At 38.6% G+C, this 68071-nt stretch overlaps 3 protein-coding genes and 1 long non-coding RNA gene across 6 annotated transcripts; 1 reads left to right on the forward strand and 3 right to left on the reverse strand.

Moving 5' to 3' along the window:
* Positions 1-3265: 3265 nt before the first annotated feature.
* On the reverse strand, positions 3266-5777 carry LOC121783641. The gene is made up of 2 exons (XM_042181815.1): positions 3891-5777; positions 3266-3778 (listed from the first exon to the last, which is right to left on the reverse strand). Exons 1-2 carry the CDS (start codon positions 5775-5777, stop codon positions 3266-3268), a joined length of 2400 nt encoding a protein of 799 aa, XP_042037749.1.
* Positions 5778-6946: 1169 nt separating this feature from the next.
* Positions 6947-12250, forward strand: LOC121749071 (kinesin-like protein KIN-14I). Of its 2 annotated transcripts, XM_042143693.1 has the most exons (18): positions 6947-7108; positions 7243-7363; positions 7574-7740; positions 7822-7965; positions 8056-8208; positions 8296-8367; positions 8457-8525; positions 8647-8712; positions 8817-8876; positions 8991-9101; positions 9179-9260; positions 9345-9440; positions 9512-9685; positions 9764-9870; positions 9952-10292; positions 10366-10789; positions 10856-11790; positions 11871-12250. In XM_042143693.1, the coding sequence occupies exons 2-18, from the start codon at positions 7246-7248 to the stop codon at positions 11977-11979; spliced, it is 3228 nt and encodes a 1075-aa protein (XP_041999627.1). In that variant the 5' UTR covers positions 6947-7108; positions 7243-7245; the 3' UTR covers positions 11980-12250. The 2 variants fall into 2 exon arrangements, with proteins under 2 accessions (XP_041999627.1, XP_041999621.1); XM_042143687.1 differs by having other exon boundaries at positions 9764-10292.
* Positions 12251-20473: 8223 nt separating this feature from the next.
* On the reverse strand, positions 20474-28393 carry LOC121749085 (topless-related protein 3-like). 2 transcript variants are annotated; one of them, XM_042143697.1, is made up of 25 exons: positions 28108-28392; positions 27246-27425; positions 26991-27104; positions 26306-26464; positions 25968-26142; positions 25729-25858; positions 25458-25573; positions 25196-25331; positions 24986-25095; positions 24706-24775; positions 24555-24628; positions 24384-24479; positions 24206-24298; positions 23638-23765; positions 23283-23517; positions 23001-23168; positions 22841-22915; positions 22535-22687; positions 22352-22462; positions 22059-22238; positions 21852-21980; positions 21670-21765; positions 21347-21529; positions 21098-21273; positions 20474-20884 (listed from the first exon to the last, which is right to left on the reverse strand). In XM_042143697.1, exons 1-25 carry the CDS (start codon positions 28185-28187, stop codon positions 20668-20670), a joined length of 3384 nt encoding a protein of 1127 aa, XP_041999631.1. In that variant the 5' UTR covers positions 28188-28392; the 3' UTR covers positions 20474-20667. The 2 variants fall into 2 exon arrangements, with proteins under 2 accessions (XP_041999631.1, XP_041999634.1); XM_042143700.1 differs by lacking the exon at positions 22841-22915 and having other exon boundaries at positions 28108-28393.
* A 22563-nt stretch (positions 28394-50956) lies between these two features.
* Positions 50957-51977, reverse strand: LOC121799518. The gene is made up of 2 exons (XR_006050324.1): positions 51342-51977; positions 50957-51198 (listed from the first exon to the last, which is right to left on the reverse strand). It is a non-coding gene; the product is annotated as an uncharacterized LOC121799518 (long non-coding RNA).
* Between the last annotated feature and the right edge of the window lie 16094 nt (positions 51978-68071).

The raw sequence follows: 68071 nt of genomic DNA on the forward strand, positions 1-68071 counted from the left end.
TCTTAGATAAATAAGTTTATCTAAATCCAATTAAATAAGGATTTTCTTATATATCATCTTTATCCTAATCTACCTAGGATATAAATCCAAAAGATAAGGATAACTCGGATTAATGCTTATTTTAATCCATCTAAGATTCGTCTTAATAGAATTAATCTATTCAAATCCATAGGATAAAATAAATTAATATTAATATTAATCCTAATCCATCTAGGATTTATTCTTGGAGTAAATTCATATAAATTCATAGAATTAGATAATATTATATTATAATTATTCAAATCTATCTAATATTTATCTAGGAACAAATCCATATAAATCTATAAGATAAGAATAAAATATTATATGATCACTATCCAAATCCATATAGAATTTATCAATAAATAAATTTATATAAATTCATAGGATAAGAATAAAATAATATTATCATTATCTAAATCCATATAAATCCATAAGATATAGATAAAAATTAGATTATTATTTTTCAAATATAACTAGGATTCATCTATGAATAAAATCCAAATAAATCCATTAAATAATGAAAGAATCTAATCAATCCAAGATTTGATTCATAATCAAATCTCATAATATATAAAATCCATAAAAGATATATTCAAATCTTATTTCCAAATTCATCTTGAATACTTTCCAAAATAAAATCCAAGAATCTAGGGAAATCTTCCCAAAAGATTTTATTTTCATTAAATAATATTATTTTAATAATATCTTTTAATAAAATAATTAAATTATCATTAAAATAATATTTCATCGTTATCTCATCGCACGAACGATGAACGACGAAAATCCGACAAGTTCGTGATTGGAATCCGACGTGCACGACGTCTCGGCCAGCAGCGAGCGTGACGCGCGCCAGCTCTCTGCCATCCCTCGCACACCGGCTCGACGAGGACTCGGCAGCTCTCGGCCAGCACAACACGCACAAGCGTCACCTTTCTCGTCCAGCCGCTGACTCTGTCTCGGTGCGTCGCGGCTCGTCGGGTGGCGCGGGTTCTCGGCCTACAGGACGTCGAGTGGCGCTGTTGCTCTCGGCCAGGGGCACGCGCGGTTGCGAGACCCCTCTCGGCCAGCACGCTGCCTGCCGCTCGTCGCCTGTCTCGGCCTTGCCCGCTCTAGCGGCGCCCACCGCCCGAGCCAGCGGCACGCACACATGCACGACACTCTCGGCCAGACATCTCGTGGGTGGCGCTGGACCTTCCGCCTAGGGTTCAGCCTGGAGACTCGTGGAGTCTCGGCGGTTCTCGATCGAACCGCCGCACCGTGTCTCCGCTCATGTCGATCTCGACGTGGATTCTTCTAGGGCGTGCGGTCTCGGCCGGCGGCGCGCACTAGCCCTCGCTCATCTGCGCGTTGCCCCATGATCGTAGCTCCCTCGCTCCTACTGTCTCGACATCCCTACCTCGATTGCGCGTGGTGCGATCCGTCTCGGCGCGAGCGCCGACGGATCGCACGTCTCGTACGATCGAGTAATTCAAGTTCTTTCATTCGATAGTTCTTGAGTTCATCATGCATAATAAATTAAACAAAAACACCAAGAACATGCTTCGCAATCAAATAATACATGCATACATGAATTTCGCGAAATTTAAATCCAAATAATCAGAGCCAAAGACTGGCTCTGATACCAATTGAAGGGATTCGTAGCGGAAGCGTGCGTTCTAACGGATCACATAATACGGATCTATTTAGCATATTATTCAGACAAAATCTATTCGCGTAATTATCACATGTATCATGCTCATAACTTGAATTTCAAACATGCTTTAGCACAAATAATCCCTAAAACATGCTTGCTACGGAGTTAGCCAATTTGCCGATTTGATTCTCCAAAGAATCGTCGATTGCTTGCGCCTTCTCCACGATGATCTTCAATACTAGACCACGGATCTTCTGACTGGTGTCCCGAACTGTATTCTGACATCAGGGTGGGCTGATCTTATCGAAACACTAGGACTCGAATAAAGAAGACATAACTTTCTCACGGAGGAGGAGCTGAATATCTCGCGGAGGAGAATTCACTTTGAAAAAATCGTCCCTTTCATTATTATGGAATGGGCGAAATTTTCATGTCCATTAATTGTGTATTTTCTGTCTCTTTTATTCTCCTATTTATATTGCGTATTTTCTGTCTCTTTTATTCTCCTATTTATATTAAGTTCATATTGGGCCCAGTCAGGGATATATGGAAGGTTTTGGATATGAGCTCCCCCAATTAGCTTTTTACTAATTAAATTGAACCCACAATTTAATACAAGCTTATATTGGAATATTACGAGCATCCACTACAGACGTAATATTGAACTCTCCATCCAAATCCGAAATTACAAGTAATTCGGGTTTCCATTTTGTTTATTATTTATTTCCCGCGCTTAAGATATAAATGCCCATTAATTAATTAAAGTCTGCTATGGACTTAATTAATTAACATCTTATTAATTCCAAGAGTAGACTTAGCAAGAAACACTTATTTATTATTCATAGAGTAATAAAACTCCAACTGGCCAGTTTCCGAATAATAAAACCTTGTTCAAGCTACTCTTGAGGACATTATCAAACGAGACTCACCTCGTGCACGATTCAATATAATAGCAATCCTAGCACCGCTAGATAATGATCACCACTACCCAATATACCTGGATCGTTGGGTGACAAAAAACCCGCACCTTTGGTAAGTCAAAGTAGTAGATACTCAATACCGTATGCTCAATGCTAACGTACATTGATTAAGAAATAGATATTTATCAAGACCTCGTCTTTCAGTAGATAGCATAAAGACTCTTCTTGCTGTTAGATCCATTCAGTGTTATACCACACCAACGTCATCTTATTTCAATAAGGCTTAGAAATAATCGGACTGACATTGCAACCTTTCACGATAGGTAGCCAAAACCTATCTAGGTTGTGAAATTCTTCTTTTTCTTTTGCAAAGCATTGCATAGAACCTACTGTAGTTACCTTAAAGTGGACGACGCTCACAACCAGTCTACTAAGCAAAAGACTTAGGCTTTGTTTACTTCTTATGCATATAAATGTTTATAAAACATCTTATAAACGCACAAGCAAACACAATGTAATAATATATTGATTCTATTAGTGCAAACTGCTCGAATGATACTGAATCGGGTCAAAAGTGGATTGTAGAGTTTTTCCGTACACAAGCAAGATTCTATTCATGCGAAGTTGCTCGAAACATGCCTTTTAGTATACTAACCCTGACAGGTTAGTCCTAAAAATCTTCTCAATTGTTTCACCGTTGTAGGGTTGGCCACGCAGTCATGGCACTAATCTTTGTCAGGTCGGCCCGAAGTTCTCCTGCTGAAATAATGTGACCCAAGTAATCAATCGTATCCACACCAAAGGCACACTTCGAAAGCTTCACGTAGAAACAATTAGCCGATAGAATTTGCAACACCTGTGCTAGATGCTCGGCATGCTCCAAGAGCGATCTACTGTAGACTAAGATATCATCAAAGAATACTATCACAAACCGACGCAGATATGGCTGAAAGATGGATTTCATTGCCGCTTGGAACATAGATGGGGCATTGGTCAGTCCGAAAGGCATCACCAAAAATTCAAAGTGTCCCTCGTGTGTACGAAAAGCCGTCTTGTGGACATCCGCAGTGTGCATGCGAATCTGATGATAGCCGGAGCGAAGGTCCAACTTGGAAAACACATGTGCTTTGCACAATTCATCGAATAGCTCATCTTCCGTTGGTATAGGAAAATGGTTCGGAGTTGTGGCTGCATTGAGCGCGTCCTATAATCCACGCAAAAACAAAAGGAACTGTCTTTTTTACGCACCAGTAGTACCGGGGATGAGAATGGACTAGTCTATGCTGAATCAGACCTTGCGATAGCATCTCCCGCACTTGGCACTCAATCTCTGTCTTCTGAAAGTATGGATAGCGGTAGGGACGGACGTTGATCGGTGTAGAGTCGGGTGCCAGGTGAATGTGATGATCCCAACCACGAGGTGGTGGTAACTCTGTCGGAACAGAGAAAATCATCTTGAATTTATCTATGACTGCAGCCAACGTGGCGTCAAGGGGCAGGGTTGTATCCACTGTCGATGGTGGCTCAGAATCCGGAGGGACTGACACCATCTCAAATAACTCACATTCCGGCTCCTGACCAATGAGCGAAAACAGGTTATTATATGAAATCTGTTGCGAAGTCGCTCCCTCGCCTTGGAGGAAAATGTCGTGATCACCCAAACCAAACTTCATGGTGAGATTCCGGTAGTTCTTAGTGACATCGCCGAGTTCCTGTAACCATTGCACCCCCAAAATCACATCAGGGCCATTAACCTGTAATATGAAGAGGTCTATTTCGAACGAGTAGCCCTGCATAGTAATAGGCGTACGAAGGCACGCGTGAGAGCAACGCAACGACTCTCCGTTACCCACAAAAACTCGAAACGGACTGATGGGGTGGACACAAAGACTTAGCTTTTCTGCGACGGATGGTTGAATAAAGTTGTGCGTGCTTCCGCCGTCAATCAGGACTGAAATCGAGGCATCATTAATCTTCCCTTGCAGACGGATCGAACGCGGTTTGATCTTAGGGCTGATAACATGGATACTGGAGACGTCCCCCGTGATTACCATATTCTCTCCATCGTCGTCCAAACGTTCGTCAGCATCGTGAAGGAGGGCGGGCTCGTCCTCCGGCTGATCGTCCTCGTCGTCCCTGCCCATTAAGGCGTAGAACACCTCACTGCACATATGATCTCGGGTGTATTTCTCGGGGCAATACCAACAAAGGCCTTGCCTGGTCCGTTCCCGACGATCTGCGGCTGAAATCCGCCTGACTGGTATGCCGTTCCGACGCGGTTGATCCGGCTGTGTTCCCGTTGATCGGCCTTGAGGCATCTGCGCTGGTCGAGGAGGTGGTGCCGTTGTTAGGGTCGGTGGTTGCCGTTGGCGAGAATCACCGTCTCCCCACTGTGGTTTGTGTTGCACAGTTGGCGGCGCTGAGAGCTTGTGGTTGGCGGCTAGTTGTTGTGCTAAGGCGAATGCCTCGTTGAGCGACACTGGACGTTTTGTCAGCAACTCATGCTTGAAGGAATCCTGTAAACCAGCTATGAATAATGACATCAGCGTGTCATCCCCGAGTTGCGGTGCGTTCTGCGTAATTTCCTCAAATTCGGTCTGGTACGCCTCGATGGTCGACGTCTGGCGGAGCGTGGCTAGTTTGCCCACATAGTCGACGTAAAGGTCCGGATCAAAGCGGTATTTGACTGCCAACAGGAAGTCGTCCCACGTCTTATTCTTGCAATTTTCCTCCCAATAAGTAAGCCACTTAGATGTCGGATGATCAAAAAGATATGACGTGAGGTGGAGGCAGTCCACGAGCGGCGTGTAGTGATGATTGTAATATTTCTGGATATTCCGACTCCAGTCCACAGCATGCTCCCCGTTGAATCTGGGCGGTTCCAGACGAACCCGCGGTAGTGGATCCGGCACGATGCCCTGCGGTGGTAACACGTGAGAAGTCGGAAGTTTCCAGCCACGACCTGTAGGCGAGAGAGGGGTGGGGTCAGGCGGTTCTTTCCCGCGGTTGCGGCTTGCCGCAAGAAGCAAAGCAAGGCTATCCTTGATGTCCTTCGTTGTCGCATCCTGTCTGCGCATAAAGGATTCAAGTGCAAATTGATGTGATTTCAGCTTTGCATCATGGCCCAGAACAAGGTGCTGTAATTCTTCTGCGGAGAGAGCCGACGGTGGAAGGTTATCGGTGTGCGGCGAACTAGTATCCATCATAGCACCGGGAGAAGAGTAGGCAATGTAAAGCACCAATTGATAGGCTTTAACGCTTATCAAGAAAGTATCTCACAATTTGTGTAAAGAAGAATAACGAAGCCCTGGTTGCTCCAACTATGGGTTTCTTGAGTTTCAAGAAAAAATACTTTATTTCTTTATTCTTGAATGATTTTTTTGACTCTCTAATGGATTCTTTATATAGAATCCGGACCCTGCTTGATTCGACTCTTACAATTCGGGAAAGAATCAAGAAGAAAACCCGAAAGGAAAGAATAATAAAGTTCTACCAAAAATAAAGCATAAGGCAACAAATCAAAATAAGGAAAAAGTCTGTTACTAGTGTCTAGTGAAGTCGCGGTATTTGGCGGGTTGTGAAACGTTCCTCTTCGGTCTCTCCTTCCTCGGGCCCACATCGCACATCTTCTTGCGTCCTCGTTCCTTCGCTCTTCCTCCCTTCTCCACAGTCTTCGAAGCTTCTCCCTCAGGCAGCTCATCTACCTGTCCCGTCGGTGCCGTTGGAGCTAGGACTCCCTCGACATCCCTATCATACTCTGTTCCCAAACCAGTGCAAGATTTGATCTTCTTCTGGAACTCTGCATCCAGCTGATCCAAGGAAGTCGCAACACATTTTTAGTTAATCTTAGATGAAGTTTATTTTTGCTTATTCCATACTACTATATTTTAATTTTATCTCATACCATATTTAATTCTTTCTTATGAAGTGTCGGACCATCTTACATCATACAGTGGTCTAATATTTTTGACACTACTATTCCAATATAATGGTCTAAGAATCCACGACTAACGATAAGTAGATTGTCTCATAGAAAAAATTAAAAAGATGAGAATTCTATTTATAAAAGATTGTGAAACACTAGGGCACTTTTGGTTGTGATAAGAAATACAAATTATTATTTCTTAATTACTTGGTGACTACAAATATTATAAGAATAATGATAATAAAAAGTAATAATCGTAATATAAAAAATAAGCTGAGGGAGGCGAGGTTTTCGGCTTGGAAAGAGCGACGTGTAATAACTGAATCAGAAAAGGAGAGGAGACGAAGAAGAATCCATGGACGACCACAAACATTCGGCAATCACCGTCTTTATTTTCAATTTCTCTCTTTTCACAACTTCTTCTTTTCCTTTACATTTGTTCCTATATATAGCTCAGCCTCCTTCTCTTTCTCTCCCTTTCTTCTTCTTTCACGAGAAAGAAAGAGAGAGATACACACAAAAGACAATATCTCTCTCACCATTGATAGCCTGAGACCTATGTCACATTAGGCAGCACACTTTTTCATATTCAGATTGAGATTAAGTAAGGTACGCTTAAATCTCATCCACAACGGTATATATAATTTATATACACATTTATTTCATGCACACGAAAAAAACACACACAAAAAACAAAACATGATTCCTCAAATTTCTAAATCAGTTTTTTCTTGTTGTTTCAGAAAATGGCGGAAGAGGTGCTGCAATTCAATGTGGCGTCAATGGTGGAAGATGTGCTCCAGCAGCACGGCAAGAGACTTGCCAACACCGATAATCTCGCCTCTAGCAAAGCTGAAGAAGCTTGTATGATCCATCATCTTTCTTAACAACAACTCCTCATTTCTCCATCTCAATCTTGCATAGCTTTTCTTCATTATTCATTGACAAAAGAGATTGATCTTGTGATATGATCAAATGCATATTTTTTAAAAACAATCCTTCAAACGCTAGCCTAGGCCATCTGCAGATGCATTTTGTTGAACATATACATATTGGATGTTAATGTAAATGCAGCATTGAGAAGATACGAGGCGGCGGAATGGGTGAGGAAGATGGTAGGGGTGGTTTTGGGAAAAGATTTGCCTGCAGAGCCCTCTGTAGAGGACTTTAGAATTGGATTGAGAAGTGGCATTATTCTTTGCACTCTTCTTAACAAGATCCAGCCTGCTTCTGTCCCAAAAGTATGCCTTGTTTCTCTTTTACTACTATTTCATCATGTTTTTTTGTTTCTCTATTTAATCACTATATTTTGATGTTGGTAGGTAGTTGAAGCACCTGTTGATACTGTCATAATTCCTGATGGTGCTTCCCTCACCACATTCCAATACTTCGAGAATGTGAGGAACTTCCTCGCCGCCATACAGGATATGGGGATTCCCACTTTCGAAGTCTCTGATTTGGAACATGTATGTAAATTCCATCAAAACCTTAACTTATAAATATAATTGAATACTCCATATGATAAAAGATCGTAACGACTAGTGTTGGATTGTTAGGGAGGGGACTCATCCCGGATTGTGAACTGCATCGTTGCTCTCAAGTCATACCATGAGTGGAAGCAGGCCGGTGCCAATGGTGTCTGGAAGTTCAGTGGAAACCCGATGCCTTGCATCACTGATGACATTTCATCCGCTGATCTTAGTGAAATGGTTTGTTTTTTGACCATGTACTACCATGAACTTTTTTTTGTTAGATTATTTTCTATAACATCAGATTTGTGACGCCCCAAATTGCAGGGCACGTCTTCTTCATTTCAAAGGCTCGTGCGCGAGCTTCTTGCTGATAAGAGTGCAGAAGAAATCCCTATTGTGAGTAACAATGTGATATCATATTCTACCTCTGCCCTTTTGCAGTTTGCTGATTCTCTTCTTGTGTCTTGTTTCGTGGCGATGAACAGATTTTGGAGAATATTATAAGTGAAGTTAAGGAAGAGTTTGAGCGCAGGCTGGAAAAGCAAACTATATTAGTAAGCGTAATGTTTGCTGAGTTTGGAATAACTGCATGTTTAGTCACAATACTCCTTGAAACAGCAATTTTTTAATATACCTTTTTTGAAGGAAGTTTTTGTTTTATTTATGGTATGATAGATTAGCACGGGTTTGCAAGATAAGGTCGTTCCAACGGGTAAGGAGAAGAAGGATGCGTACGCAGAGGTGGGGTTACATTAATGTTGAGCATATAATGAGGCATTTGACAGAATGTTGTGCGTCATATAACACCTTAATGATAGCATATACTAAAACGAGGCATTTGACAGATCGGAGCAACTTCACAGGATGAGAGCGACTCGACCTCATGCATGAGTACGGAGATTGAGGTCTGATAGCATTTGGCTTAGCCCTAATATATCCACCTCAAGCCAAGCAATTCTAATGATGTTTTGTTAGATCTTCATTACATTGCAATGACCTGTGCTGTTTCTTGATTCAAGGCGACGTCAACTATAAGAAAACCAAACGGTGGAGCTGGAAAAAATTTCTGCAACGAGGCTTCCGGTACTCTTTCCTTGAACCATCAAGATCTCCAGCACAGGACTGTGGAGGTAGGTCATCTGTCAAAAAATAGTGTTCATCATCTGAGGATTAACAGCTTACACGAACCGATCTCAACACCTTGTAGGAACTAAGGAAGATCCTCTACTCGACAAAACAAGGCATGCACATGCTCCAGCTCAAGTATCAAGAAGATGTTGATAGTCTAGGTACAGACAGAGATGTCTCATTACACAACAAAGATTAAGACAAACCAGATTCTAAGCGACTTAAAATTTGGTTTTTGGTGTTAGGTAAACAAGTCGTGCGCCTAGCTACCCAAGCTTCTGGATACCAGAAGGTTCTTGAAGAGAACCGGAAGCTGTACAATCAAGTGCAAGACCTGAAAGGTGAAGAATTTGCATTTCAACATTGAATATAGGTGTGTTGAATGTTGATGATATGTGCTTGAATGTAACAGGAAACATCAGAGTGTACTGCCGTGTGCGCCCTTTCCTACCTGGGCAGGCCAATGGGTTGAACATATTAGACGAGATAGTTGACAACACGCTCACTATCCAATCAAGTGCGAAGCATGGAAATGGGAAGAAAACATTTACTTTCAACAAGGCCTTTGGTACAAACTCAACTCAAGGTATGTAACATATTCCTGCATTAATTTCTTACAATTTTAGTTTTGAAGATGCATAAGTTTGTGTTTCAATCTCTGCAGAGGAAGTATTTGCAGATACCCAGCCACTGATCCGGTCAGTCCTTGACGGATACAATGTCTGCATATTTGCTTACGGCCAAACTGGATCAGGAAAGACCTACACAATGGTGAGAATCGAACTTGTGTTTGAGCCAGGGCTAATCAACGCGCCTTCGTGCTATATTTCTCAAACACTTTTTTATCTGCAGACGGGGCCGAAGGAGCTGACAAAGGAAAGCTTGGGCGTAAACTACAGAGCATTGAGCGATTTATTTGAAATCTCTGAAGAGAGGAAAGACATGATTGTTTACAACATCTACGTCCAAATGATGGAAATCTACAATGAGCAGGTCCGAGATCTCCTTGTGACAGATGGTGGCAACAAGAGATTGGAGATCCGCAATAACTCCTCCAATGGCATCAATGTTCCGAATGCAAATCTAGTGAATGTGACCTCCACGTCGGATGTCATCGACCTCATGAACCTCGGCCACAAGAACCGCGCAGTGGGCTCCACCTCCATGAACGACCGGTCCAGTCGGTCCCACAGGTACATAGGTCTGATATAGATGAGATGTGTTGTGGTAATCCAAAACTAAAAGTGGAGTTGGTGTATATATCAGTTGCCTGACAGTTCATGTCGAAGGCAAGGACTTGACATCGGGCACGACTCTGCGGGGGTGCATGCATCTGGTGGACCTGGCCGGGAGTGAGAGATGTGACAAAACAGACGCGGTTGGGGAGAGGTTGAAGGAGGCTCAGCACATCAACCGATCTCTGTCTGCTCTAGGAGATGTGATCGCTGCTCTAGCTCAGAAGAACGCTCATGTTCCCTACCGCAACAGCAAGCTCACACAGCTGCTTCAGGACTCACTCGGAGGGCAGGCCAAGACTCTCATGTTCGTCCACATCAGCCCGGAGCCAGACTCTCTAGGAGAGACGCTCAGCACTCTCAAATTCGCGGAGCGTGTCTCCACTGTGGAGCTTGGTGCGGCTAAGTCCAACAAGGACACCTCCGCCCCTGAGGTCAAGGAGCTCAAGGAACAGGTTTTCTGCTCTTTTCGTGTCTCTTGTTGTTTTTGTTGTGCATTTCCTAATGTGATGCTGGTGCAGATTGCGATGCTGAAAGCGGAATTGGCACGAAAGGAAGAAGCTGCCAACAACCCGGGCAGCCCTACATCAGCATCGGTATTGGCACGAAAGGAAGAAGCTGCCAACAACCCGGGCAGCCCTACATCAGCATTGAAATTGACACGAAAGGAAGAAGCTGCCAACAACCCTCGCAGCCCTACATCAGCATTGAAATTGGCACGAAAGGAAGAAGCTGCCAACAACCCGCGCAGCCCTACATCAGCATCGGTATTGGCAATAAAGGAAGAAGCTGCCAACAACCCGGGCAGCCCTACATCAGCATTGAAATTGACACGAAAGGAAGAAGCTGCCAACAACCCGGGCAGCCCTACATCAGCATTGAAATTGGCACGAAAGGAAGAAGCTGCCAACAACCTGCGCAGCGCTACATCAGCATCGGTATTGGCACGAAAGGAAGAAGCTACCAACAACCAGGGCAGCCCTACATCAGCATCGAAATTGGCACGAAAGGAAGAAGCTGCCAACAACCCGCGCAGCCCTACATCAGCATCGGTATTGGCACGAAAGGAAGAAGCTGCCTACAACCCGGGCAGCCCTACATTAGCATCAGTATTGGCACGAAAGAAAGAAGCTGCCAACAACCTGGGCAGCCCAAAATCAGCATCGGTATTGGCACGAAAGGAAGAAGCTGCCAACAACCCGGGCAGCCCTACATCCAGTTTATGTTGGAAGAAAGAGGATCAGAGCAACTTCTGTTCAAGAAGGTTCAGTTTGGACAGCCAAGACGCATGGCCGACGATTCAGGAAGCGGTTTCAAGTCCTAGTAGAAGGCAGTCTCTGGCCTCACCAGTAAACACAAGGCACAGTCTAGACCAAAATTACATTCAGAAATCCACCATGGTCGCATCGAAGCTCAAACATCCCGTCGCCAAGCCGGTCAAGCCCCAAGAGACCAGGTAGGTACAAGTACAACACACAATTAAATAACATTTGGTTGCAATGCTTCAACTGAACTTGTTGATGGCTGCATGAGCAGGTGTCAGATTCCTCAGTCAAGTGGGAGGGTCCGAGGCCATTCTCCGTTGAACAAAGCTGCACGGCCAACGTCAACACTTGTGAGGCGAAAGACGGCCGGTGGGAAATGAGGGGAGCTATAGCTATTCACTGCAATGAAGCTAACTTTATTCTTGCTGCCTGTTTTTTGGAGCTTCTCGTTTTCACTACACATGAATTTAGTGTTGTTTAGATGGAGTGAAGAAGATGAAATTTTCTATTCCTTTTTACATCAACAATTTATACTGACCATTTTCATCTTGTAAAACTCGCTTAGGGATACTACATTTAGCTGCGCCACTGTTGTTGCACATAATTAAGCTTTTCTTGTAACCACTGTTAATATGATGGAGTATATCTATACTCTTATGCTAATGCACAACATATTACAATTGTGGATTTTTCATTGTTCTGTTTTCCAACTTCTTAAATTTGTGTAATTGCAAAGTTAGAATAGTTGCCTTCATGTGCTGAAGCTCGTACCTAGGGGTGGGTCGGTACGGTATACTGTAACGAGAATGTCATACCGCATACCGTAACCAAAACTGCACTGCAGTATAAAAAAATATCCTATCGATACCATACCGAAATTTGTTGTATACCGAAATTTCGGTATGATTAATTTTTGATACATACCGTTATTGTGGTATACCGAAGGTGATCAACATATTACAGAGTGATGGAGATGTCGCCAACAAGTCGATAGTATGCTAGTCGAAGTAGCTTTTTTCTTTCTTTGATGTTCAATCGGAAAATTATAGATATCATAATATCATTCGGCAATTTGGTAATTCAATCTTCACGCACAATCAACAATATTTCACATATATCCAATAATAAAAAAAAAAGAATAAGGAAAACGAGACTAGACATATGCATAAATGATAAATCATCGTTGTTTTGTTGATTGAGTAAACGAACCTTGTGCACTCTTCGTCTTCTTTCCGTCATAGCTTGAGTTTATCGAATAAAAAGCGATGGACATTCAACGAACCTATTACATCTGGAAAGTAAAAACCATCCATATGCTAATATAAAAGAGCATCCGCACCGGCGGACGTCGGACCGGCGTGCCGGATATCCGCGCGGGAAGTCCGCCATTAGGCTTGGGAGGGACGGATGCGGACGCCCGCTGCAGACACCGCAGATCTGCGGCTTTCCGACGACGTCCATCGTGACGTCCGCCATTGCGGGTTCCCGACGAACGTCCCGGCGGACGTCCCGATTTTTTATTTAAAAAAACTATATATATACGGCTCGTTGAACTTCATTTCATTCGCACCACTTGTTTTAACGAGTTTCTCTCTCTACGTTTCTTTTATATATTCAAAATGGCTAGTGGTAGTGGTAGTGGTGCGGGCGGTAGTGGTGAGGGTGCTGATGACGTACGCCGGTGAATTAAAGAAGAGTTACGGGCCGTTACGTCCAGGGAGATAAATCGCGCGATACAAGCAGCCTTGCGGCAGCAGCAGCCGGCTGTATCTCGACCCATCCATCGTCGAACTATAGTACCCCGGGACCACATCGCTGCACACCGTCGATTGTATGAGGACTACTTCGCTCCGGAGCCGCGGTTTGGGGAAAACATGTTCCGGCGACTTTTTAGGATGCATCGTCCGCTATTTCTGCGTATTGTGGGCGCTTTAGAGCGTCGATACGAGTATTTCAGGATGAGGGATGATGCGGTTGCTAAACCCGATCACACGCCCATACAGAAGTGCACTGCCGCAATCAGGCAGCTGGCATACGGAGGTGCGGCCGACATGTTCGATGAGTACCTCCACATCGGCAAGATGACTGCCCGCGAATATCTGAAGCATTTTTGTGAGGGCGTTAGGGAGATATTTGGGGATAGGTATCTTCGAAAGCCTACCCCCGAAGATTGCCAGACTCTGATGGATATGCAGGTGAGTCAGCACGGGTTTCCGGGAATGTTGGGCAGCATAGATTGTATGCATTGGGAGTGGAAGAACTGCTCTGCCGCCTGAAAGGGGTGTTCACTACCGGTTTCAAGGGCAAGAATCCCACGATGATCCTTGAAGCGGTAGCTGACTACCGGTTGTGGATTTGGCATGCGTATTTTGGAGTAGCCGGGTCGAACAACGACATCAACGTCCTCCAGTCGTCGCCCCTTTTCAACGACCAGTGCATGGGCGTTGGTCTGGCCGTCAGTTTCGTCGCCAACGGCAACCAGCACAATATGAGCTATTATTTAGCGGATGAGATATACTCTATGTGGCCCGTCTTTGTGAAGACGATCAGATGCGCAACAGACAAAAAGAAGATCTATTTTGCGAGTCGTCAGGAGGCAGCGCGCAAGGATGTGGAACGGGCATTTGGTGTGCTCCAGGCTCGATGAGCGGCAGTGAAGGGTCCATCACGGCCGTGGTATATTGACAACATCTCTGATATCATGTACGCATGTTTTATCATGCACAACATGATTGTCGAAGATGAAGGTCCAACACTGACTGATTGGGCCAATGATGGTGTTGATGTTGCCGGTCCAAGCCACGGTGTGGCCACCGCCAATGTACGTATGGGGATACCCATGAAGAGGCCGATCGAGTCTGTGCATTTGCCGACATGCGCCAACGACAAGCTCATATTTGACTCCAGAACGATATAATTGAAGAGCTATGGACGCGGATGGGTCGTCGTTGATATTTATAATGTAATTTGTTTATACTTTTTTTGTTAAAATGTACTTTTTATTTTTTATTTAATGAAATTATCATTGCACTTTCTCCATCCGTATTTGTGTCGAAATTTTAATTCCGTAAATTATTTAATTCCGTAAATTGTTTAATTTGGTGAATTTGTGCATTTTTATTATTGTGGATGTCTGTCGGGATGTCCTTGTGGATGTCTGCCATTGTGCAGTGGGATGTCCTTATGACGTGGCAGGAGGTGTTTTTGGGAAGTCCATCGGGATGTCCGGCGGGACATCCGTCCCACTGTGGATGCTTTAAAGTATGCAACATGACTTTTATAGGTACATGAAAACCCTTTTACAGCGAGTAAAAATTCCATAGTCCTTCCACACCATGGTGGCATGCCACATCACTTGGACATAAAGGGTTCACATGATTTGGTGTGCCTCACCAATAACTTCTTGATAATTGGAAATAAAAAGGGTTCACGTGCCACATCACTTGGACATAAATTTGGCAACCTTGTATCTAAATTTGAAGACATCCATTTAATCATTTTATGGAAAGTGTAATAAATTAAATATAGAAATTATACTTATTATATGAATAATAAATTGACGTTAATATACTAATACAATTTATATATGCATATTAATCTCATAAGATAATAATATTACACATATAAAAGTAATCATATTGCATTACTTTTCATGTCTAAGAAAAAAAACCATATTATTATGGATAAGATTTTTGTAATTGTTTTAGTATCTATATAAATAAGAAAAAATTCACATAAATAAAAATTATGACTGAACTTATATTTTATTAGCATATAGTACATATTATAATTTTCATTATATTTATTAGCATGTAAAAAAGTCAAGAATTTTTAACACAAGAAAATGAAAAATAAAAAATGAAATATTCATATAATCTGAAAATATTATTTTATAAGAGAGATGTCTTGTATAATACCCAATAGGATGGTGTACACAACACCAATACAAAATCATACTAACACTTGAGTATATGACTCACTCCCAGAGGACACACCTCACAATGTAAGAATATTTATATTCCTATGTGACATATGTATCTATTGGTTTAAAATTAAAGTTCAAGTTTATAATATTAAAAGTTAAAAGAGATTCTAATATTAAAGACGACACCGTAATGGATCGGTTTCGATTAAAGAATTAGAATCGGGTGTATTGATAACCCTCCTTTCTTACCTTATTATTGATATATATTTGATCATCATATATATATAAAGAGTAAGAGTTGTGATCAATATCGGACCAATTTTAAAGACCGAACTAGAGATCAAATTAGGGCCATTAGATCTAGTTTTTTGATGAGATAGGCTACGTAATACCTTGAAACTACAATATGTTTTTAATTACTTCCAGTAGGTTTTGAAATGATTCAACACATGATTCATTCGAATTCATTGACCTAGGTTTCTATTTTATTCACTTTAAAAAATGCAATTAATTCCGGTAGTTTTATTACTTTATTCAGAAACATTATTACTCAGAAAAGTCACGGTATATATGCACATATATATATATATACACACATTATATATAAGATTTTGATTCTTTATCCATTAAAAGAATCATAGAAGGCTTGAGGTCAAGGAGAGGATAATCATCAAAGTTGGATTCGATTTCTTCTTCAACACAAGAAAAGCATGGATGGAGATTGGTGATCTCCGTCCACTTTATAGTATAAATATTATGGTTGAATTAATTCAAATCTAGAATTAGATTTTATTATTGAAATCATTAAAGTTGAGATATGGCTAACACACAAGACATCCGATGACACACTTCTAGCTAGATGAGGACGCAACTATCACACTCTAGCTCTCTAAACTTACTTCACTCTTGTTTTCTAAACTTACTTCACTCTTCTTTCTCTCGTACCTATTTCTAGTTAATCTAAGTTGGTAAATGGTCAACAATAACGACCTAGAAAATTCTAGATACATAGTGAGGTGATCAAAGAGGCGAGAAGAGTTCACGTCATCGAATTTAATTTCATTCCTAGAGCTTGTAATCGTGTTTTAATTTCACCCCTAGAGCTTGTAATCGTGTTGCTCACTTGTTATCTAGATGTCCAAATTTTATGGGTGTAAATTTTATTCCAAAAAATATTTTGACTATTGTATTAAAAGAAACATCTTAATATATATAAAATATTTCTCATTTCTCAAAAAAAAAAAAAGATACATGCTTCTGGCCTATTCTAATAATATAATATATTAGCATCTATTTGATGTCGGCCAAACTATATTTGCTAATTGATTTGATATTGTTTCTCTATTAATCTTGATTGATCTAGAAATGTTTAGCAAAGTCGGTGGCGCATTATATCCAACACTCTCCCTCGACGCCGACTTTCTTATCTCCGTAGTAACATGGACATCCAATTATATTGTTTAGTATTTTCTGTCTCAAGTTACATAACTATACAAAAATCAAAACAATACAAATTTTGGCTATTTCAAAATAGTATGTTTACTTCATGTACAGTACAATAATTTTTCTAACAATGTTTACTAGAATAGTTTTCTCGTGATAGGAACTAGGATGGTGTCAATTGAATTAGCTTGGTTAGAAGAGACAGATTTAGATATTAAAAATCAATTTAAAAGTAAATAAAAGTCATACAAATAATTAATACTTGTGATGAACGGAGAGATATGGATTACCTATTGTTCACTTGGTTGTTGGATGAGAACTAGGGCAGTCTTAGAAGCTCTCGGTTTCTGCCATGAATTTCATATAACATTCCATGAGTTCTCGGTTGTCAAGGAATTGGAAATCAAAAGAAAGATGAAAGGAATATTACCGTGAATTGTAGGAATTTGGAACAAGTTCTTTACTCTCTTTCTCTCTCGGTTTTCTCTCAATTATTTTTGCTAAAGATTTGCAGTTCTTTGAGCCGTAAATACATATTTATAGAGCTATCCGCGACTCTCTTTGTTAAGGGATGATTTCCCTTAACAAGATATCGACGTCGACGGGTGGTCGACGGCGAGAAAATAAAAGTGGACGTCACGGGCTTTCCCCGGGATCAGCTCCAAAACTAGGATTTTCTATGGAAAGCAAGTAATTTGCGTGAAAGTAAAAGGCATAAACTAAAATAATATAATGTTCTTCTTCATTGATTGATTAAAGAGAATTACAATAGCTCTATTTATAATAAGCAAAAGATATGAAAGGATAATGCTAAATCAATGCTAAACTAACTAAGAGAGATTTGGGGATATTCTTGGAGATATTCACGTATCAACTCCCCCACGGTTGAAATCCACCTTGTCCTCAAGGTGGGAACCACGACACAACGACGAGCATCACGAACAGAAGCTCGAGCGAGATACTCCCTCCTGGATCAAACTTGAGCCGTCGCTGTTGATAACGGATCGAACTTTGCAAACTTGACCGGCACCATGATTCAATTACGCCTGTGAACATAATATATGATCTTGAACTCTTGGAGTTGATCTGTGTTGCTCCAATATTTCTATCAAACAGGCTAGTAATTAGGACAGCGAAATCCTCATAGCAGACAACATTCTCCTCAACAAAAGTCTTTATATCATCTTGTATTGCCAATTCCCGATGCTCTGGAACAATAAGATCACCAAACTTCCCATCATATGCCCCGACGAGCACTTGCGGCGGCATATTGTCCGTTTTGACGATCACTTCCAGGGACTCGTCGTTTGGCTTGACGATCACTTCCAGGGACTCGTCGTTTGGCTTGACGATCACTTGCGGCGGCATATTGTCCGCGACTGTTGTGGCTGCTGTCAACAGCGAGCGCTGATAACGCTCGTCGACTCTCCCCCACTGCCAATCTTGATACGGCGGTTCTGGTCTCTCCCTCGCCCAATCAGAAAAGGGCGGCTTCGGATCGGGCCTGGGCTGTGGCGGCGCATGGTGCAAACGCGACGCGGCTGGCAGATCCCACTATGAGTGCTGACCTCGCGACGTGGGTGGAAGGTCCCACGAGGACTGCTGCTGCGAGAAACCAGGCCGAAGCGAGCCCGACGCAGAATTAGGGTTTGGGCGAAAGCCCTCAAATCGCCCAGAACATGTCGTGGTCGCCGGCAGAGGCGGTGTGACGACGGATGCGGCTGAGAACGGTGGAGTGAACGGCAAGGGGGCCTCCAGCGAGCGAGGAGGCTCACGACTGTGCGGCGGCTCCGGCTCCGGCCGAAGCGTGTGACGCGAGGGCGGGCGGCGATAGTACTCGTCCATGCGTGTCTCCAATCTCGCCATGCCCGCCATCACGTGCTCGAACATGACCCTAATCGGATCCAGGGAGGACGACTCCACCGTCGGTGACAGCACCGGGTCCGTGACAATTGTTAAGGGATGATTTCCCTTAACAAGATATCGACGTCGACGGGTGGTCGACGGCGAGAAAATAAAAGTGGACGTCACTGGCTTTCCCCGGGATCAGCTCCAAAACTAGGATTTTCTATGGAAAGCAAGTAATTTGCGTGAAAGTAAAAGGCATAAACTAAAATAATATAATGTTCTTCTTCATTGACTGATTAAAGAGAATTACAATAGCCCTATTTATAATAAGCAAAAGATATGAAAGGATAATGCTAAATCAATGCTAAACTAACTAAGAGAGATTTGGGGATATTCTTGGAGATATTCACGTATCACTCTTCTATAATAAATTGATAATCCGAGGCTTGGACGTTGAGCCGCGGGCAGGAGATGGAACATATAATTGTGGCGGGCGGGCTAGGGCTTCATGTGGCGTCGTTAGAATGTCCAAGGACCACAACTTTTTCTCTTTCACATACTTGTAAAACTCATATTGTTAACTAAAACTAGAACCCATGTTGCAGTGGACAGAAGGAGTATGTCTAAAAATCAAAGCGTGCACGAGCTTTTGCCCCTTGATCACAAGACGCGATGGTCAAAGTTTGTACAGATGTAGCATTTCTGATGAAATACAAAGCCAATTCTTGTTCTCAAGTAGAACCCTAATTTCGAAATACTTTATCGGCAACTCTATCTAGGGGTGGGGTGGATCGGTACGGTATACGGTATACCGTACCGAGAACGACATACCGCATACCTTACCGAAAACTACGGTATGACAAAATATCATATCGATACTATACTGAATTTTCGGTATATAGTTAATTTTTGATACTGTTACCTTACCGTTATTGCGGTATACCGCACTTTTACGGTATACCGAAGTATGATTCGGTATACAGTAGGACTGTTATGCAAAAAAATATTATTTTATACATAAAATATTTTAAAGTACTTAGGATGTTTTTTTCTTTTTATGTCTATTTTATATATAAATAAAATAAAATATTTATATAATATAAAAAATCTATTTTCTACATAAAATATTTAAAAGTAGGATTTTTGGGTATTTTTTAATTCTATTTTATATATAAATATATTAAAAATAATATAACATTTATATAATATTTCAACATATATCGATTTTGATGTATGCACCAAGGATTCGGTACCGTGGACCGCAATATACCGAATATTTGGTATATATACCGTAGATTCGGTATACCACGGAATAGGAAAATTGATACTGTTATCGTACCGAAAGATTTCGGTATGGTATCATACCGTATACCAAAAAACTGGTATTTTTCGGTATTTTTTAGGTACGGTAAGTGCGGTATTTTTTCTCACCTCTACTCGTACCATGTGGACCTCCTAACAAGTTTAATTAAATTCTAGGAGTAATTCTGAATAATCATAAATTACTATATTCTAATTTTATTCATAAACTCCACTTAATTGAATGATTGCTCTTTATCACTCCAAAATTGGATTAATTAAACCATCTAATCTATAATGCAAAATTCTCAAAAAGCCCTCACAAACTAACCCATCTCATCTTCAGCAGAACATGAAAATTTTATGCAATGGAAATTGATTACATAAATTAATCTGATAATACTGATTACACAGATACTGCACACAATATGATTATCTCTAACAGTCTCAATTCTTGACTTAATGACAGTTACAAGGGTGACTGAATACCTACGAACTACACTATTAAGATACACATGATGAATGTAGAGAAGCAACGAAAAAGAAGAAAAAATCATCTTTGGACTTGTTCGGCTGCATGGTTGTTAGCTGTGGACGATGAACCGGTCCTACCGTTTAGTAGTCCGTTGTCAGCAGGAGGTGACACTCCCCACTTGCCATCGGATTCTGTCGGTTCTATCACTTTAACAGACCCATCTGTCAATCCAACGGCAAATTGGTTTGCTTCCTGAGGATGTGCTGCAACCACCACCGGAGATACAGCTTGGCTTCTGCGAACATCAAAATAAACATGATCAGCACTCGGGGATTCCAGGAAAGCAGAGCGAAATAAGAGAGCTCGGTGCAACATATGAAATGTAATCCAAGAAATCCAACTCCAAATATGATGAAAACTTGATAAAGTTCAGAAAGTGTGCATCAGTGTGAAAACATATAAACAAAATGATGAGGATAAAGGTATTAAGAATAAACAGTAATCTCACCCATTTATTGCTGACTGGGACAAATATGCAGTGGGAGCAACCCGGCATCTTAATCTCAGTGTATCGGCGTCAAACACTCCAACATTCCCATCAAAAAAGGAAGCAAAAACAAGCTGACTGTTACATGAGTATGATGCACATGATATAGGAGCGGAGAGGGCATCTTGTGGGACCCACTACAATAGAAAGAAGCCATCACATACATATCAAAAGTGGATGAAAAGACAAACGAGCTGACATGGTATTTACCTGTCGTATACGTTCCATCTTGGAAGCATCATATATTGCCAACTGAGTTTCATGGGCTACAAGCAAGCGAACTTGGTCCGAGTGGAACTGCACTCGGGTGTCACCAGTGGGTGCTTTACCTGCTGGAAGTTGTATTGGAACTGTCTTTCTCTTCTCCCATGTGTCAATGCTCCATATGCAAAGCTGCAAAATATAAGTCATTTATCAAGGAAGGAAGAAACTCAAAACTTAATCCCCACAAATATAGCAAAAGATGCTTTTGTTTCTCTATTGCAATAACAGAACAAATATAAGAACTGTAAAGTAATAGAAAGGTGGCTTACTTGAGCATCGCCACCAGAAGACACCAATATGTTTAGGGTGGTAGAAAAAGCTAATCCAGTAATGCGCTTCTGGTGGCCTTTCAGTTTTGATTTCACCTGTTAAATTTACAGTCAACGTAATTAATTGTAGCAACTCAGGAGTGTGGACCCAAATAATTCAATGAAAAGGGTCGAATAATTACCTCATCAACCCTCACATTGTAGATGTGGATAGTTGAGTCCTCCATTCCAATTGCTATAATGTTGTTATCTTGTGGGTGGAATGCCAAGAAAGTAGAAGCAGGTGGTGGTGGCATAAATGTTGTCATTACCTGTTGAGGAATATTTATTGTTTATCAAAACTAGAGACCTACTCTCAGTAAACAGGTCCTTATGATTTGATTACTTACTTTGAATGTCATCATATTGAACAATGAAACTTTTCCACCAGCAGCTGACATTACATAGGAGTCGTTCTTTGAGAGAGCAATGCATGGAACGGCTTCCTCAAGGTTAACGCCTGAGATGTCATTAGTCATGACAAGACCACTGTTTGGTTGCCAATGTTGAGGAACAACACTGGCAGTGGCCTTCAAAAATTTTATAAAAAATCAGATACCTATCATTCAATGAATAGCCCGAGAGGGATAAATATGAAGTAGACAAAAATGAAACAAAGGTAATCAAACTTCAGTTTTGTTACCTTTCCACTCGGGTTTTGCTCATTGCGAACCCACTTCCAAAGCTTTTGGGTGCCATTTGATCCAAGGGCCAATATGCCAACACCAGAATTTGTATAAAGGAGCCTAGCAACCTAGAAAAAAGTTACAGTTAATGCCTTATGTGGTGGAAGAAAAAAACAAGGAAGTATGGGCTAATAGGATACCTTGTTGGCAGCATCAGCGCTATCCGGCATGGTGACCATGCGGCAATGGGCAGGATCCATGATTTCAGTTAACTGCCAGGGCTTTGTCTTATCATTAACATCATCCAGAGCTCTAGGCTTTTCCATGCTTCTAGCCATGGAATCTACGCCATTCTGAAACAAAAACCCAAAAGTTATATTAACCATGGAGCACAAGCCATGCGCATTAATGAATACAAGAATTAATATTACATATTTGGTTAATCAAAAGAAAGAAAATGCACTTGAATATATAGTTATGCTAGAAATAATTGAACAATGACATACAAGGATGGGAGATGGCCTAACAGGAGAGCTTCGTTCCACTTTCGGAGCGACATTTGGAACGGAAGATCCTGAAGCCTGCTCGGTACAATGGAAGAATATGTCACACAATGCTGCCAGCGAGCTAAAGATCAGGAGAAATATGGATTTAGATGATAAACACCTTGATAGCTGCAGCTTCCAGTGGAGACCTTAATGCCTCAAAAGGTGGGGCTTCAACTGCTCTCAAGGATCTCATGCCATTAGCATTCGCTAGTATCTTGATTCCCTTGTCAGCAGTAGTAACAGCAAGCAGATTGCCTTCCTTATTAAATCTCAAACGTGGAAGACTCTACATGAATAAAAAATATTTCAAAAGAGGGCTTATCAAATAATAATGCATTTACAGGTGAACGCAATCGACACAATTACAGCACTCATGTGACATGATAACACAAACACTCACCGGTATACCACCATCGCAATCTATAGTTTTAAGTACATTGACGTTATCCATGTCCCAGAACTTTATCTGGTAATCTTCACCTACAGCAAGAAAATGATTTTGTGTAGTATCAAACTGCAGAACACCAGTACACTTCTTTCTAAACCCAGTGTAAGTTCTTTTTATTGCCCCTTCACTTTCGTTCCATTCCACCAGATGAGCGTCCCCATCTTTGCTATTTCCACAGGAGAACAGCCTGAAAAGGAGTAAGATCCCATTAAATTAAACACTTACTGGAAACAATGCCATCTATAAACCCATTCCTAGCATAACTTAACAGAGCATAGCTGAGCAGCAAGAGGTAATAAAATATTACCTGCTTCCATCTGCACTATATAGCATAGTGGTACACCAAAGCCCAGGAGCATCATAGTCAACTCTAGATCCCATGTTATCATAAAGCCAAGCTTTGATTTTTCCATCAACAGCAGTTGAGAAAATAAACTGCAAGCATAGAGCAGAAATAGTTGATAACTTTATATTAAAGAATATCATCTCATTAGGAATTGGTCAATTCAGAGAGTCATGGTCTGATCCAGTGACTCAGGATTATAGTAAAAACAACTTTTACATAACATATTTATGCTGTTCCACAGCAAGATCTTGTTAGCAAGAAGGGTTCAAAACAATTAGCAAGACCTTTTTTTAGTCTGATTCTCTATTAAGAATGGAGCAAGGCAGCAGGGACTGCTGCAAGGATCAACTATTCTGGAACAGTTAGGGGAAAGAAGTGTGGTAAAGTACAGAGTTCCAGCGAGCATCAGCCCTCAAGAAGTTTTTATGGATACTAAATTGGAAAAGCTGTAAGAATGACAATTAAATCTAAATCTCGGTATGTATATTACACAAAATAAGCATCATCCATGCACACTTTGCAACTGTACCTGAATGTTTTCTTTCTGATGAGGACAAATTGAATAAACAGGCGATTCATGGCCCTCAAAGTTGAAAAGCTTTCTTCCTGTCATATCCCACACCTGCAACAGTCTCTCTCCCTTAGTTGTTCTGCTGCAAGAATGTAAAACTATATTTCAGAAAATAAAATGAAGTTTAACTACTCACCTTTATAAGCTTGTCATCCCCACAAGTCACTACACAGAGTTGCTTATTTGGATGAGCAAAAGCAATGTCATTGACTCCTCCTGAGTGAGCATCAATCTGCGTAAAAAATTGAATATGAGGACCCTTTTCTCAACTTTCCATCAAACTAACAAGTACAAAATCACTGCATACCTCCAAATGATGGCGTAGATCATTTGGCCCCGCATATGCATACAAATGAACTAAGTGCTTGGAAAATGCAGCTCCTGAAACATGAAATATATTACTTGATTTCATATGAAAATCATAACAAACTCAAAGAGAATAATACACAAAATTATACCACAGAAAGTCCCATCTGGACTCCAAGTAACACGGCTCACAGAAAATGGTACCTCCTTGGCAGCAGAAGCCTATTCAGAAATTCAGTTTGTAAGGGAACAGTAATAACTTCACAAGGCATAAAGCATATACCGACTAATTCTAGCAGACGATGAACTACTTGTGTTTCAACTTTTACCATGTAAACTGTTTTCATGATATTGTGGTTAATAACTAAAAGCAAGGTGAAGAACTAGCACATGGAAACCACTTAATGAAACTCCGGAAAAGAAGATACAAACCTGGAATGTTAATGTGCAAGTTTGCATATCCCAAATCTTAAATGGCTTTGAACATAACTTTTCTCTTATTCCTGCTTCCCAGAGAGTTATTTCGCCACTATTGCAGCCCACTGTAAGGGGACATACCATATTTAAGATCATAGGGTAACAACATCAACCCATGATGGTAAATAGGAAATGATTCAGATTCTAAAAGAAGAGAAGCAATACCAAGAAGTAATGTTTGGTGTGACGGATGAAAGTCCATGCTTGTTACACCAGATCCCTGATGCAGCGTAAAAGCCACAGTTCTTGGCAAATCATCAAGTGACCAAGATGCCTGTTGACGAACTGTAGGATATGTAACCTGAAAGAAAACGCCTTATTCTTATAAAAAATAAGTTGTTAACATACAAAAATAACTAGCATTTGATAAAAACATGAATTTATTTTATCACAGTTCCATCCAGGCATCCAATAATTAGAAAATTACCTCTTCAACTGACTGTGCAGGACGTAAACGCTTCATAAGTTGCTCGTGATCAGCATTTTGATAGTCAAGCATACCAAGGGTTGCCGGGGGAGTCATTGGGCGCTTTAAAATTGAAACTATTTAAAATTGCAGAACACATCAGCATATTGCAGGAAAATAACTCATATTTTAAGAAATAAAGATAAGAAAACAACTATTCTTCTACAGTTATACTAGCATCTCTTCAAAATTGAGCTTCTTCAAAATCGTGACTGAAGGTAAGCACCGTTACCTTGATTAGGTGGGACAGGCAAGGAAGAAGCTGTAACAACAGCTGCTTGAACAGACGAAGATGCAGCGGCATTTACCATCCAACCGGCTAAGGCATTAGCATTGGCTGCAGCTGCAGTAGGTGGGAATGGCTGCCAACATAAAACACAGACGTTACACTTTAATAAACCCTGTCGGACAAAATTAATCTAATACTCATACAAGGTCAGAAAATGATAATCAAAAGGTAAACATTTATACCCCGTGTGCTCCAAGAGATGTGTAAACAGCAGGCTTTGCAACTGCAGCTGTGGGAAGATTAACAGGAGTAGATGCAAGAGCCCCATTTGGGGGACTGCAAGTATGGTCATTGAATAAAGTCTTAATATCTGGATTTGGCCTAGGATTCTTACAGAGTTGGTGCTGCCAATTCAAACTGCATGAATGACACAGTCAGGATAGAGGGTTTGAGACAATCAATAAAATGTCAACAGCACAATCAAAAACTCCATACATTATATTAAATATATTAAAGACTGATTGGTATATCAATATATTACATTCTAAAGCAGCAAGAATGTTGAATCAGAGAACTATACCTTTGGTTAATAAGTGTTCTCAATCTAGATGACTTCAAAGTAGGAAAAACAAGCTTTTCACGGAAAAGAGGATTTGCTTCAATTAGCTTTTTGAGCTCTATTAACATTATGCTGCGAGCAGTCTTAGTGTCACCATATTTGGAAAGCTGCTCATTCTCCCTGTCAATAATTCACATAGATAAGATTAAAAGATCTTCACAACAAAAGCCAGGACAGAGTAAACTGCAGTCAAATTGAAAGTATTGTGAGATGACCTCAAATTGTAAGCATCCAATATATAACTCAAACTATTAAGTGCACAACACAAGAAACATCCAGACATTTTGACTTAGGAAAGCAAAAACATTCAGATAAAACTCAAAAATGGTAGACCAATGCTCGTGAGGCAAGATATATGTACCAAAGTAAATATCTCCCAAGAAAGAAAAACGCGACATGGAAACTTTTCCATTTATGATATAACATGTCATCATGAATTTTTCACAATTCACATTAACCAAAATGTAACCAGTTTTAAACAGTTACTGAATAAACTCCTTCCTGGTATAAGGCCACAAGGGAATCAGAAGCCCCTGGTAATCTGATCAAACTTGAAGTGAACCCTTAATCCCAATTACCATAGAAAAAGAACAAAAATGCAATGACCATATAAAAACCTGAACAGAACAAATGGAATCCCTAATACCTGAAATTGCTTAGCGTCAGTAACTGAGTTATTTCCTTGTAAAGATCTTCATTAAATGTTGAGAAGACCTTCAAGTCATTCACCAGAATCTCAACGGCCTTTGCTTTGTCTTGCCTAATGATACCAGACAATACTAAGTAAGAAGCAGAAAAGTAGAAGCAGAAAGAGAAAACAAATGATGATACAATTCAAGCATGGAGAAATGAATTCATAATTTTCCAAACAATGGTAGGTCATAGTAACTCATAAGATTACCTATCAAGAGCTTCAAGATACTTCTGCTTACGGATTTCAAAAAATATCTTCATTGAGTATCTGTTATCGTCAACTTTAGTAAAACCAGACAAGTACTTCTCAACTTCATCCCATTCACCAGCATGCACCTTCTCCTCAAAGTATTTCATGTTAAAGTAAAAGCCTGATTCTTGTTCAAGCCTACAAAAAAAACATTTTAATATGATAATCAATGCATAAACATCTCAACAAAAACCAGTTAAGACAATAATTAGTCCCACTTCATTCAAGCAAGAAAAAACCATTTCTCCAAATCATTTGAGGATCGACAGATGCCAATGACAATATTGCGATGAATTTTTTTTAACAAGGATGACAAAACCCATTACTTCAGCTAAGTTTTATGTAGTTGTTAACTTTTCCTTTTCTAGACTCTGCAGTTGTTCATTTAATTTTCCATTGAGAGATAGTGAAACTATTAGACCTTCTTCGATCCAGTAAAAACAGAGGTTTTTCAAGAAATCATTACATAGCAGCAGTCAAATACTAAAGGCTAGCAATCTCGTTCAAACCCAATCAAAACAGCATATTTCACCACTGGAATAAAGACATTGATAAACTAAATCGAATCAATTAGCCAACTGCAACCTTCATCTTCCTCTGGTTTTCTAAGTGAATTGATAACCAAGCAAAAAGGTAAAAACTTTCATATCAAATTCACCATAAAAAGCTCTAATTCATTAATCACGTCTATCCCAAATATACCACCGGCCCATAAAGGCAGAAAATAATCCAACGGTAAAGCCACAAAGAACTCAAAACAGGAAACAAATACCAAATTAGAAAAGCAAAAAAACATAGTGAAAAGCTGCAGAAAATGTACTTGTGAACGGACTCCTTGAATTTCTCCTCCTCGAGGAACTGAAGAATTAAGAAAACCAATTCTCTGCTGAGCGACGACATTCCGACCTCAGATTTCGCAAAATCTAAAGCCAAAATCCACAGATCGAACCCCGGAAAACAAAATTCCGATGGCTCCAGACTACGATATTTTCCCCTTTCTAGGGTTTCTCTAAAAACACAGGCTGCTACGACAAAGAAAGGTAGAGAGAGAGAGAGAACTTGTTCTATATATAAGGAGAAAGAGAGAGAAATGGAAAGTAGAATTAGAGGTGGTGGTGGTGGGGAAATAAAGACTTGGTCTCGCTATCTTCGATGCGTTTGGCAGGAGTCTCTTTTCCCACTGACTTATAACTGATAATCTATCGTACTTATTATATGCTACTCTACATATACATGATACTTTAATAACTTATCTCTTAGGTTATCATTGCGTGAGGTGGAGGGGAAAGTATAGGGGTTGGCGGATTTGAAACGGGCGATCAAATCTAGTTGAATATTCGGGTTGGGTTACAGACGCGCTGTCCTAATTAATGAAATCATCGCGGTTATCGCGATATATACGGGCACGATTTTTTGTTTAGATCTGATATTGAACATGGACATGTTTTTGGTCAGAGACTATTATCTAACAAAGAGAATTATTGAGTCATCAAAACGCAATTATTTTTGTCCACTTCTACTCGCGTATTTATTTTATTTACATACTTTTCAACACTTTGATTCCTCTACTATAAATTTTTTTTACGTTTGTTTTTTTTTACTCATAAGTTGTACTTAACTACTTTGGTTTTATTTTTTAATGAAAAATATTTGCAGTTCAAATCACACTGAATATAGTATTGATGAAATTCAAATTTAAGATTTTTTACCATAAATGTCCTCACTCAATATAGATGATCATAATTGAATCATTTAATAATTATACAATGTACAGAGTGTGCTCATGGAATATGCGAAAACCATAAACTACAATTTGGAGTTATTACATAAAAATACAATATCATAAATTATGTAAAGGAAAATAATACTCACGATAGACATGAAGGCTTTAGAAGGCACTCAAATATTTGGGAATTATCACGACAAATTCATACACCTTCACCCCATAAAATAAACAATTTTTATTTTAGTCTGTCTTATAAAAATAATAATTTTTTTAAAGAAATTTTTCTATCTAGTAGGGCAGGCTCCATTCGTCCATTAACAATACTCCGATCACCTTTCTATTTATCTATATTTTATTTTATCAATAATGCATTAAAATTCGTATCATTTCAAAAGTGGTCTATTTTTATGAGAATGAGAGAATATAAAATTATCACTCCCTCTATCCCAAGCTAATTAATTCGAATTCTTTTTTGGAACGTCCCATGTTAATTGACACATTTTATTTTTGCCAAAAAATTAACTTACTTTTCTCTTCTACTTGTATCTCTTTCCTACTTTGTTCTTCATTTTTTTCTATTTATTCTTTTCTCTACTTTATTATCTTCTAATTTTACTCATTAAAGATATTTTTCTTAATTCATATGTCCAAAACAACTTATTTAATTGACCGACACAGATAGAGTAATTGCAAATAAGATATTTTCCCATTTTTTGAAAGAGAAATCACTTGTTAAAATACAAGAAAATTTTGATTGTTACGGAGGTTACAATGATAGCTTAATACTAAAAAACCCCACCATCCTTCTATAAGTATTTGGGCATAAAATTTAAGAAAATTATACTCCCTTTGTCCATTATTTAAAGAGTCATTTTGACTCGGCACGAGTTTAAATAAATTGTTTGACTTTGTGAAGAAAAGTAAAAGGAGAAAGTGAGTGGAATCAGTGACGAAGCTAGGATTTTGTGAATGGTGCCCAATCCACTATTAACAATTCCGGGTTATTTTTAGTGTCGACGCCACTGTTTACCGCTAAAGTAACACAATAAGGGTTTGTGAGAGAGAAATAATTAGAATATGAACAATAGAAGCTTGAGCTCGACGATGAGATTTAATACAAATAAAAATATATATATATATATATATATATATATATATATATATATATATATATATATATATATATCTTTTTAGAATAAAGACCATATCTTTAAAATTATGTATATGATAATATTATATGATATATTGTACTAAATAATACTAAGTAATATTGAAAGTAGCTTAATCATGATGAAAGTCATATTCAAAGTAGGTTAATAGATGGAGTAAAATTTTGTGAATAATAAGAATTGTAAAAATAAAAATTTATAAAATTTTGTGTATAAAAAGTGTGTGTAAATGGATAAAAAGAGATGTGTAAATTATGGAGTAAAATTTTGTGAATGTAAAGTGTACGTGTGAAAACAAGAAGGCTATGCATAAAAAGAGCATTTTGCTGCAGTAATGTGTAAAACAAAAGAAAGAAAACAGGTATTAATTTGTGTAAAAAATCAAGAAACAAAACAGGTGTATAAATGAGGGAAAAATGAGAGGGGTGTTTAAATAAGGGGAAATGTGTTAATTTGTGTATAAATGTATTAAACATAATATAGGCGTTTAAATATGGGAAAAATGAGGCCAGGGGAATCGAACACGGAGCTGACTTGATTGAGGTAGAAACTTAGACCAGCTGCGCTACCTTCATTTTAACCAATTTGAGCACGAATACACTATATGTAGTGAAAACTCAAATTGCTGAGGGGCCAAGCCCCCATCCCCAGTGTGGCTTCGTTACTGAGTGGAAGGTAGGACCCATTTAAAGTATTAGTTTTCTATTGGATGGTGAGTGTAAAAAGTTGGTAGAATGTTGGTCCACATGCTAAAGATGGAATATATTAAATGGTTATATAAATCGTGGACAATCCAAAATGATAAAATGATTCTTTAAATGGTGGATATAGGGAGTATTTAGAAAGTTAATAGGAAGGAAAATAAAGTAGGAGAAAGAATACAGAAGATGAGTTAAATGAGAATAAAATAGGAGATAGAGTAATTGTGTTATATTTTGACAAAAAAAATATAATTCACTTTAGGTGGGACATTCCACAAGGAATACGAGTCGCTTATAGTTGGACATAGGGAGTATTATTTTATTACAGTCTAAGATTTTCTTTGTGTTCTTCGACTCCAATTCTAGGCCACTCGATCCCTCTTTAATGTTTCGAACTTTCTCCCAAACATATTTGCAAGACATGTTATTAGTATTATAGATTTCCAAAACAACTTTCAAAATATTCGATTTGCTTGTGTGCCACTGGCCGATTCTTTCTTTGTTGTTCTAGATGACACAAAACTTTTGGATTTTCAATCTTGCTTGGTCAAAATGAGACATATTTTTATGATCAAATGAATTAAATTTAAAGAGTGCGCCATGATAGACTCGAACTCAAGAGGCATTACCAATTTACTGCTTGGCCAACTCACACCCTGACACTCAAGAGACTGGGTGTTTTTAACTATGCATACGGGGGCTCCTCCGGGACTTGTTGTACAACTCATAAAGTCTCCCCCAAAGCCTTGGAATTTTTTAGTTGTTGATACTCAAAGGTGTCAACATGCACTTCAAAAACCCGTCTAGCCGTCTTGTTTCAACCAGTGTTTATTGTACTCGAACATCGTTGAGGATCTTTCTTAAGAAATTTTTTATCAATCACATATTATAAACTCGAATTTGACCTCAAATGTTAATCACTCTAAAACTATTCGTCTATGTTGTTTGCATGTTGTTGTAGGTAGCTACCATCGCGTGCGGAGTATTATTTTGCTTCATATTTGCGTTCTAACATGGAAAAATATTTATACTCTGAGTGCATGTGACTATGTGAGTATTCAATATTCTAAGATGATGTTCGGTTTTCTAGATAAAATAATACCAAGATATAATATAGGATTGAGTTGTGAGATTATTTTAGTCATAGGGGTTGGCTATAACTAATTATCACATGATTATCCATCTAGGATTAAATCTCATGAACTAAACACACTACATATTTAATCTCGAGATACAATCTTACAAACCGAATATCCCCTAAACGTTTTTTGGTGACTAAATATTTATTCATTAGTCTATTTCTTCGTAAGATTCAATTGTAGGAGATTTATTTAATTAAAATCGTTGAACTGAATCTAAGAAAAAAAATCAATCAAAAATCATAAGTGTATCAAATGAATCCAATTTTTAGTTGAGTTGTTCACTTAAAGTATACAAAACTACAATTTTTTATTTTATTAGGTTCTTATACTAGTTTATTTTTATTTAAAAGGTTCTCATACTTTTATTTTTATTTTGGTTGGATTTTGTTATAACGGGCTTCATAATTTTGTTAATCTTTTTCGTGTTAATTGTTTTTTTTTCCTAGCTATTTTGAAAATAATTCAATTGCAATTGATAAGACCAAATAGGAGAATTCATCACAAAAGACTAGCATGTTAGGTGAGAGAGCTCATTTAGTCTATATACATGTTACGGACATCCTCCGTAACGTGACCGGATGGCGATCTTCGCGCGAGTTGCTGTGACCAAACCTTCGACGTGCTCGAAGGAAAGCTCACGATTTGCCGGTTCTCGGACGTTCTCCGATGAGCAGCAATAGGGAACGATAATATGCTCGTTGCACAAGTCAAATTTAGGGAAAATATTTCATTGATTCATTCATTCATTGATACAACGATATAATATCTCCTATTTATAATACTAGAATACTACTACCCTAACTTATTGAATAAGAAACAAATATCTAAATATAAATGGGAAAGATATGGTGAATAAATAGGAAACTAAATAATTGGAATATCCTATGATATAGGATCGTATCAACTCCCCCACGGTTAAAATTCACTTTGTCCTCAAGGTGAGAACCACGAACCATTGACGAGAGTTGAAAGCAAAAGCTTTAGCAAGGCGTCTCCTCCTGGATCAAACACGTATCGAACAACTGAATGTCTCCCTTTATCACCTTTGTCAAAAATCAACAAAGGAGACCCAATGTTGTTGGCAAAATTACATGCCAAAACGAAAAGCTTGTTCACGACTCTCAGAATTCTCAAACATGGCGTGTCATTGCGCGGAGGAATCAACCTTGCATCGGCGTCGAGCGATGGTAATCGAGGATTCATGCTTGTAATATCACTGACATTCACATCCACACTAGGGGTGAGCAAAAAAACCAGAAACCGAATATCCGAACCGAACCAAACCGAAATTTTGAAATTCGGTTCGGTTATTTCAGTTTTTCGATTCGGTTCGGTTTTAAAAATACAAAAATTTCAGTTTTTCGGTTCGGTTCGGTTCGGGCGAAGAAAAAAATCGAAAAACCGAATAACCGAATTATATATATATTCTATTAATTTAATATATTATATTATATATAATATATAGTATATTCTTTTAATAAATTCTACTATATTATATATATTATATGTATTATTAATTTTATATTATATATAAATATTCTATTAGTATATATAAAATAAAATAAATTACACACATATATATATTAATATTATATTTATTTTTTTAGGTTTTTCGGTTTTTTTCGATTTTGTTCAGGTTTTTCGGTTTTTTAAGTTCGGTTTTCAGTTTTTCAGTTTCAGTTTTTCGGGTTCGGTTCGGTTTGGATTTTGAACTAAATTCGGTTTTTCGGTTTTGGTTCGGTTTTGACAAAAAACCGAACCGAAACCCGAATGCACACCCCTAATCCACATAGACACAAGCAAGTGCTTGCAAACTGGGGTGAGCCCCTCCTTTCGTAACCAATTCTTCCGTTTTTAATGGAAGCTCATCCTCAAACAACCTTCGCTTCTCTTCCGTTTCTACTTGATTGTCCTGCTGTTTTATCTCAAACCCAACCTTGTGCTCATCAACAAGGCTCTGAATCTCCATGCTCTCTCTTTTGCCTGCAGTCAACACACCGAAATCTGTTTCTTTCGCCTCTAAACTAGATCGGCGAGGTTCATCCTTTTCCTCTTTCTCGAGCAGCCCCGAAATTTTTTTGTTGATCTCTTCTTCTCTGTTCTTTAGGTTGAAAGTAAGCAACTCTGTTCTCTTATGTTCAAGAGCAAAGTCACCATCTTGTTGCCTCGATAACCCATTAAGATCGAACAACTTCTCATCTCGCTCATTACTATGTCTCCTATAATGGCAAGGTCGCTTTTCACCTTCATATTCATCAGAGTCCCAATAATCATCACGATAAAATATGGAATCACCCCCCTCCGTCACCGATAGTTGCAAAATCAGAAATCAGATCATTCAATTCCAATGGACCTGATGTGGGGTGTTATTGATCATATGCTTGGCATCATTGTTGCAAACGATAGTCCCAACAGGTAGGTGGTCCGTAAGTCGGTGCCCCGTAGGGTGTGGCTGATTCCCGTTGCGGCTACCACCTTCTCGGCGGATCCCAGCAACTAGGCAGGGGCTGTTCATATGCCGAGTACCCACAGAAAGTGCGTTGTCTCTGTGTCTCCCGGCGGGTAGGCTGATTGGACGCACATGTGTTTTGTTGTCGTCGGCAGGGTTCCGACTGTTCATAGGGGGAAAATCTCATTGGATTTCGGCGACCAAGGTGGTGCGGCATCCGGCGAGCAGGTAGCGGCTCATATGCGGCCCGACCGAACTGTTGCTGATGGCCCGGAGGGTCCCAGGGAGGCAGCGAATAGTACGGCAGGTCTTGAGCCGGCTGTGGCGGTGGATTCGACAGCGGACGAGTGCGAATCTCTATGCGGGAATCGTAGCACGCCTGCTGTGCATACGTTGCTTTAGACGCAAGCAAGTTTGTCCTACGCCGTTCGATTTTGTCTCAACGTGTTTCCAACTTGGAGATAGCGGCATCCAAATGATCAAATAGTTGTTCATAAAGCCCCACTTCGGTGTAGTTGCGTAACATGATGACGTTGAACGGCGGCGGTGAAGCTCGACAGTGGGAGGTGATCTGGTAGGTGTTGTGACTGATTTTTTTTTTGATATTGGTGATGTATTTGTGGAATATGGATGACGAAGACGGAGGATGAGCACGGGATGAAAGCACCAGTTGTTACGGACGTCCTCCGTAACGTGATCGGATGGCGATCTTCGCGCGAGTTGTTGTGACCAAACCTTCGACATGCTCGAAGGAAAGCTCACGATTTACCGGTTCTCGGACGTTCTCCGATGAGCAGCAATAGGGAACGATAATATGCTCGTTGCACAAGTCAAATTTAGGGAAAATATTTCATTGATTCATTCATTCATTGATACAATGATATAATCTCTCCTATTTATAATACTAGAATACTACTACCCTAACTTATTGAATAAGAAACAAATATCTAAATATAAATAAAAAGATATGGTGAATAAATAGGAAACTAAATAATTGGAATATCCTATGATATAGGATCGTATCAATACCCCACACCAGTTGCTCTCACAACCGATGTGGGAATTGAGTCCGTAACATTCGACCATCCTTTAAGGGCCAACGTCTTCGTTGGTCACGGCTGGTTCTTTGCCAAGCCACCACTCTGAGTTCTCGTTGGTCACGGCGGATTCTTTGCCCGGCCACCACTCCGTGGCTCACCACTACGAGTTGGCCCCAAAGTACTCGTTGGTCATAGCGAGTTCGCTGCCCAGCCACCACTCCGAGCCGTTTGGGCTCTCAATGAGAGCATCAATTGATACAGACTAAATAGGAGAATTCATCATAAAAGACTAGCATGTTAGGTGAGAGAGCTCATTTAGTTTATATACCTCGCACCAGTTGTTCTCACAACCGATATGAGAATTGAGTCCGTAACAATAATATTTACACTCTACGAATGACTAAAAAATAAAAAAAATTATTGATATTGCTCATTATCAAACTTTTAGTATAAAGACTTTTAGTTGTTTTTTGCCATTATAAAATGAAAAGTAGTACAGTACTAGTTTATGGAGACATCATATATATTAATTCTGCAATGTTTATTTGGGGTGAAATGAGTAATTTGTAACATGCTGTTATTAATCTTGTTCGGACGAATGAAGCGAACAAATAAATATCTAATTAGTTAAATGACACAATGAGATACATTACCCTAAACTAGGGCTGGGAAAATATACCGAAATACCGCACTTACCGTACCGAAAAAATACCGAAAATACCGAATTTTCGGTATACCGTACTTTTCGGTACGGTATCATACCGTACCGACAGTTTTAGGTACGGTAAAGGTATGCAGTTTGCATATACCGCGGTATACAGCATCATACCTGGGTTTTTAATCATTTTATCCAACCAAAGAACTCAAACAATCAATTTATCATGCAAAAGTATCATTTTATCATTTGAAACTATCATTTTGTCCCCTCAAACTATCATTTTATGATGCAAAAGTATTATTTTATCATCCAAAATTCTAAAACTATCATTATGAAACAAAAGTATCATTTTATCATTTGAAACTATCATTTTGTCCCCTCAAACTATCATTTTATAATGTAAAAGTATCATTTTATCATCCAAAAATCTAAAACTATTATTCTTTTTTTCATACTTAACTAAATTTACATTAAAACTCGCATAGTCCATAAAATCTTTATTTTTAAGGAACTAATGAGGTAGAATAAAGAAAAATAAATAAAGTACTTGAAAATTAAAATTTAATTTTTATTAAAAAGAATAAATATGGAGTATCATTTTATTTGGACGTTCCAACTATTGTTTACATTAAAATGATAATTTACATTAAAACTTGCAAGTCAAACTATCATTTTATGATGCAAAAGTATCATTTTATCCAACCAAAGAACTCAAACAATCAATTTATCATGCAAAAGTATCATTTTATCATTTTAAACTATCATTTTGTCCTCTCAAACTATCATTTTATGATGCAAAAGTATCATTTTATCATCCAAAAATCTAAAACTATCATTATGAAACAAAAGTATCATTTTATCATTTGAAACTATCATTTTATCCCCTCAAACTATCATTTTATGATGCAAAAGTATCATTATATCATCCAAAAATCTAAAACTATCATTATGAAACAAAAGTATCATTTTATCATTTGAAACTATCATTTTATCCCCTCAAACTATCATTTTATGATGCAAAAGTATCATATTATCATCCAAAGAACTAAAACTATCTTTATGAAACCAAAATATCATTTTATCATTTGAAACTATCATTTTGTCCTCTCAAACTATCATTTTATGATGCAAAAGTACCATTTTATCCAACCAAAGAACTCACACAATCAATTTATCATGCAAAAGTATCATTTTATCATTTGAAACTATCATTTTGTCCCCTTAAACTATCATTTTATGATGCAAAAGTATTATTTTATCATCCAAAATTCTAAAACTATCATTATGAAACAAAAGTATCATTTTATCATTTGAAACTATCATTTTGTCCCCTCAAACTATCATTTTATGATGTAAAAGTATCATTTTATCATCCAAAAATCTAAAACTATCATTATGAAACAAAAGTATCATTTTATCATTTGAAACTATCATTTTATCCCCTCAAACTATCATTTTATGATGCAAAAGTATCATTTTATCATCCAAAAATCTAAAACTATCATTATGAAACAAAAGTATCATTTTATCATTTGAATCTATCATTTTGTCCCCTCAAACTATCATTTTATGATGTAAAAGTATCATTTTATCATCCAAAAATCTAAAACTATTATTCTTTTTTTCATACTTAACTAAATTTACATTAAAACTCGCATAGTCCATAAAATCTTTATTTTTAAGGCACTAATGAGGTAGAATAAAAAAAAAAATAAAGTACTTGAAAATTAAAATTTCATTTTTATTAAAAAGAATAAATATGGAGTATCATTTCATTTGGACGTTCCAACTATTGTTTACATTAAAATGATAATTTACATTAAAACTTGCATAGTCAAACTATCATTTTATGATGCAAAAGTATCATTTTATCCAACCAAAGAACTCAAACAATCAATTTATCATGCAAAAATATCATTTTATCATTTTAAACTATCATTTTGTCCCCTCAAACTATCTTTTTATGATGCAAAAGTATCATTTTATCATCCAAAAATCTAAAACTATCATTATGAAACAAAAGTATCATTTTATCATTTGAAACTATCATTTTATCTCCTCAAACTATCATTTTATGATGCAAAAGTATCATTTTATCATCCAAAAATCTAACTATCATTATGAACCAAAAGTATCATTTTATCATTTGAAACTATCATTTTATCCCCTCAAACTATCATTTTATGATGCAAAAGTATCATTTTATCATCCAAAGAACTAAAACTATCATTATAAAACAAAAATATCATTTTATCATTTGAAACTATCATTTTGTCCCCTCAAACTATCATTTTATGATGTAAAAGTATCATTTTATCCAACCAAATAACTCAAACAATCAATTTATCATGCAATTTAAAGATTAATTATATGTTTAATCAATTTCTAATCTCCAACCAAATATTGAAATTTTGGCTTTCTAAGAGACAATGTTCGCTACTACATATTATAAACGATCACATAGATTAAAAAAATCCGAAATGCTTATTTTTAAACATATTTAGGGTTGGTAATGAACTACTAATACACATCTTGTCGACTCATAATTTAAATGTAGCATAAAAAAAGAGTAAGAAGATAAATACTTCATACTCGAACCTGACCCGAGTCTGCTTCTGGAGCAAGGTGAGTCAGGTGACTAATGTTAGGCTAATAATGATGTTTATGGTTAATTTATTTCATATTTGCCTTGGTTCTTCATATCTTCAAGTTTCATCACTTTCTAAGTTGATTATTTTTAGATTCAGTAGGGATTCACATTTTCTAGTTTTATTTTGAATACTTACTCGTATGTCATAAATAAATTTTTTTTTCATAAATAAAAATTTGAATATTCGCCTTCAATATATTCTATTGTAAATATGTAAAGCCCGAATTCAGACATGATTGTCATTATCTTTATAAAATATATTATTATATAATTTTATTAAACATAATACATAATTGGGGAGGAATTTGGTATTCGGTATATCGTACCGTGATTTCGGTATACCGCATATTGCGGTATACCGAAATCACGGTACGGTATACCGAAATGTCGGTAAGGTATCGGTATCGGAATTTTGGTATACCGACTTTTCAGTATACCGGTATGCGGCATACCAAAAAAAACGGTACGGTAAAGGTATGCATTTTGGCCATACCGCACTTTTCGGTACGGTATGCGGTATGGCCATTTCGGCGCGGTATACCGTACCGTTCCAACCCTACCCTAAACTTCACGGAAACTACCAACACGTATAGATTTGACAAATACTACTATACAAATATGATCTATCCACCACAAATTTGAATATATAAGTAGCTAGAAAGTAGTGAACAATTTATGTTTATAATGTGTCATAAAATATATGATTTTATGCACACTTGGGTGAATTGCTCCACATTTTTATTACTACTATTTTTCTACCATTGGCAATATAAAATCAAGCATATACTACATAAGAACCATTCCGACCCGATTATTGACCGTTACGTATTCGAGCATGAATATCGCGATATTTTTAAGGAATTAAAAGGCTCCGATATATTCCCATTTATATGCTCTATTACGATTCTCACGGAATGTGAGAAAATGTAAAAATGAGTTGAGAAGTTGTTTGTCAGTGGGCCCCCAGTTGAGGCTGATGGTAGTGGCCACCTGTCTGATTAATGTTCTTTAAATTATTTTATTTTTTTAAAAAAATTTTCTTCAGATAACGATGAGGCCATTCATACCCATACATATATCTCCATATCTCAATTCCATACATTTTCTTTGTTATATCATCCTTCCTCCCAGAATCAACGTCAGGCCACAATACATACCTTTTCTCATACATTTTCCTATATTTATACTTAATAAACTTTTAATTATTTGATCACCATCCACTTTGCAGTATTTAATAACAATATAAGTAACAAAATTATCCACTTATTAAAATTTATAAAAAATGAAAAATTGAAAGTCCTAAAAGAAATCTTCTTTAAGTCTTTCCAAAGTTGAGCTAACACCTTTTTATGCACTTTTCAAACACAATCAGACATAGACGACGTATTTCAGACGAGCTTATCTACGTTGTACTTCATGACAATCTTATCTCAAAACATCTTTATCTTTTGGTTGTTGTTGAGGATGTGTCTACCGATACATCAATAAAAATGAACGCCAAAAGTCTTCGTCTCCACGAGGGTGTACTTCTTCAGGCCATCTTCGATAGCCACCTCTTTTTCCTTCCCCCTTCCCGTGCTGCCTCAGTTCTATATCGTTGATTTTTTAGTCGTCCGTATTTAGCATTGGCAAATGAAAAAGGATATCATTCGACTATGTCAACCGATTAGCAGCGACATTATCCGGCTTGGTGTTCCAGCTAGCCGGCCTTGCTAGATCCCAACCATTTGTACGAACAATTTAAAAGAAACATTTGTCACTTAAAAGACACATTATATTAAATATTTTATTGGATATTTTTTGGTAATTTTGGTTTAAGTCAATTTAAATAATACTCCTTTCGTTCTAAAGTAATAGTCCTTTTTTATCTTAGTATGTCCCATAATTTTAATCCACTTTAATTTTTGGCAAATTTTTCTTTCGTATCAGGTGAATTACATACCTAACTCCACTAGTAATCACTATTTTTTTTTAATTTTTTTACGTTATCAATTTTACAACAAAAAGTTGTTCCAATATCCTTAAATTTATAAATCGGAAGGGGTATTGATTATAAAATAGCTATAGCTGAAATTGATCTGATTATCAAATTAATATTGTGGATGTCCTAAATCACTACTAGAAAAATTGCTTCTCACTACACTTTTTTTATCACACTTTATAAAAAGTGCCAGCATAGATGTACTATCTACACACTAGCTTTTCACTGCACTTTATAATATATTGTTACTGCACTTCAACATAAAAAGTGTCATCATAGATGTACTATCTACACACTACCTCTTACTACAAGTACCCGGTGCTGCACTTGCATCAAGTGCCATTATAGATGAAGTGTCAGCACAGTAATTTTCTAGTGACAATTTTAAGTGTCATTACAAGCCAATTTTCTAATAGTGAATGCGCACATGATCTCTAAATCTAGCTGGAAAGAACTAAGTACCACTTTACAATCAAGTAAATGGAAAGTCAGCAAAACTAACACTTTCATAATCTCATATCCTCGAATTGATAGATGGAAGATGCGAGACAATTTGATTCTTGATTCGTGCGTAAATTAAATTTTTTAGGACGTTATATAATAACATAAATACCATTCTTGCAAATAACATAAATATCAGTATCAAATAAGCCTGCATATGTTGACTTGGAGACACATGCAACTACAAATTTCTCTTATAATTAATTTAGATGCAAACACAACTACTACAATTTCTCCTAAAATAAATTTAGTGTAGCAAACACATGTGTACAACTACTATACAATTTCTATGGACCCACCCGATGGATTTTTTTAAAAAGGACTAAATTTCGTTGGTCTTTTAGAATTTAAATTTAAATTTAAATTTAAATTTGTTGACTCACAATATTTATAAATTGACCACATTATCCATATAAAATTGAACCTCAATTCTGATACCACAATCGCGATAGGATTAGAATTCATACCTTTCATTTCCTTTTAATAATCTAAAAGTGTCATCTGCATAAGGAAACAAATATGTTAGTTGGAGCTAGCAATGAATCACACGGTATATTTATAAATATTATGGGGAAAATAATAGTAAAAAAAGAGAAAAATTAAAAATAATTTATTATGATAAATTTGCATGTCTCGATCTAATTATATTTTAAAAGATTAGTGAATTTAACCCTAAATTCTAAGAGGTGTGCGACTTTTTTAAAAATCTCTTGGACCCACCCACATTATAGAAATCATATTATAACACTGTAGACTTTAGAGAATTTCTTGCGCTCATCTTTTGACAAAAAAAGTCTAAATATTTAATGCATAATTATTTTCCAACAGTTCTACTTAAAAATATATACTTCGTAATATTCCAACTCATAATCTTAACCACACAAGTAGTCAATCCAATTCTAAGTTCTGGGTCCCCCATATACGCCCTCTTTCTCCTATTAATAGTCATATTTTACCATTTTCATGGTTCTCCAATCCATTAAGGCCATGTTTGGTTGCCAGGATTTTGTCTGGGAAAGTAATCTGATTCCTTAAATTTTAAATTCATGTGTTTGTTTCCGTTTTTAATCAAACTGGGAAAGTAATCAAAATCCTGAAACAAGGAAAGTTAGTACAACTTTCCAGGATTCTGAATCCTAACTTTTCTTAGGTATTCTTTTTCCCAGTTTTAGGATTCTTACATATTTAATGTAATATAGTACAATTTATTATTATTATTATTATTATTATTATTATTATTATTATTATTATTATTATTATTATTATTATTATCTTCATCATCATCATCATCATCGTTATTATTTATTACAATGCTTTAAAAATAATTTAAAAGTATAAACCATATTTAATTTCAGGATAATAAATAAGTATAATTCAAATTATCATAATTATAACTATATTATTAATATTTATTTTTTTTATCATAATAATAATAATAATTTATTAAATAATTAAATATAGTTATAATTATATAATAATATAATAATTATTAATTTATAAATTAGTAATTAACAATAAAATTGTAGTGAAAATTTAAATTATAAAATTTATTCAATTAAAAATTAAGTAAATATAATGATAATAATAATAATAATAATCTTATTTATTATTATATTATTATATATTATGATGTATAATCCATATTTAAACTATCCATCGTAATAATAAATAAAATAATATAATTATTATCATTTGTAATTAATAATTTATTAAATAATATGTATTATTATTATTTTTTATAAATAAAAATGATAAGTATATTTTTAGTTTAGTGTTTAAATCAAATATATACTTTCAAATCTTGATATTTTCCAAACACGGGAAAGTAAAGTTATTAGAAATCATATTCCCATGATTCATTTTCCCAGGAATCATTTTCCTTGCCAACTTTACTTTCCCGCCAACCAAACATGGCCTAAGTGTCTTATTTCACTTTTATTATAAATAATAGTAGTAAGTAGACCTCACATTCTACTAACTTATTTAACTCACATTTTATTATAAAACTAATGCTACTATCTATATATATATAAGTGGGACGCATATTCCACTAACTTATTTAATTCACTTTTCTTTTCATTTTTTAAAACCCATGCTGAAACTAATTAGGACTCTTATTATGGGATAAAGGAAGTACTGAATATTCATAGGCTTAATTTTTTTTATTTGATAATCATGTACCGAAATATCAAATATTTTACTCCCTTCATCCCACAATAAGAGTCACGTTTTGCCATTTTGGTTCATCTCATAATAAGAATCACATTTCACTTTTACCATAAATAGTAAGTAGGTCTCACATTCCACTAACTCATCTCACTAGCATTATATTATAAAACCAATATAAAAAAATGGATCTCATATTCCACTGACTTTTCCAATCGACTTTTCTTTATATTTTTTAAAACACGTGCCCGCACACAAATGTGATTTCTATTATAGGACGGATAGAGTATTATTTAAAGTACCTTACATCCAAAATATGTTACCCGTTGATTTTTTTTATTCTTTTTATCTAATTGTTGACTTCTAAGCATTGCTACAACTAATGTTTTAAAAATCGGACCGGTAGGCGAACCGGTGAAGCTATCGGTTTACGGTTCAACTGATCGGATCGGTCCAACCATTAGTCGAGCCGGAATACTGTAGCATTTGTATAAATAAGTATATAATTAAATACATACTCCTTTTATAATACTATTGAAATTCAAAACATGTAAATGAACAAGCACTAATACAATATATAGTTTGATTTCAAATAATATGCAAATATACAAATACAGATAGTTAGTCTCATTATTCACAAATCCAGTCTTAGGAGCATCTCTAATAGCGGCGAGCGCACCGGCTAGCCGATTCTTGGCGCTCGCCGGTCCGCTCGCCGAACCATTGCAGCCGGCGAGCGCCAAATCGGCGAGAAAAACAGTGAGCGCACGCCGATTTCTGAACGCTCGGCGATGCGCTCGCCGATCTCCTGGCCGCCATTGCAGGCTCCAGATAGGCGAGCGGGATTTTTTTTATTTATTTAATTTTCGAAACACTATATATACGCGATTTGAACGTCATTTTCATTTACACCACTTGTTTTAACGAGTACTCTCTCTATCTTAATTTATGTACAAGAGCAACAACGCGAAATGGAGCACAACAACGAGCCTACTCCAGGGACGAGCGGGTCTCAAACTCCGACGGTACCCGCGGGAGGTGGATGGGGTCCGATGCCCGGGTACTACTACCCTTGGCAGCAGATGATGCCCGGGGTGGCATCCGGGGGTGGTATGCCGGGATGGCAAGGGATGCCGGGGTCCGGCGATGCAGGGCGGGCCGGCGGTTCCGGGCGGGCAAGGGGGACCGGGGATGCAACCCCCTAAACCGATGATGCCGGGGTGGACACCTGGGATGCAGATGATGCCAGGGTACTCGGGGATGCAGAGGACGCCGGGGGGCAACGTCTATCGCCCCAGTCTTGATTTTGCTATTGCTGCTTCGCACACATCGACCCCAGCGGAGACGCAGTTCACTGGGTTTGAGACCTTCTCCTTAGAGAAGTTGGGACTAGATCTCGAGGATGCGGACACTCCCGTTCAAACGGGGGGAGTAGGGGGGATTGGGGCGCGCCCAAGAAGAAGAAGGGGAAGAGGGTGGTCGGCGAGTCGTCGCAGCCAGCTGGTGACGACAGCTCGACAAGGAGGAAGTGGACGGACGCGGAGAACGTTGCGCTGTCCAAGGCGTGGGTGAGTGTTTGTGATGATCCCCTCGCCTCGAACAATCAGAAGATCGTCAACTTGTGGGCTAAGATAGCAGCAGCCTACAAGGCATTTTGCCCGGAGGGGAGGCCACATAGCGGGGAGGAGTGCCGGAAGGGGTGGGACCGAATCCGGCAAGGCGTCTCCCGATTTTCGGGCTTGTACACCAACGCCCTCCGAATGCAGTCCAGTGGCCAAACTGACGAGGACTGCAAGAGGATGGCGGAGAAAGAGTTCCCCGTCCCGGGCTTTACAAGGAGTTCACCTACTGGAACTACTACCTGGTGCTAATGGACTCCGAGAAGTTTCGGGCAGGAGTCGATGCTGGCTGGCCGAAGAAGCAACGCCTGAACTATACCGGTGATTACGCCGGCGGCGGCAGCGGCGGTTCCCACGACCTCCCCGAAGATGCTCAGGTTGGTCAAAGGCGGGCTCAACGGGCTCGCCAGAGGTCCGAGGAGGTCCAGTCGCCATCCCCCACTGTTGGCAGCCCGACAGCCGACCTCGTCTTCTTGGCGCGTCAACAAATGCGGGCTAAGATGTACAAGGTCATATCTGACTGGAAGAATGTCACTGACCCCGAGGAGAAGAGTTTTTTTCACGCACTGCTCGTGAGTATGCAAGCCGATTTGACTGCCGCCGCGGCACAAGTGGGGGGCTCAGACGCAGGCTCAGAAGCCACAGATTTGGGGGTCCCGGATAGCGCCGACAACGAGATGATGGCGACGACGGTGTGGCATGAGGCAGAGGCGCGGGGGGGGGGGGGCTCGTGCGTGGAGTATGAGTTTTTTTAAAAATTAATGTAAATTTTTTTTGTTAATGCACCTTTTTTAATTAATGTACTTTTTAAAATTTTAATATTATTATTGAATTTTCTCGTATATGTGTCGTAAATTTAATTCCGTATTTTGTGTGATTGTTAATTATTTGTTTTTAATAATTTTGTTTATTGTGGCTGGGCTATGGCTAGGCTATTGCTTGTCCTGATGATGTGGCAGGAGGAGTTTTAATGCTGATGATGTGGTAGGAGGAGTTTGTGGTTGGGCTGTGGCTGGGCTATGGCTGAGCTATTCTTATTGGAGATGCTCTAAAGACCGAACTAGAGACCAAATTAGGACCCTCCATTTTCTTAATCTTGTAGTTAGGATTAATCTAAAATTAATTTAATATTTTATTCAATAAAAACTTTTTTATTTTTTTATTTTACTTTTTTTTATTCAATAAAAAATTGATGTTGTGTTATTTTTCGCATTCATTACATACCGAATTTACTTCAACTGAAAGATAATTATGTCATAACACATTATGAAGTAATAAACTAATGGAATGAAGTAATAGCATGACTGAATGAAGTAATAAGTTCATTACTACTGCTTGACGTTTAACACAATTAACATTGTATTTCGATAAAATGTCATATTTACTTTATTACTAACGTTCATTTGGTTCATTATTTATTGAATCTAGTTCATTGCTGCCGCTTAACGTTTAACACTAAAATTTGTTGTATCATTAATGTATTTCAATAACATGTCAAAATTACTTCATAACATACGTTTATTTAGTTCATTATTTAGTGAATATAGTTCATTATTTACTCCAACAAGTTTTTATTGAATAAAATAAAATAAAAATAACTTTTTAAAAAAATAGTTTTTATTGAATAAAATATTAAATTAATTGTAAATTAATCCTAACCACAAGATTAAGAAAATGGAGGGCCCTAATTTGGTCTTTAGTTCGGTCTTTAAGAAGGGTTCGACAATGATCACAACCCAACTTTTATTTATGATCTAGTTATATAAAATATATGTATATAGCTTTCAATTATGCATATATCATGATATTTAGTTGAGAGTTGGTATACTATGGTACATATTAAAAAAAACTACATCCCAAAAAAGTAAAGGCAAAAGACTGTAAAAGGTAACTATAAGAGAAACTTTTCATCCCACATTGAAAAATGAAAGAAGAATTTTGTGAAATACTTCTATAAAGAGAGTCACAAATGATTTTTCAAGTATTGTATTTATCAATTATCAATTCATAGGCCCAATACAAGTATGGGTTAATATGAAATGAAAGTTTAGTCTTTTTTTTTAAAAATTGATTTTTAATTCATTTTAAAAAATAAAAAAATTAAACTAGTTCAATTGATTCCCGGTTTCCGATCCAGCCGGCCGGTTCACCCGGTCCAAAACGGCCCAACCCTCTGCCGGTTTTATATGATGAATCTAATCGACAAGGTACCGGTTTGCGGCCGGTCCAAACCGGTTTTTAAAACACTTACAATAAATTTTAAAAAATTAAAACATTAAAATTTAATTTACTTTTTTAAATATTACTAATATTAATTTAAATTACTACTCCCTCCGTCTACAAAAAATAAATTAATTTTACCATTTTGGGATGTCCACCAAAATTAGACCAATTCTAAATAAGAAAAGTTTTAAACAAATACCAACCCTACACATCATTCTAAATATGAACCACAATCCACTAAAACTACTTCCACCATTTTTTTTCCTTTATCTTACTTTACTAATTGCGTATTAAAATCTGTTTCATTTATAACTTTGTCTAATTTTTTTTAGACGAATAGAGTATTATTTGTTTTAGGAAATATTATACGGAGTGTTTGAACATCTAAATAATCGATTCCCCTACACTCGCAGTCGCCGCTGCCACAAGGGACGTTGTAGCCATGACGACCACGGACCACATGTTGCTTCCATTGCACCGCCACGAGAAGCACCAACTCTATGCATCAATTTATCTCCAATTCGCAATAGATTATTTCTTCCTCTTGAGTGCTTTAAATTGAAAATTAGCTAGCTTGTGGTGTGATTTGAAGAATATTTGTTTTAGACTGAATCAATTGTCAAATTTTATTAAGTCAATCAGCAATTTGGCTTGATCGATTAGAGTAAAAATTTAGTGGTTTTGACAGTATAACCGATCATAGGAGAGAGAAATAAAAAAAGAAGTAAAATTAAATTATTTCTTTAATCTTAAGTAATTGGACACGCCATGTGTAATATGCCCCAACTATTTTAATCTTTGCTCGATTGATTACATATAATTTTTATAGTGATGTGAATTATATTTACATGGTTTTTACCCCTTGGTTTATTCACTTTTATGTGTTTTATAGATTTATTGGGTAGTAGATTAGTTTATTTTTATAGGAAGTAACTCAAGACAAATTGAACAAAGGAATGAAGTCTAAACGTAAACAGTAATTGACCTATCACTATTATCACCAAACGCTCTTATAAGACTATCAATATCTCCATCTTCCAAAAGCTTCACGTAGGTACCTTGCTCGCCTCAATCGGAGTTTGGTAGAGAAAGTTATGGTTGTTTTACGAAAGTTGCGCAGTGCAGTTAAGAAGTGACGAAATTTTGGCGAAAACTAGGGTTTAACCCAATATTTCTCCCACTTCATATAGGCTTCAAGAATTCAAATCCGATCAACTCTCAACCTTCTCTACATTTATAAAAAAAAGGGTCCCTTCGTTTCATAATTCACATATTTTAGTCCATCTTTCGTTCCATCATCTTTTCCATCTCTTTTTTCTACTTTTATTTTTATCCGACAACGTCAGACGAAGAATCATAGGGATCCACACAAAAGAGGATTGAAGACGTCTCTATCTCATCCAACAGAAGAGTCGTCGACTGAGGTATTTGTATTTAGATTTTTTTTAAGACATGTGTGGCTAATTTCTGGATTACTTAAAATTTGTAGTAGGAATTGTTTTTAACTATATTTTTCCATACGATTGATGAAGACATGTTTCTTGTAGTGGGACAATTCAGGCAGATTGTTGGGTTTGCTTATGGTGCGAACATAAGCGAACCCAACGATTCACTCCCTGCAAGAGAACGGTGTCAGAATTAATATGTAGTTGTAGTTTGATGTTGTAGAAGATAATTCACAAATTACATGGATAAGAAGTCTTGTAAATAAAGAGTGAGAAAATGAACACATGTCTATTGACATTGAATATTAAAATTTGATTATAAAATCAACTTATTTGGCTACGCGTCCAAAATTTGATTATCAACATTTGATTAAAAATTAAGTAACAAATTTTCAATACTTTCCCATATCTAGTCAAATGTTTATTTAAACTACTTCTATTACATATTAATTGACATTATTTGACTTGACTTAGTTCAGATTTTTCAAAAAATATAGTAAAAAATAATGAAAAAAGGTAATGGAATATGAATCATACTTTTATATACTCTATCTGTCCGTCATTAGAAGTCTCATTTATGGGCGGTACGGGTTTTAAGAAATGTTTAGAAAAGTGGGTGGAAAAAAGTTCATAGAATAGAGGTCTCACTTGTATATATTAGTTTTAAATGAAATGTGAGTGAAATGAGTTAGTCAAAGGTGAGACCCTATTACCATTTATGGTAAAAATGAACTGGGACTCCTATTCGCGGACGGACTAAAATAGAAAAACGGGACTCCTATTCGCGGACGGAGGGAGTATTAATTTTATAATAAAATGTGAGTGATAAGTGTTAGTGGATTGTGAAGTCCATTACCAAAAATGATAAAAAGTAAATGTGTCAATCAATTGAGGTCGGACAAAAAATGAAATTTGTGCCAATTAGTAGGAAACTAGGGGAGTTTAAAACTATTTAAACAATGAAAGCATCCTAGAATAGCAAATGATTAAGATAATTTGTCCTCAACTTAGTTACGCTTTCTTTTGCGTGTAAATCTCTATTTTTCTAAATTTTCTAGCACAAGTAATTGTGACCCTCTTTTTGTGTCCTTAAAAGAATTTTTTTTTTTAATTCGATAGAGAATTTACTGATTTATTCCTATTAACTCTAATTCCACTTAGATTCATATAAGCTAAATATTTATTTGCTACATGGAGAATAAAATAGAATGAAAGCTATACTTTGATTTTGGGCATTTTAATTGTCAAAGCTTACTAGCCCAAAATGATAAGGAGTTGTTGGGCTTATGGGTAGTGCCTAATTTTTTCCACTCTGTTTTTTATTTCTATTTTATATTTTATTGATACTTCTTTGAGTTCTTTATATGGACTTACGTGATATTCTTCATATTTTAGTATAAGTGATCATTCCGACCGTTGTTAAGCACAATATTATTACCATTAGCACATGATCCATACATTTTATCTTAAATCATCATTATTATTCATTAAACTAATGGGAATACAACTATTCGAGTCTTAAATTATGAGCTTTTGAAAATTAATTAAATGCGATTTTAACTGCTAGCCTAGCTGTCAATGATTTTGTCTGGATTACGATGAATCACTAATTAATTAAGACATAAAAATGATATAAATGTACGAAACACCTTTGAATTTATTAATTATTGTGCGAGATATATATTAATATTGGTAGTACTATTATTTAAAGCACGAGCAAGATTGGGCTGTCTGAAAATATCTAGGAGACTGACACAATTCACCCCATATGAGGTGGGGCTAAGAGCATCCACAATGATGCGGATGTCCCGGCGGACTTTCTAAAAACACCTTCTACCACGTCGTAAAGACTTCCCACTGCACTGTCACTGTAACACCCTGACTTTTCTACCTTTTTATTGTGTTCTTAAAAGGACCATCGTTTGTGCACTTGCAAATTTTTCAACCTTGTTTCTTTTATCGAGAGAAGAATTTTTCTTTATGGGCCAAACAATTATTCTTTCTTAGCTCATTTGAAACCCAATTGTTATGAGCCCAAAACACATTTTATTTCTTTCTATTGAGCTCAATTTTTGAGAAGCTCAAAAATCAATTATTTATTTCAAATTTGCAGTCAACTAGTTGGTCAAATATATTTGTCCAAATCCTATCACCAAACTATTAACCCATATCTCCATTCAATAAAATCCCTGCAACAAATTAAATCTCCACATAATTTATTATATATATCTCAATTACTCCGTATCAATTTCAAATTTACAATTTATACGTGAATATATACACCCCCACTCGTCTCCCACCTTTCAGCAACCTTGAAAAAATATAGAGAAAGAACGAGTAGGAGAAGAGAGTTTTCTGCCGCCTAAGAAGGTAATCATCCGATTAATCCTTAGCATCGAAATTCTTGCATTCATTTAGGATAATTTTTGAATCATCGTGCTCTGTACAAAGTTTCAATCTTTAAGTTAGCCTTTGTCTCTTTTGAAAATTTAATCCTCGGATAAACCAATCGAAATTGATTAAGAGAATTAGAATTAGAATTAGAATTAGAATTAGAATTAGAATGAGTTGGAGGGGGGCGTACCAGTCGCAAAGGGAGGAGCGCCGGCGACTCGCGGTGAGTCGCGACGGCGGCGCCTGGAGCTTCCACGGCGACGACACCAGGTTGCGGCGGTGGAGTCGGCGCTGATACTGCAGTGTTTCCGGCGAAGGGGACAACGACGGTGGCGCCATGGGGAATTGCCGGTGCGTGAGAGAGGGAGGAAGAAGATTGGAGTTTCTGTTTGGGATTTTAATTTGGATTTTAAGGTTGAGAAAGACAGAGTACCGATAGAATAAATGGAAGAGAAGACCTTTTTATTTCTTTTTTTTTTAAATTTTGATGCTGTACTTTTTAGTCGAAGGAAATTTTAAATGGACTAGAGTTTTGCTTTAAATTTTGGGCCTGATGGCAAATAATTAGAGGAATTGAGTTTGAGCCCGCCTTTTCTATTTTAAGTTTGGAAGAGTGGCGTATTTTTTTAAGTAATGGGTTGGAAATTCTTGTTTTAGTAATGGAATTAATTATTTTTTTTCCCGAGTTGATACTGATCCGAGTTTTTATACGAGAATCCAAAAATTTTCCTAAGAAGAGACCAAGGATAAAATGAGCACCCACATAGGAAGCATACATTCTTTTAATTAGATGTTTTCTCGAGTTTTAATGAGCTTATTATTTTTATTTTAAAAGGATTTTCTTTCGCAAGCGAGTTAAGGACGGAGTGAGAATTTTCAAGTTAAGAATTGTAAGAGAAACGAGGTGGGCTTTCTTTTTAAATAAGGGTTATGCCCTAAGTATATTTTTATGTGAAAATGATATGAATATTTGTCATGCCGTGTTTTGTTTTATCTATGAAACTTTTCTGATATGGCTTTTGCCATCAATGGATAATCGAATTCGGGTCTGTCTAGGGAGTGAGTCCCTATTCAGGCTAGTGTACACCTATAGAGATCGTGCGCTATCTCTTCGAGTTGGCCGATCTAGTGACTTGGAATGTGGCCACGTTCCTTGTCATCAATGCATCAGATATGGTAGACATCTATGGGAAAATGACTGCAGTCACGAGTTTTACGATGAAAATGATTTTAGTGTCTTGGGCGATTTCTAAAGTTAAAACCCCAAGGTCACTCAATGGTGGCATGATAAATACTTTTTATAAAATATTTTCGGCATGAGTCCACTGAGTGCATCAAGTACTCAGCCTTGCATTTCTTTTTAAAAATGTGCAGGTTGAGCGTGACGGGTGCGATGAGTGTTGAGCAAGACCGTTGAAGAAATTTAAGTGTTTAGAATGTGCCATGTCTTCACACGTTGCATATTCCTTCTCTCAAATGCTTCCGCTAAGTAGTTGTCCTTCTTTTGAGTTCTTGTATCGCTGAAATAATATTCATTTTTGAGTTGTTGATTGTTGAGATATTCCCATTTGTTTCGAGCTATTCCCATTTGTTTCGAGCTATGGTCGAGTTGTGTTGTTTTTCCCCTTCTTCCCCGCTTCTTTAATCCTCCCCTAGTCGCGATCAACCGTATTTTCTATCCTTAGAAAATGCGGGCGTGACAACCACGTCATAAGGACATCCCACTGGACAATGACGGACATCCCCAAAGACACCCCGGCGGACATCCACAATAATAAAAATTCACAAATTCACAAATATGTAATTTACGGAATTAAAATTTCGACACGAATACGGGGAAAATGCAACGATTTTATTTAAATAGTTAAAAAAATACATAATTATTTAAAAAAATACATAGTTAAAAAAAATAAAAATCGGGACGTACGTCGTGACACCGCAATGGTGGACGTCCCGACGGGCATCGCCGGAAAGCCGCTGAGCTGCGGTGTCCGTAGCGGACGTCCGCATCCGTCCCTCCCACGCCTAATGGCAGACATCCCACGCGGACATCCGGCACGCCGGTCGGACGTCCGCCGGGAAATTCACCATTGCGGATGCTCTAAGGCATATTATCATTGAAGATTCTATAGATGAAAATGGTGGTTCCATCCCTCAGTAAAAACACTACAAGAATTTGATCGATCAATATATTTTGCAAAAATATTCGGATATTATTTACCTCGTCATAGGCGCTTATATGATAAAATATTAGCGTAATTATAAATAAATAGCTTTAATTTTGCATATATATGAATCTAATTTGAAATTTGACATTTTGACGATTTTAAGTTTTTGCACAAGGGCTATGTCATGTGATAGACAATTAATTAGTATGATTAAAGAATAGCTATAAATATAGAGACATATCTATAATTAGATTATTTCAAAATGTTAACGCACTTATGAAAATCTTTATATTTTATTTTTAACTTACATTACATGTGCACCTTCATAGCCAACGAAGATATGCCTTCCTTTAATTAGCATTAGACGACAAAAAACAAGAACAAGACATTGTAGCTATCTAAGGCCATCCACAACGCTGTCTCTATACCGTCTCTTAAACCGTCTCTTAACTACTATTTGAGCACTATTTGAGGGCCCCACTGTCCTTGTTTCCTCCATCTCTTAACTAAGAGACGGAACCTGCAACGCTCCGTCTCTTAACCGTCTCTATACCGTCTCTTAATTACTATTCATTCAATTTAATTTATAATTTTTTTTAAAACCCAATTCAATTTAAACAAACACACTTTATTAAAATTAAAACAATATTACAACTTAACATTAAAAAAAACGAAGACATAATTAAAATTCTAAAAAAATAAAAATGACATAATTTAATCTTCTCCGCCAAAGTTTTCCCAAATGTGCTCAATTAGATCCTCTTGGAGTTGGGTGTGGGCGCTAGAGTCGCGTGTCCTTGCCCGAATAGCCAACCGTTCTTGTATAGATGGATGCGCTCCACTTCGCGGCGGACTACTTGCGGTTGAGCTTCCGGGGGATTCGGGGTCGAACCAATTTCCGGCATCGGGTCCTTCGTCTCGGACAATCATGTTGTGCAAGATTATGCACGTATACATGATGTCGACCATGCTCTCCATGAACCACGAACGAGCCGAGGCTTTGATGATGTTGAAGCGCGCTTGGAGAACCCCGAACGCCCTCTCCACATCCTTGCGCGCAGCCTCCTGCTTCTGCGCAAAAAGAGCCTGCTTTGGGTTCACTGGCCTGCCGCACGTCTTCACGAAGGTCGGCCACTTCGGGTAGATGCCGTCGGCGAGATAGTACCCCATTTTATACCGCCGGTTGTTGGCGACGAAGTTGATGGCCGGCGCTTTACCATCCAAAACTTCGGTAAAGAGGTCGGACTGTTGGAGCACGTTTACGTCGTTGTTCGAGCCAGGGACCCCGAAGTACGCGTGCCAGATCCAAAGTCGGTAGTCGGCAACGGCCTCGAGTACAACGGTTGGGTGGGTGCCTTTGTGGCCGCTCGTGTAGGAACCCCTCCAAGCCACCGGGCAATTCTTCCATTGCCAGTGCATGCAATCGACACTGCCAAGCATCCCGGGGAATCCGTGCACTTGTTCGTGCAGGTTGAGGAGGAACTGACAATCCTCCGTGGTTGGCCTCCGGAGAAATTCGTCACTGAAGGCTGCCCGGACGCCTCTGCAGAAGTTGAGCAAGCACAAGCGCCCAGTGCTGTCTCCGATGTGCAGGTATTCGTCGAATATGTCGGCCGTTTGTCCAGTCGCAAGCTGCCGGATGGCTGCAGTACATTTCTGCAGCGTCGTGTGGCTGGGACGACCGACCGCGTCGAACCCTTCTCGGAAGAACTCCTCCCTGGCCGCCAAAGTATTCGCTATGTGGAGAAATAGCGGTTTCCGCATGCGGAAACGGCGACGGAAATAGGTATCTCCCCAAATCGGGTTATCGCAGAAGTAGTCGCGTACTAACCGTGCGGCGGCTTCCTCCCGGTTCCGATTGATGTACTTCCGGGAGCGTCGTGGGGGTGGTGCGGCTTCCTCCGCCTCTCGTCGTCGATCTTCTTCGAGTGATTGTTCCATTAATTGGCGCATTTGCTCAAAAGGATCCATTTGTTTGAGTTGATTGAAGATGGAAATTGGAGTGATAGAGAGGATTTGAGAGGAATAGATGTGTGTTTGTGTTTGAAATGAGTATGGAATAGAATTATTTATAGAGTAAAAAAATTAAAAATTAAAAAAATGAAAATAAATATTTAACGGTAATATTACCGTTTGAAAAAAAAAATTTTTTTATTAAAAATCGATTTTTTTTTAAAAAAAAATGAATTATTGCGTCATCAGTGACGACGCCCACTCGCGGGCCAGCGAGTGGGCGTCACGCACGCATGGGGACGTGCCACGTGTCTCGGGCGCGTGGCGAGACAGCTCGTCTCGTGTCTCTCCGAGACGAGCTACGCGACGAGACGGTCGCGAGCTGGAGACGAGATGGCCGCTGCAATGCGTCTCGCGGGGGTCTCGTCTCTCCGAGACGAGACGCGAGCCCGGCGCGAGACGCGTTGTGGATGGTCTAAGGTAGACAAAAACTCTAGCAAATGAAAAAAGACATACTCCTTAAATCTTAATTGTAGTCCAACTAAACCAAGATCTTTCTTTAAGGAAAAAAACACCATAGACCAAACGAAATTTTTATTTATGTGGGTGGGAGAGGGGGGATAATTCAATGAAGTCTTGAGGGCACTAATGAAATGTTGGTACCCTCTAATTTGCCCTTTATATTCATTGAAAGAGCATAATTGAAAATCTGTTATTTAATTAGCCCCTTGCTTTTATTATTTTACAAACTCCATTGACCGAGTATTCGCCATGCATGTATAAACATTTACATACATTCAAGCATTCCTTTTTAAATTAAATAACTTTCCTATGATATGTGCTTTACGTGTACATTCACTTTTTAATGTCATTGTCCTGCACATTCTTGTGCAAAAATATGATTATAATTCTTTTATGGAACTTCTATATAAATAATTTCTTTGCGTTAGTTCTCTAAAAAGTTGCTAATGGTACTTGTATCGAATTAAGTACTACTCCCTCCGTCCTCAAAGAGTATGGACATTTGCTTCGGCACGGGGATTTAATGCATAATTGAAAAAGTAAGAAAGAGATAGAAAGAATTTTTTTAGTATTATTAATGGAGAATGAGTTCCACCTCATTAGAGAGAAAGAATCTCTAAAATTAGAAAGTTCATATTTTTCAGAGATGGACTAAAAATAAAATAGTACATACTTTTCAAGGATGGAAGAGTATTAAATTTAAATTTGTTTCCCAAAATGTTAACAACTTAACACGTAAATTAAAGGTAGTTGAAAGTGGAAAGACTAGAGGAAATATTGGAAGTATCACTGAAATTTATTAATCGATTGGGTATTAGGCACAACAGTTTGGTAACTTTGCCTTTATCAAGTTCTCAATTACTCTGTCAAACATTTATTTTATAATGAAGTATTTAATTTATTGAGTGGTATGCCGAACTGACTGACTGTGGAAGATGTCTAGAGAGTTGTAGAAATTTGGTTAATTTTAATATAAATATAAATTAGTACTAGTATTATAAACCAGCTGACAAACAGGTGGGGTAGTCGGACAATATATACAATTAACAATTAACAATTAATTATTGAAAGTGAAACCAATATGAAATTAGGAATAAATCCAAACATTATTTTAGGTGGGGACTTGGTCTTATAATTTGGAATCTCAAAACAAGAGTCATAAATGTATGGCCTAATCGCAGATATGTTTTTTTATTAGCATCTATATAAAATATGCTTTTTATTAGGACATTCACAATGGGTCGCCCTAAGGCGGGCCACGTCAGCAGTTTATCCTCCTACCCTCCCACCTGCAATGGGGCACCCTAAGGCGCGCCCTATATGTTTTAATATTATTTTGTTAATTAATTTAAATGTTTTCAAATATATAATGCAAACTAATTTAAAAACACGAGTAACCAAAAACCGACGAATATTGCATTAATAAATACACAAAAGTTACACGATTCAAGTTGGCTAATCTACGCAATTCCCAACTTCCGGCGCAACTCATCGATCAACCCCCGGAGAATTTCGGCTTCGGCGGGGTCCGTACACTTCTTGAGGGCCTTGTGCGTCTGCAACAACGTCTTCGCCATCGAGGCTGCTGCCAACGACTCATCCGGCTGGTAGTTTGTACGGCCGGGGGCATACTCTTCACATACTACCGGAGGTGGCAACTTCTACGCGCGCTGCCAGTTCCACTTCTTTTTCGCGGGGGCGGAAGCGGATGGGGTGGCGTCGGCGGCGGCGGCTGGGGTGTCGGTGGCGGCGCGTCTGGAGGGGGCGACGGGTCGGTTTGGTGACGGCTCCATGTCAGACAAACCGTACGATTTCGTGTTGAATTCGGGATCGTACTGTGCGTTGGCGTCGAACGGCTGATATTCGTCGGGTTCTGTACCCGGCCAACGCGCCTCCCCAAACATCGGACTATTGGGACTTGCATCCATTTCGTCGAAATAATAAAAATGTGAGTTTCGAGAGTGAAATCGTGAAAATGAAACGTTACAAATGAAGGTGGGGTAGGGATATTTATACAAAAATTAAAAAACGCGTGGCATCGTCCGCGACCATCGTTCGCCGATCCCGCAATGGGGCGCCCGAAGGCGCGGACGATAGCCCATCGTCCGCCGAGCCCACAATGGCGTGGACGATGGCGCGGGCGATGCATCGGGCGTAGGGCGCGGATGATGGCGGACACCCACAATGGGGAGGACGATGACACGCATCGGGCGTGCCATCGGGCGTCCTATTGTGGATGCCCTTAAGGTCGATTTTAAATGGCATTTGATATTGAAAAAATATTTTGATATTTTTTATTCAATTAAATATGTCAATTTTCAAATTATAATTGACAATGGATCTTCAACTTATACTATGGACAATTTTTCGCTGTCCTAAAATTTGGCCACTTTTAAATTTTTTTAATGCAACTAAATATGTCCAATTTTGTGTCTTTAATGGAGTACGACGTACCCTTTCTCCTATATATCACGTACTCTTATGAGAAAATTATAATGTTACTATTACTTTTGATAATATATTTAATAAAAGATAAACGTACGTACGTCAAGTCGTCAACCAATTGGCATTTTCTGCCCCCCATAATTTTGGATTCGACTCTATTTGCATGGGAATTGATACCAACTAATGACTTACGAATTAATGCGATAGGATTATTTATTATGGAAATTAATAACGTACACATCGTAATAAATAAATAACTATCAATGAAATATTTACACTTGTATTGAAGGTTTAATATTAATTATTATTATGGTTATGTTAATAGGTTCTGATTTGTTCAAATTGTGATTGTGTGAGCACGTGAATTGTAACTATGAAATTAACATATGTCATTGATATGGGATCATGTATTCACATCCATACAATATTCTAGGAAAATTAAAAAAGGAAAGTGAGTGTCTCATATCCAAAGCACATACTAGTATACAAAAAAGTTAGTCGTATTTTTATTTATAAACACTCTCACAGGACATGTTATCCTTAACAAATTAATATACTATAACTCCTATATTTTCATTCTAACCATGTTTATTGATCATTAATTACTAGCTATATGCTAATTTCTCCATCCACTGATAGAATATATGGAGTACTAGTAATTTTTTGATATGATGAAATATCTGCGAGACAGCACATGTTTCCTAGCACATTTATCATACTGTGTGTGGACCTGAGTTTCATGTACATAATTTTTGTTATCAATTGTACTGACAAAATATTGCATCGATATGATAACAATCTGATCCCTTATTATTTCCAACAAAGCTCAAGAACGACAGTAAGGCCATCCACAACGCTGTTCCTATACCGTTCCTATACCGTTCCTTAAACCACTATTTGAGGGCCCCACTGTACTTTTTTTACTCCATTCCTTAACTAAGGAACGGAACCTGCAACCCTCCGTTCCTTAACCGTTCCTTAAATTACTATTCATTCTATTTCAATTTTTATTTTTATTTCCAACTAAATTAAATTAAATAAACACACTTTATTAAAAAAACAAACATACTTTATTAAAAAACAAACATACTTTATTAAAAAACACACAATATTAAAAAAAATTACAACTTAAACTTAAAAAAATTAAAAAAAACACACAATTCAAATCCTAAAAAAATAAAAAACACACAATAAAAAACACACAATTAAACGTGGGAAAATAAAAAAACTACTCCGCCGACGAATCATCCTCCGGAGGCGGTCGAGGTTTAGGGGGAGGGGGAAGACCAAGTAGTCCTGCCATATGCACAATTCCGTTCCACCAGGCCGTGTATTGGGCGTACGAGAAGCGGGAAGTGTCCGCCATTGTGGCGGTTATGTACGCCACCATAAGTGTGTTCGAGCCTCCTTGTGAGCCCGATCCCGAGGCCGACTGGCTTGATTCTCCTCGGCCCTTCCTCGCTCTAGCCGCTTTCGCCGCCTTCGTCCCTTGCGGACGACGGCGCCCACGGCTAGATCCCTCGTACTCGGCGGCCGTAACCCCAACCTCCTGCGTGCCACGATCACTGGGCGCATCAGTGTCACCAGACGAGTACTGGCCGCTCGTCGTGTGCTTCGTCCGCTTTGAGGTTGATCCCGAGCTGGAGCGGACACCACCGGCCCACCTTTCCTCGTCCTTGACGAGCTGCCAAATATCAACATATTTGAACTGTACACCGGTGTCCTGGTGGAAGGCGCGCATAGCCGCCCTCAGTATGTCGGCGCCCGAAGCTCCGCTTTGGTAGTGCGCCGCTTCGGTGGAGTAGATCCCGCAGAATTTTTTGACCTGTAAATCGACTCGGCCAAAGTGAGCACGAAGCATTGTATATTTGCGCTTCCGGGCCCCTTTCGGCTTAGTCTCGTGGTAGACATCACGGACCTTTTCCCAGAAGCACTTGGCGGCTTGTTGGTTGCCGACGATGGGATCATATGAGACGGTGAGCCAGGCGGTGTACACCGCCTTTGTTTCTTCGTTGGTGTAGGGATGCCGGCCCAGATCCTCCGGCTCCTCCTCCTCATCCTCCTCGGGTGCCTCAGACGCAGCCCTGTAGCTTCCACCGCCTCGGCCTCCTCCCTGAGTGGGTTCAACGGGGATATCCTCCCGAATCTGGGACAAACCCTGGGAAAGCCGCGAGCCGGAGCCTCGAGCGTAGGCATCCACATCGAAAGTGGGTGGTTGGTACCCACCCGGCGTCGCCGACCCCTGCGTGCCCGGCGTCGATGACCCAGAACCACCAAGTGTGTTGTACATGGTCTCCCAATCGCCGAACGCGTTGAGATCCCACCCTCCGGCGCCGCCACCACCGTAATTGCCGTCGCCGGACATTTTTTGAAGAGATAGAATATGAAAATTGGAGAGAAATTGATGTTGATGTAGGAAGAATAGATGTGTAGTTGTGTATAAAATGAATGAATTAGGTGTATTTATAGAATAAGAAAATAAAAATAAAAATTAAAAAAATTAAGAAAAGTTAAAAAAAACGGTAATGTTACCGTTTAAAAAAAAAAAAAATTTAAAAATTCGATTTTTATAAAAAAAAAAATAATTATTGCGTCATTGCTGACGTGTCCCACTCGCGGGCCGGCGAGTGGGAAGCACGCACGCACGGGGATCGGCCACGTCGCCCAGGCGCGTGGCGGCTTGTTCCGTGCCGCGTTACGTGCCGTCGGCACCCGGCACGGAATGGGAACGGGACGGGAGCGGAATGCAGCGCCGCAACGCGTTCCGCGGCGAAACCGTTCCGGCGGAACGGCACGCGGAACGCCGGCGGCACGCGTTGCGGGTGCTCTAAGTCAATGGAACTCATGATATTTGTTTTATCTTTATATTTATATAAAAAATCGATCTCAAAATCTCCCAATCTCTGTATCAATCTAGACGACGAGATTCCCATTGTAGAAATACATGCAATAATATATGATAAAGAAAATGATGAAGAAAGACAGGATTAGGTCCTCCCCATAAGTAGGACACGTTTTTCTTTATGTTTTATTTTAGTCGACTAGGTTCATTCCACTGGCAGATTTTCATCTAAAACCTTGGCTGCTTTTCATCCACCGAAGCAAGTCTTAATTGAAATATTTATTTACGCGAGCCATACACTTTAACTTAATATTTAAAATTTATTAGTACTATTTTGTCATAAGTAGTGGTACTTATATAACTAGAAACTATGGATCTACACATTTGTAATTATGTAGAAGAATTTGGAAGAATCGTTATTGTGCCTTTGTAAATTAAACATAAATTAACTATGCATATATACAAATTCATTGGTCGTTGTGTTTGATTTCACTAGTGCTGTAGTGCATGTTAAACTTAATGATGAAAGCAATATATTCAACACATATCTAAATATGTTGAGTTGGGTAAATTAAATTAAAGAAGAATATGGTTTTGAAGAAACACAATTGATTATGGTAATTGTACATATAAAATTTTGGGGCCAAAAAGCCAAAAAGAAGAAGAATGGCTAAGCTGATCGATATTTTAAAAATTGATTTAATGGTACAAAGTACTCATGAAAAATTACAAAAAAATGTATCGTGTGAATATTCAAATTTCAAAGTACACAGACCAAATTAAACAAAATAAAAGTAGGTACCGCGTCTATTTACGAACATACACGAATCCAATAACACTAAATTTTAAACTATTAAATTCCCTTAAATTCTAATGTCATTGTCCTAAACATTCTCATGCACAAAGTTTTCGGACATGTTTTGCATAAAAGTTAGATGGCATTTATTATGATCTTTAATTTAATTTGCAAATATTTTGGATAATCATCGTTAATCCACAACCCAAGCCTTCAGAAAGGGTAAGTGTTCAGATTTTCCTTAGTCATCCGAGCAAGCGTAATTGTGTGAGGATTTAACTAAAATTAGCAGAAGGTTGGGACATAATTGAAGTGGCAATTCTCTTTCACTACTTTTATCACTGGAATTAAATAATCTCTAGTTATAAAAATGGTGCAAACATTATTTTTCATTTACTAAGTTGTAGTTTAAATAATATTTTATAATAATTTTATCATTTGCATACTTAATGAGGGTGAATTTTCCTTTCAATCTTTAGATCATTACATGGATTATTAAAAATGTTTTGAATAAATATTGACACACTAAGATTTTAAGTTTTAGAGACATATATGCCCCTGTTAATACTATAATGTTACTATTTTATTATGAGATCTTTTTGGTCCAAACTTTAATAGGTACATTAGTCAATTATAAATGTGTGAAGCGATAACATTTTCCTATGCACGTCGATTTGACTTCATCAAACCAACAAAAGTTATTTATTATTTAGTGCCCATTTCTCACGTATAACGTACGATTTAATTATTTCATAAAAATAATTATGAAATTAAGTGATTTTGATTTTATTTAGACATGTTTGAATGTGAAACTTAATTATACGTTTTAACAAACAACAAAAAAGTGGGTTATAATAATTATTTAAGTAAATCCAATTTTTATCAATTACTCCTCCGTCCCACAATAAGAGTCTTATTTTGCCAACTTCGTCTGACCTACTGTTAAGGACCTAAATCCCTAACGATCCGATTAAACGGACAATAACGAGATAAAGATAATCCGGCGCCCGTGAGGGTTGGCGGAGATAAAGATCTGGGCGGCTGTGCGCGGGTTCCACCCGTCGGGCAACGGCTACAGATCAGATATACGTTCCGGCTGTGCGCGGAGACCTTCCGTCGGGCAGCTGGTAGCGTAGGGAATTATGGATTCAAAGCATAACTCGAGGCATTTGGCCAAAATAATATATTCATTGATTCATTGTTGGATGCCTAAATATGATAACAAGCTCTTCTATTTATAATAGTAGAATACTACCCTAACTTATTGAATAAGAAAACTAAGATATGGAAAAGATTTGGTGAAATAAAAGATAAATAAATAATTGTGATTTCCTAAGATATGAGATCGTATCAACTCCCCCACGGTTGAAATCCGCCTTGTCCTCAAGGTGGAAACTACGAAGCGACGATAGCCGTAAGCAAAAGCTTTGGTGAGGCGTCTCCTCCTGGATCAAACACATACTGAATAGTTGAATGTATCCCTCGATCACTTCCATAAAAAATCAACCAAGAAGACCTAATGTGGCCGCCAAAATTCCGTGCCAAAATGAAAAACCTGTTCACACCTCCAACAATGCTCAAACATGGCGTGTCATTGCGCGGAGGGATCAACCTTGCATCGGTGTCGAGCGATGTTGATCGATGATTCATACTTGGAACATCACCGACATTCAAATCCACATAGACACAAGCAAGTGCATGCGAACCGGAGTGGGCGTTTAATTTAAGCTCATCCTCACACAACCTTCGCTTCTCCTCCATTTCCTCTTGATTGTCCTGTTTTTTCATATCAAATCCAGCCAGGATGTCATTAACAAGGCTCTAATTCTCCATGCTCTCTCTCTCGCTCGACTTCTCCATCAACACACTAAAATCTTTCTCTTTCGGCTCTAAACTAGATCGAAGGGCGTCGGCTTTATTTTCTTTCTCTAGCAAAGTCTCTGTATCTTCTCTCATCTCCAATTCCTTATGTGTTGGAACACTAAGATCATCAATCTTCTCATCATATGCCCCGACGAGCACTTGTCGCGGCGTATTGTCGGTCTTGACGATCTCTTCTAGGGACTCGTCGATTGGAACATCAACATCAGGATTAGCGCCCCCATTGTGAACGGTGCTGTTGGGAACATCCTCAACTAGATTTTCGTCATCTATATTTTCCTCAAACGCTGCATTCAACTCAGCGAGGAGGGAGGAATTCTTCAATCTATAAATACGCAACTTCTCGTTGTAATCACTTACTGCAGCTAGGTGGGCTGGGTAAGGAGAACAAACCTTGAGGCTGGGAATATTGGGCAGACCATGTTGCTTCCCCGAATCAATAAACCTGCTGGACTGTTGAGGCGAGTGCGTGGCAACGGCAGACAACGGAGCTGTGCGGTGACTCAGCGGTCGGTCATACTTCGTAGGCTGCAAGGTCTGCGGGCAGCGATAGTCGGGCGGATCCCAACGACTAGGCGGACCCAGTGGTGGCTGATCATAATCCGAATATCCTCGCGATGGTTCCCAACAAGAGGGCTGCCACGACTGTGGTGGGTCGTAACAAGTGGCTGGCCAACTAAACTGCTGATCATACCCGTCTATTTGTTGACGATGTTGTTGATATCTTGGTGGGTCCCAACATGAACCCTTGTGATTTCTCCCATCGCGACGATATCGATCTCTCTGCGGGCTGTCACGCGTGCCAAAATTAGGGTTTCTGGGGCGAGGCCCCCTCTCCCAATTACGTCTCCGGCGTGCCCCATCACCATCAGAATCGTCGTCGTCATACCCTGTTCGCTGATCATACCTGCGGTAGGGGTTTGGTTCAAGATTATCGAACCGGCGATCCATTTCATCCCTCCAAGAATCCCATCTGTCGAGTTTATCTATCAAGCGATCCAATTTATAACCCACGGAATCATCGTGGTCCGCATCCTCCGTTGGGCGACCCTCACGGTCCCCCTCGTCGGTCTGCTGTCGGTTGAAACCGACGTTGTCTCGACGGCCAATTGCGTTATCACGACGCGACGAGCCATTCAGAAAGTAGTCGGGTCGGTTTGTGCCCCAACCTTGCCTACCGTTGTTGTTGTATCGTCTCATGAGTACTGGATGAAAGCACCAGTTGTTAAAGGACCTAAATCCCTAACGATCCGATTAAACGGACAATAACGAGATAAAGATAATCCGGCGCCCGTGAGGGTTGGCGGAGATAAAGATCTGGGCGGCTGTGCGCGGGTTCCAACCCGTCGGGCAACGGCTACAGATCAGATATACGTTCCGGCTGTGCGCGGAGACCTTCCGTCGGGCAGCTGGTAGCGTAGGGAATTATGGATTCAAAGCATAACTCGAGGCATTTGGCCAAAATAATATATTCATTGATTCATTGTTGGATGCCTAAATATGATAACAAGCTCTCCTATTTATAATAGTAGAATACTACCCTAACTTATTGAATAAGAAAACTAAGATATGGAAAAGATTTGGTGAAATAAAAGATAACTAAATAATTGTGATTTCCTAAGATATGAGATCGTATCACCTACATTAAGAGTCATATTTCATTTTTACCATAAGTGGTAAGTAGGCCCCGCATTCCACCAACTTATTTCACTCACATTTATTATAAAACTAATAGATCTACATTCCACTAACTTATTCAATCCATTTTTTTTTTCATTTCTTAAAACTCATGTCCAAATCCAATAGGACTCTTATTGTGGGACGGAGAGAGTAGTTAGTATGTAAAAGTTGTTTATAATAATTTAAGTAAAATCACAAATTAGGTGTCTTAGCCAACTAAATAAAAGATTGTTATGCCCTTAAGAATATCAGAGATAAAATGGTAAAAAGTGTCATATAAAAATGGTAAAAAGTGTCATATAAATTTTGATTTTCGGTCATATTGGAACCAAAATGTGATTATTTGGACATTGAATACCAAAAAAGGTGCGGATGCCATTTTTTGAATACTCCCTCCATCCGCCATTAGGAGTCTCATTTTTCGGCGGCACGAGTTTTGAGAAATGTTAAGAAAAGTGGGTGGAAAAAAGTTAGTGGAATAGAAGTCTGACTTGTATATATTAGTTTTAAATGAAATGTGAGTGAAATGAGTTAGTGGAAGGTGGAACCCTATTACTCACTCTATTCCACGTTAACAAAGTCATTTTTCTATTTAGGGAAGTTCCAAGTTAATTGAGTCATTTCTATTTTTGGCAAAAAACAATTCTCTCTTTTACTTTATTCTCTTTTCATCTCTCTTACTTTATTCTTACTTACTTTTTCACCATCCTTTTAAGAGTGTCTACAATGGTGGCCCTCAAGGGCCACCAAAGTTGGCCCGACCACCAAATGTGGCTCTCCTGGGCTCTCCACAATGGTAAATAACAAGGGCCACGAAATGTGGCCCGCTCCAAAATAAAAATTAATTTGTTTACTTTTTTTAATGATATTTTTTAATTTAACTACAATAAAATTTATTAGACTATAATTTATGATATTTATACAACGAAATTTTTCTAGTTTAAAAACAACAACCCGAAAACCCATATCACTCTGCGGCGCTCCCTCTACGGTTCCAGACCTCTTCAACCAAATCAGCCTGCAGTGTTGTATGCGATATTTGGCTCCGCATATCGGTGTACTACTGGATCAAGTATTCATTAGTACGTGGTACACCCATCTGCAGGGGCTCCATGACAATACCCGAGCTCGAACTAGCACCATCTTCCAGTGCCCATCGCTCTGCAGCAAATCCTTCGTCAGCTATTATCATATTGTGCAATATGATACATGCAGTCATGATGTCTGAGACATCATTTTTGTGCCATTGTCGAACCGGGCACAGTATAATGGCCCATCGCGCTTGGAGGACACCAAAAGCTCGCTCAACATCATTCCTAGCACCCTCTTGTTTTTTCGCGAAGTAGGTTTGCCTCTGCCCAACGGGTTGTCGGATCGACTTCACAAACACGGGCCAGCGAGGGTATATCCCATCTGCCAAATAGTATCCCATGTTGTACTGCGGGCCGTTGGCCATGAATCTAACTTGCGGACCCTCACCCCGGCACTCGTCATTGAACAGGTGGGACGATCGTAGAACGTTGATGTCGTTGTTCGACCCAGCGACACCAAAATACGCATGCCAGATTTGCAAGCGGTAGTCAGCAACGGCTTCCAGGATCATCGTGGGATGTCGGCCTTTGAAACCAGAAGTGAACTGCCCCTTCCAAGCCACCGGGCAGTTCCTCCACTTCCAGTGCATGCTATCGATGCTCCCCAACATCCCTGAAAAATGATGTGCAGTCCTGTGCATATCAATCAGTCTCTGGCAATCATGGTCGTTGGCTTCCGTAGATACTCCCCTTTGAAGATATCCTTAATGCCCCTACAAAACTGCCTCAACGTCTGTAGGGCAGTCGTTTCGCCCATATGTAGGTATTCGTCGAACATGTCAGCGGGCCCAGCATAGGCAAGCTGCCTAATTTCCACCGTACACTTTTGATATGTCGACAAGCCGGGTTGACCGGTGGCATCATATCGCAAGTTGAAGCACTTGAACCGATGCGCCAAACACGTGGCTATATGGACGAAGAGTTGTTGCGACATTCTGAATCGCCGACGGAAAATCTCTGGCATGGTCACGGTCGATATACCGTCGATGATAGAACGGCCGAAGGACTGCCACTGCCGCCGCCGCCTCGTCAGCTTCACGTTGCACCGTTGCAACCAGGTTTTGGAACTCCAGATCTACCGCTTCTTGGTACCTTTCATCGTCGGAATCCATATTTCGGAAGTTGAATTGAAATAGATTGGAAAGATTGGAAAGAGTGGTGTTTGAATTGGGGTAGAAAAATGGAGGAAAAATGGTGTGTATTTAAAAGAAGCAAAAAAATATATATTTTTCGGTGGCCGGGCCGCGGCTCTCGGCCCGCTGCAGTGGTGGGCCGCGGCGCACACGGCTGAGCCGCGTGAGGGCCGCGGTCGCGGCGCCCTCTCGGCTCTCGGCTCCCTGCTCCCTGCCGCCCGTCGTGGCTCTCTGCAGTGGGGGCCACGCACCCGAGCCACGGGTCGCGGCTCCTCCGTTGTGGACACTCTAACACACTATTCTTAAACTTCGTGCCGAAAAGAAATGTCTCTATTAACAAGGAACGGAGGGAGTACCATTTATGGTAAAAGTGAACCGAGACTCCTATTCATGGACGGACTAAAAAAGA

This window comes from Salvia splendens, chromosome 1 (genome assembly GCF_004379255.2).
Source record: "Salvia splendens isolate huo1 chromosome 1, SspV2, whole genome shotgun sequence".
Lineage (NCBI taxonomy): Eukaryota > Viridiplantae > Streptophyta > Magnoliopsida > Lamiales > Lamiaceae > Salvia > Salvia splendens.

Bases quoted from the DNA above. Each gene is read 5' to 3' on its own strand.
- LOC121749071 (XM_042143687.1), top strand. From the start codon at position 7,246: ATGGCGGAAGAGGTGCTGCAATTCAATGTGGCGTCAATGGTGGAAGAT. The intron at 8,209-8,295 runs GTTTGTTTTTTG...CCCAAATTGCAG, and splicing joins CCGCTGATCTTAGTGAAATG to GGCACGTCTTCTTCATTTCA. The intron at 9,441-9,511 runs GTGAAGAATTTG...TGAATGTAACAG, and splicing joins TCAAGTGCAAGACCTGAAAG to GAAACATCAGAGTGTACTGC.
- LOC121749085 (XM_042143697.1), bottom strand. From the start codon at position 28,187: ATGTCGTCGCTCAGCAGAGAATTGGTTTTCTTAATTCTTCAGTTCCTC. The intron at 27,426-28,107 runs GTACATTTTCTG...TTTTTTTTGTAG, and splicing joins TTCAAGGAGTCCGTTCACAA to GCTTGAACAAGAATCAGGCT. The intron at 25,574-25,728 runs GTAACGGTGCTT...AATTTTAAATAG, and splicing joins GCCTGTCCCACCTAATCAAG to TTTCAATTTTAAAGCGCCCA.
- LOC121783641 (XM_042181815.1), bottom strand. From the start codon at position 5,777: ATGGATACTAGTTCGCCGCACACCGATAACCTTCCACCGTCGGCTCTC. The intron at 3,779-3,890 runs GTGCGGGAGATG...CGTGGATTATAG, and splicing joins AGACAGAGATTGAGTGCCAA to GACGCGCTCAATGCAGCCAC.